General features: G+C 47.8%; 1 long non-coding RNA gene across 1 annotated transcript; it reads right to left on the bottom strand.

Moving 5' to 3' along the window:
* Positions 1–21,383: 21,383 nt before the first annotated feature.
* Positions 21,384–63,517, bottom strand: LOC135057578 (uncharacterized). Its single transcript, XR_010244216.1, has 3 exons — positions 63,243–63,517; positions 45,936–46,092; positions 21,384–22,392 (listed from the first exon to the last, which is right to left on the bottom strand). It is a non-coding gene; the product is annotated as an uncharacterized LOC135057578 (long non-coding RNA).
* Positions 63,518–72,089: the final 8,572 nt, after the last annotated feature.

The following is a 72,089-nucleotide window of genomic DNA, read 5'->3' as shown; positions in this document are numbered from 1 at the left end:
TATGACCCTCCTCCAAGCCTCAGTTAGGACACTGTGCCCGGACGAGCTGACATAATAAGGAAGGATTTTGAATCCCGGGTAAGACTCATACCAGCCACACCAATCACACCGTACAACTCGTGATACTATATCCAGTTTGACAGTACGAAAACAACTGAGCCTCTCAACAGATGGCTCAACAATAACCCATTAGTTAGCAATAACTATTTACAAGAATTGCAGACAATCTGCACTTGGGATGGGCGCCCAGCATCCACTACGGACTACGAGAAATAGAATTACCGGTGAGTAAATTCTTATTTTCTCTGACGTCCTAGTGGATGCTGGGAACTCCGTAAGGACCATGGGGATTATACCAAAGCTCCCAAACGGGCGGGAGAGTGCGGATGACTCTGCAGTACCGAATGAGAGAACTCCAGGTCCTCCTCAGCCAGGGTATCAAATTTGTAGAATTTTGCAAACGTGTTTGCCCCTGACCAAGTAGCTGCTCGGCAAAGTTGTAAAGCCGAGACCCCTCGGGCAGCCGCCCAAGATGAGCCCACCTTCCTTGTGGAATGGGCATTTACAGATTTTGGCTGTGGCAGGCCTGCCACAGAATGTGCAAGCTGAATTGTACTACAAATCCAGCGAGCAATAGTCTGCTTAGAAGCAGGAGCACCCAGCTTGTTGGGTGCATACAGGATAAACAGCGAGTCAGATTTTCTGACACCAGCCGTCCTGGAAACATATATTTTCAGGGCCCTGACAACGTCTAGCAACTTGGAGTCCTCCAAGTCCCTAGTAGCCGCAGGCACCACAATAGGCTGGTTCAGGTGAAACGCTGACACCACCTTAGGGAGAAACTGAGGACGAGTCCTCAATTCTGCCCTATTCATATGGAAAATCAGATAAGGGCTTTTACATGATAAAGCCGCCAATTCTGACACTCGCCTGGCTGAAGCCAAGGCCAATAACATGACCACTTTCCACGTGAGATATTTCAGATCCACGGTTTTTAGTGGCTCAAACCAATGTGATTTTAAGAAACTCAACACCACGTTGAGATCCCAAGGTGCCACAGGAGGCACAAACGGGGGCTGAATATGCAGCACTCCTTTCACAAATGTCTGAACTTCAGGTACTGAAGCTAGTTCTTTTTGAAAGAAAATCGACAGAGCCGAGATCTGTACTTTAATGGAGCCTAGTTTTAGGCCCATATTCACTCCTGCTTGCAGGAAATGCAGAAATCGACCTAGTTGAAATTCCTCTGTTGGGGCCTTTTCGGCCTCGCACCATGCAACATATTTCCGCCATATGCGGTGATAATGATTTGCCGTAACATCTTTCCTGGCTTTAATAAGCGTAGGAATGACTTCCTCCGGAATGCCCTTTTCCTTCAGGATCCGGCGTTCAACCGCCATGCCATCAAACGCAGCCGCGGTAAGTCTTGGAACAGACAGGGCCCCTGCTGTAGCAGGTCTTTTCTGAGCGGCAGAGGCTACGGGTCCTCTGAGATCATCTCTTGAAGTTCCGGGTACCACGCTCGTCTTGGCCAATCCGGAACCACGAGAATTGTGTTTACTCCTCGCTTTCTTATTATTCTCAATACCTTTGGTATGAGAGGCAGAGGAGGGAACACATAAAACGACTGGTACACCCACGGTGTCACTAGAGCGTCCACAGCTATCGCCTGAGGGTCCCTTGACCTGGCGCAATATCTTTTTAACTTTTTGTTGAGGCGGGACGCCATCATGTCCACCTGTGGTTTTTCCCAACGGTTTACCAGCATCTGGAAGACTTCTGGATGAAGTCCCCACTCTCCCGGGTGGAGGTCGTGTCTGCTGAGGAAGTCTGCTTCCCAGTTGTCCACTCCCGGAATGAACACTGCTGACAGTGCTAGTACATGATTCTCCGCCCATCGGAGAATTCTTGTGGCTTCTGCCATTGCCATCCTGCTTCTTGTGCCGCCCTGTCGATTTACATGGGCGACTGCCGTGATGTTGTCTGACTGGATCAGCACCGGCTGGTGTAGGAGCAGGGATTTTGCTTGACTTAGGGCATTGTAAATGGCCCTTAGTTCCAGAATATTTATGTGAAGGGAAGTCTCTTGACTCGACCATAGTCCTTGGAAGTTTCTTCCCCGTGTGACTGCCCCCCAGCCTTGAAGGCTGGCATCCGTGGTCACCAGGACCCAGTCCTGTATGCCGAACCTGCGGCCCTCTAGAAGATGGGCACTCTGCAGCCACCACAGTAGAGACACCCTGGTTCTTGGAGACAGGGTTATTAAGCGATGCATCTGAAGATGCGATCCGGACCATTTGTCCAACAGGTCCCACTGAAAGATTCTGGCATGGAACCTGCCGAAGGGAATTGCTTCGTAAGAAGATACCATCTTTCCCAGGACCCGCGTGCAGTGATGCACCGATACCTGTTTTGGTTTCAGGAGGTCTCTGACTAGAGATGACAACTCCCTGGCTTTCTCCTCCGGGAGAAACACTTTTTTCTGGACTGTATCCAGAATCATACCCAGGAACAGTAGACGTGTCGTCGGAACCAGCTGTGACTTTGGGATATTCAGAATCCAGCCGTGCTGGTGCAGCACTTCCTGAGATAGTGCTACTCCCACCAACAACTGTTCCTTGGACCTCGCCTTTATTAGGAGATCGTCCAAGTACGGGATAATTAAAACACCCTTTTTTCGAAGGAGTATCATCATTTCCGCCATAACCTTGGTAAATACCCTCGGTGCCGTGGACAGTCCAAACGGCAGCGTCTGGAATTGGTAATGGCAATCCTGTACCACAAATCTGAGGTACTCCTGGTGAGGATGGTAAATGGGGACATGCAAGTAAGCATCCTTGATGTCCAGGGATACCATGTAATCCCCCTCGTCCAGGCTTGCAATAACCGCCCTGAGCGATTCCATCTTGAACTTGAATTTTTTTATGTATGTGTTCAAGGATTTCAAATTTAAAATGGGTCTCACCGAACCGTCCGGTTTCGGCACCACAAATAGTGTGGAATAGTAACCCCGGCCTTGTTGAAGTAGGGGTACTTATCACCTGCTGGGAATACAGCTTGTGAATTGCCGCTAGCACCGCCTCCCTGTCTGAGGGAGCAATCGGCAAGGCAGATTTTAGGAACCGGTGGGGTGGAGACGCCTCGAATTCCAGTTTGTACCCCTGAGATACTATTTGAAGGATCCAGGGATCTACCTGTGAGCGAGCCCACTGATCGCTGAAATCCTTGAGGCGGCCCCCCACCGTACCTGGCTCCGCCTGTGGAGCCCCACCGTCATGCGGTGGACTTGGAAGAAGTAGCGGGGGAGGACTTTTGCTCCTGGGAACCTGCTGTTTGTTGCAGCCTTTTTCCCCTACCTCTGCCTCTGGACAGAAAAGACCCGCCTTTTCCACGCTTGTTTTTCTGGGTCCGAAAGGACTGAACCTGATAAAACGGCGCCTTCTTAGGCTGTGAGGGGACATGGGGTAAAAATGCTGACTTCCCAGACATTGCTGTGGAAACTAGGTCCGAGAGACCATCCCCAAATAATTCCTCACCCTTGTAAGGCAAAACTTCCATGTGCCTTTTAGAATCTGCATCTCCTGTCCACTGGCGAGTCCATAAGCCTCTCCTAGCAGAAATGGACAATGCACTTACTTTAGATGCCAGCCGGCAGATTTCCCTCTGTGCATCTCTCATATATAAGACTGAGTCTTTGATATGGTCTATGGTTAGCAGAATCGTGTCTCTGTCTAGTGTGTCAATATTTTCTGACAGTTTATCTGACCACGCAGCGGCAGCACTGCACATCCATGCTGACGCAATAGCTGGCCTAAGTATAATGCCTGAGTGTGTGTATACAGACTTCAGGATCGCCTCCTGCTTTCTATCAGCAGGTTCCTTGAGGGCGGCCGTATCCGGAGACGGTAGTGCCACCTTTTTAGACAAACGTGTGAGCGCTTTATCCACCCTAGGAGGTGTTTCCCAACGTGACCTATCCTCTGGCGGGAAAGGGAACGCCATTAGTACCTTCTTAGGAATTACCAATTTTTTATCAGGGAAAGCCCACGCTTCTTCACACACTTCATTTAATTCATCTGATGGGGGAAAAACTACGGGTAGTTTTTTCTCCCCAAACATAATACCCTTTTTAGTGGTACCTGTATTTATATCAGAAATGTGTAACACCTCTTTCATTGCCTCAATCATGCAGTGAATGGCCTTAGTGGGCATCAGGTTAGACTCATCGTCGTCGACACTGGTGTCAGTATCAGTGTCGACATCTGCGTCTGCGATCTGAGGTAGCGGGCGTTTCAGAGCCCCTGATGACCTTTGAGACGCCTGGACAGGCACAAGCTGAGAAGTGGGCTGTCCCACATTTGGCATGTCGTCAAATTTCTTATGCAAGGAGTCTATACGTGCACTCATTTCTTTCCATAAGCTCATCCACTCAGGTGTCTGCCCCGCAGGGGGTGACATCCCTTCTAAAGGCATCTGTTCCGTCTCCACATCATTATCCTCATCAAACATGTCGACACCGCCGTACCGACACACCGCACACACACAGGGAATGCTCTACAGAGGACAGGACCCACAAAAGCCCTTTGGGGGGACAGAGTGAGAGTATGTCAGCACACACCAGAGCGCTATATAATGCAGGGACTAACTGAGTTATGTCCCCTATAGCTGCTTTTTCTATATAAATGTATACTGCGCCTAAATTTAGTGCCCCCCCTCTCTTTTTTACCCTTTTCTGTAGTGTAGACTGCAGGGGAGAGCCAGGGAGCTTCCTTCCAGCGGAGCTGTGAGGGAAAATGGCGCCAGTGTGCTGAAGGAGATAGCTCCGCCCCTTTTCCGCGGACTATTCTCCCGCTTTTTCCTATATTCTGGCAGGGGTATTTTCCACATATATAGCCTCTGGGGCTATATATTGTGGTATTTTTGCCAGCCAAGGTGTTATTATTGCTTCTCAGGGCGCCCCCCCCCAGCGCCCTGCACCCTCAGTGACCGGAGTGTGAAGTGTGTGTGAGGAGCAATGGCGCACAGCTGCAGTGCTGTGCGCTACCGTGGTGAAGACTGATGTCTTCTGCCGCCGATTTTCCGGACCTCTTCTTGCTTCTGGCTCTGTAAGGGGGACGGCGGCGCGGCTCCGGGACCGAACACCAAGGACTGGGCCTGCGGTCGATCCCTCTGGAGCTAATGGTGTCCAGTAGCCTAAGAAGCCCAAGCTGGCTGCAAGCAGGCAGGTTCGCTTCTTCTCCCCTTAGTCCCTCGCTGCAGTGAGCCTGTTGCCAGCAGGTCTCACTGAAAATAAAAAACCTAATTTCTATACTTTCTTTCTAAAGGCTCAGGAGAGCCCCTAGTGTGCATCCAACCTCGGCCGGGCACAAAATCTAACTGAGGCTTGGAGGAGGGTCATAGTGGGAGGAGCCAGTGCACACCAGGTAGTCATAAATCTTTCTAGAGTGCCCAGCCTCCTTCGGAGCCCGCTATTCCCCATGGTCCTTACGGAGTTCCCAGCATCCACTAGGACGTCAGAGAAATAGGGAAAGATCAAGATCCACTTCCACCTCGTGCTGAAGCTGCTGCCACTAGTCATGGCCGAGACGATGAAATGCCATCAACGTCGTCTGCCAAGGCCGATGCCCAATGTCATAGTAGAGAGCATGTAAAATCCAAAACACAAAAGTTCAGTAAAATGACCCAAAAATCAAAAGCGTCTGAGGAGAAGCGTAAACTTGCCAATATGCCATTTACGACACGGAGTGGCAAGGAACGGCTGAGGCCCTGGCCTATGTTCATGGCTAGTGGTTCAGCTTCACATGAGGATGGAAGCACTCATCTTCTCGCTAGAAAAATGAAAAGACTTAAGCTGGCAAAAGCACAGCAAAGAACTGTGCGTTCTTCTAAATCACAAATCCCCAAAGATGAGTCCAATTGTGTCGGCTGCGATGACTGACCTTCCCAACACTGGACGGGAAGAGGTGGCGCCTTCCACCATTTGCACGCCCCCTGCAAGTGCTGGAAGGAGCACCCGCAGTCCAGTTCCTGATAGTCAAATTGAAGATGTCACTGTTGAAGTACACCAGGATGAGGATATGGGTGTTGCTGGCGCTGAGGAGGAAATTGACAAGGAGGATTCTGATGGTGAGGTGGTTTGTTTAAGTCAGGTATCCGGGGAGATACCTGTTGTCCGTGGGACGAATATGGTCATTGACATGCCTGGTCAAATTACAAAAAAAATCACCTCTTCGGTGTGGAATTATTTTAACACAAATGCGGACAACAGGTGTCAAGCTGTGTATTGCCTTTGTCAAGCTGTAATAAGTAAGGGTAAGGACGTTAACCACCTCGGAACATCCTCCCTTATACGTCACCTGCAGCGCATTCATCAGAAGTCAGTGACAAGTTCAAAAACTTTGGATGACAGCGGAAGCAGTCCACTGACCACTAAATCCCTTCCTCTTGTAACCAAGCTCCTGCAAACCACACCACCAACTCCCTCAGTGTCAATTTCCTCCTTAGACAGGAACGCCAATAGTCCTGCAGGCCATGTCACTGGAAGGGTGGTCTTCTGTATGCCGACTGACGGGATCCCGGCGCACAGTATACCGGTGCCGGGATCCCGACAGCCGGCATACCGACACTTATTCTCCCTCGTGGGGGTCCACGACCCCCCTGGAGGGAGAATAAAATAGAGTGGCGAGCGTGTTTGTGTCGGCCACTTGTGTCGCTTAGCTTAGCCATCCAACGACCTTGGTGCACCTCTTTTTTTCTTTGCATTATGTGCTGTTTGGGGACTATTTTTTTGAAGTGCCATCCTGTCTGACACTGCAGTGCCACTCCTAGATGGGCCAGGTGTTTGTGTCGGCCACTTGGGTCACTTAGCTTAGTCACACAGCTACCTCATTGCGCCTCTTTTTTTCTTTGCATCATGTGCTGTTTGGGGACTATTTTTTGGAAGTGCCATCCTGTCTTACACTGCAGTGCCACTCCTAGATGGGCCAGGTGTTTGTGTCGGCCACTTGGGTCGCTTAGCTTAGTCATCCAGCGACCTCGGTGCAAAGTTTAGGACTAAAAATTATATTTTGAGGTGTGAGGTGTTCAGAATAGACTGGAAATGAGTGTAAATTATGGTTATTGAGGTTAATAATACTATGGGATCAAAATGACCCCCAAATTCTATGATTGAAGCTGTTTGAGGGTTTTTTGTAAAAAAACACCCGAATCCGACAAAAAATTTTCAGGGAGGTTTTGCCAAAACGCGTCCGAATCCAAAACACGGGCGCGGAACCGAATCCAAAACCAAAACACAAAACCCGAAAAATGTCCAGTGCACATCACTACAAAAGACACACGTCATTGTTTCATGCACAATTTTTTCCAATGCACAACCGATGAGGCAGCTATCTTTGGTGCACTACGTGGTTCAGGATAGCAATGTAATGCACAGTGGTATAAATACAGAAAGTACGTCAGATATCTAGATCACACCAAATAAATACATAGTTATACATAAAAATATGACATGTAAAATACGACACACGACATGCAGCGAATAAACAATTCCATGGATTATTTATCGTACACATAAAAGTACCAGACAAGGCAGCTATTTTGGGCACACTACACAGATTACTCCGGACGGGATATAAAGTACCTGTAGACGTTGTAAAGAATGGGAAAAAATATGGAGGGTGACATACGATATAAAAGATACCCACAGAGCCATGAGATCCATGGTTTGTTCAAGCTGCACACAAGACTACCAGGCAAGGCACCCATATTGTGAGCACCATATAAGACACAGTGGGCCTCTGTTTTTATAGTTTCATACAGACACTCTATCTCCAAACATTTTTTTGCAGGATTTGATAAACAGATATTTGCAACAGACTAAGGCCCTCATTCAGTATGGATCACATTTGTAAAGTTAAAAAAACACACTACTTGTGCAGCGCCTAACTACTACTATGAATAAGATTAAAATAAAAACAAGAATGGAGAACTACTGAGACACTGCGCTTGCCGTGACCACTATGTGAAGAATGGATGGACAGACTAAAACAACGAAAATGGCTGCGCTGTGTGTCAGTAGTTATGCATAAAGGAGAGCAAACGTGTAGTATGTAAATCTTGTAATTTAATAATAGAAATGCAGAATAAAATTAACATTAAAATTAATATCAGCACACCTATATCTGTCTCAGGTGATTATTGACTAATAGGTAATGAATGAGGAAAGTTCATATTCCACAGTTCAAGAGAAAATTCAGTGTAGTGCAATTCCAAATGGTTATCTCGTATACATCACCTGGTGAATCGTTGGAAGCATATAATACCTCTCCGAATGGGCTGGTAAAGATTAGCCGAGCGTCCCCGGCTAAACAGTCCTGCTTTGCCCAATGTACTGCACAACGGAGGGAAAACTGAATGCTGTCTGATGATTAACACTCGCCACGGCGAGGAGATGAACGGCAGCCTCCTGCGGCAGAAAGGATAGCCCGGCAATTATCACCAGTCGCAGCGGTGAGATGGGCAGCAGCCTGTTAAGGTGATGAGCCCGTCAGTGGAAATGAAGGAGAGACCAGTATGGATTGCACAGAGGTGTATCACCTGGACCAGGTGTGCTAAGAGGCGGGGTCCTGACGTGTTTCGTCACGATCACGTGACTTTATAAAAGGTACACTGAATTTTCTCTCCTTTATGCATAACTACTGACACACAGCGCAGCCATTTTCGTTGTTTTACATTTGTAAAGTTGCTCGCAGACAGCTTTGCAAACGCGATCCATTGTAATGCAAATGCAGTAAGAGGTGTTAAACACCTCCTTGTTGCATTTGCAATCCCAGCGCTGCGACAGCGTCGTAGTCTGGGATCAACATCGCGACTGATGGTTGCAATGTTCTTCGCAGACTTCCAGGGGGCCTGACCTTTGCCTTGCCACTACTAGAAAGTGGGGGCAACATGCCCACTTTTCTGAAAATGCTGGCCGTCTCTGTTCCCGAACGCCTTTGCCTATCAAAAAGGTAGTTGCTGTTGTAAAAGTACGAGCCACATGCAGGGCCCGCTCAGCACATGCGCAGAATGGGTCCTGCGTCTGCGGTTTCCCAATAATTAGGAAACTGTGCAGGCAGCATCGGGCTGGCTGACCGTGGAGCTGCTTCCGGTCCATTTATGTTGGGACAATGTTTAGAAGAACCTGTCACCTTATACCTGCATCACAGGTAGGGTGGCCAATCCCAGGCCATTTATTCAATCCCGGGAATCGGGAGTGAAAAATTATCAATTGGCCAATTTTAAGCTAGGATCCCGCCAATCTCGATCCCGGGATTGGCCACCCTAATCGCAAGTGATTGCAGGTGCGAGTGCAGAGAGCCGGGTGCCTCTAAACATTGTCCTGGCATAAATCAACCGGAAGCGGCTCCACGGTCAGCCAATTCAGTGATGTGCACAGGGGATCACTTGTGCGATCTATCCTGAATGAGGTCCTAAATAACCAAACATGCGCCAGCCACTAGTCGCAATATTGCAAACAGCCCTGGTCTAAATTAGTCAGAATGGTTGTGGACAACTGGGGGAATGAGTGCGGTATAATTTATGTATTGTTCAGCATGTCTCTATATAAATTAGCTATTTAAAATTACTAATGCACCCACAGCCCAATAATGTAAATATTATTACAAATAATTTAAATTACAGTGGTTTAGCCTTTCAATTTCACACTGGATAATGGGGGTCATTCCGACCCATTCGCACCTTGCAGTTCTTCGCTGCGATGCGAACGGGTTGGGACTGCGCATGCACGGCTGTCGCTGGGCAATGACGCCGGGAACGAGGAAAGCGGTCGCAGTGGTGACCGCAAGAAGATTGACAAGAGTAAGGCTTGTTGGGGCATCAACTGACCATTTTCCGGGAGTGGTCCAGCGAACGCAGGCGTGTCCAAGCGTTTTGAGGGCGGATGTCTGACGTCAAATCCAGGACCTGCATCACTGGATCCGTCGCAAATGGTAAGTAGGTATAGGGCTGGTCTTGTTTTGCTATAAACTTTTTTAGCATAGCAGGGCTGCACAAGCGTTCGCAGCCCTACTATGCTAAAATACACTCCCCCATAGGCGGCGTCAGGTTGATCGTACGAGCAGCAAAAAGTTGCTACGTACAATCAACTGAGAATGACTCCCCAGGTCACTTTTGCTTATACAAACAGATGCAAGGTACTTGATCACAATCATCCTATCTATGCCATTCCATTGCAAATTGTATAGATCCATAGTTTGATGTGTAGATATGAATGAATAAACCACTGTATTGTTTCCTAAACGCATTACCTTTGCTCCTAATGCACAATATATATAGTCCGCCCTGTAGGTAAATGCAGGCTTCCGTATTGTTGTGGTAATAGAAGCTATGTTTGGAAAAATTACGTTTTGTCATCATTTGTATTGTATATGTTAATGCACAGGTCTATGAAAACATGGTAAATGAATTTTTATAGAACACATTTTAATCATTCCTTTTCAGTTTGTTTGGGCTATATATTCATATCAAAATAGCAAGGATCATTTGGTTTCTGCCAGAAGGAAGACAAATGACAGAACTCCAGCACATCTGTACATTTACATTGTATTCACAATATTAAGTGTATCAAAATATGGAAAGGCCTAGGGTTGGGTATATGCTATGTGATATATATTGACGTTCAGCCAACAGACAATATATCGCTAGCGTATTAGCGGGCGCGTGCAGCCGATATGTCTGTAATTTTGTTCACAAAATTATCAGGTCGGCCCTGCAGCACAGCAGATAACGATATATCATGCAGATGCACTGGTAAATATACCTGTGTCTACGGCTGATTCGCTGAACACGCAATCCGTTGAATATGTCTCAGGTGGATGGGCATATTTACATGGTCTGCTAGCCAGACACATCAGATGGACAAGTGGTAAGTGTGTATGCACAAGATCGTGCATAAATCTTACCAACTGATAAATCCGTTGGTAGGTTGGACAGGCGGCCAATCGTCAGCTACGTGTGTACCCAGGCTAAAATTAGCACCTGGGATAAACCAGTGCCTGCGTGTCACTTATCAGCACCAGGCAATCCGGACCGCATAGGAGCTTCTACTTGTGGGTGGTTATACACACCTGGACCTGAAAATAATTATCTATTGATTATTATGAATAATGGGCCTAATTCTGAGTTGATCGTAGCAGCAATTTTGTTAGCAGTTGAGCACAAACCATGTGCACTGCAGGAGGGGCAGATATAACATTTACAGAGAGAGTTAGATTCGGGTGGGGTGTATTCAAACTGAAATCTAAATTGCAGTGTAAAAATAAAGCAGCCAGTATTTACCCTGCACAGAAACAATGTAACCCACCCAAATCTAACTCTCTCTGCACGTTATATCTGCCCCCCCCCCCCCTGCAGTGCACATGGGCCCTCATTCCGAGTTGTTCGCTCGCTAGCTGCTTTTAGCAGCATTCCACACGCTAAGCCGCCGCCCTCTGGGAGTGTATCTTAGCTTAGCAGAATTGCGAACAAAAGATTCGCAGAATTGCGAATAGAAATTTCTTAGCAGTTTCTGAGTAGCTCCAGACTTACTCAGCCATTGTGATCAGTTCAGTCAGTTTCGTTCCTGGTTTGACGTCACAAACACACCCAGCGTTCGCCCAGACACTCCCCCGTTTCTTCAGACACTCCCGCGTTTTTCCCAGAAACGCCAGCTTTTTTCGCACACACCCAGAAAACGGAGTTTCCGCCCAGAAACACCCACTTCCTGTCAATCACACTACGATCACCAGAACAATGAAAAATCCTTGTTATGCCGTGAGTAAAATACCTAACTTTTGTGTAAAGTAACTAAGCGCATGCGCTCTGCGAACCTTGCGCATGCGCAGTAAGCAACTAATCGCAATATAGCGAAAATCGTCAACGAGCGAACAACTCGGAATGACCACCATGGTTTTGCCCAATTGCTAACAAACTTGCTGCTGCGATCAACTCAGAATTACCCCCAATGTACCCATGACTACTATATATATATATATATATATATATATATATATATACACACACTGCTCAAAAAAATAAAGGGAACACTTAAACAACACAATGTAACTCCAAGCCAATCACACTTCTGTGAAATCAAACTGTCCACTAAGGAAGCAACACTGATTGACAATCAATTTCACATGCTGTTGTGCAAATTGAATAGACAACAGGCGGAAATTATAGGCAATTAGCAAGACACCAATAAAGGAGTTGTTCTGCAGGTGGTGACCACAGACCACTTCTCAGCTCCTATGCTTTCTGGCTGATGTTTTGGTCACTTTTGAAAGCTGGCGGTGCTTTCACTCTAGTGGTAGCATGAGACGGAGTCTACAACCCACACAAGTGGCTCAGGTAGTGCAGCTCATCCAAGATGGCACATCAATGCGAGCTGTGGCAAGGTTTGCTGTGTCTGTCAGCGTAGTGTCCAGAGCATGGAGGTGCTACCAGGAGACAGGCCAGTACATCAGGAGACGTGGAGGAGGCCGTAGGAGGGCAACAACCCAGCAGCAGGACCGCTACCTCCGCCTTTGTGCAAGGAGGAACAGGAGGAGCACTGCCAGAGCCCTGCAAAATGACCTCCAGCAAGCCACAAATGTGCATGTGTCTACTCAAACGATCAGAAACAGACTCCATGAGGGTGGTATGAGGGCCCGACGTCCACAGGTGGGGGTTGTGCTTAAAGCCCAACACTGTGCAGGACGTTTGGCATTTGCCAGAGAACACCAAGATTGGCAAATTCGCCACTGGCGCCCTGTGCTCTTCACAGATGAAAGCAGGTTCTCACTGAGCACATGTGACAGACGTGACAGAGTCTGGAGACGCCAAGGAGAACGTTCTGCTGCCTGTAACATCCTCCGGCATGAGCGGTTTGGCAGTGGGTCAGTAATGGTGTGGGTTGGCATTTCTTTGGGGGGCCGCACAGCCCTCCATGTGCTCGCCAGAGGTAGCCTGACTGCCGTTAGGTACCGAGATGAGATCCTCAGACCCCTTGTGAGACCATATGCTGGTGCGGTTGGCCCTGGGTTCCTCCTAATGCAAGACAATGCTAGACCTCATGTGGCAGCAGTTCCTGCAAGACGAAGGCATTGACGCTATGGACTGGCCCGCCCGTTCCGCAGACCTGAATCCAATTGAGCACATCTGGGACATCATGTCTCGCTCCATCCACCAACGCCACATTGCACCACAGACTGTCCAGGAGTTGGCGGATGCTTTAGTCCAGGTCTGGGAGGAGATCCCTCAGGAGACCATCCGCCACCTTATCAGGAGCATGCTCAGGCGTTGTAGGGAGGTCATACAGGCACGTGGAGGCCACACATACTACTGAGCCTCATTTTGACTTGTTTTAAGGACATTACATCAAAGTTGGATCAGCCTGTAGTGTTTTTCCACTTTAATTTTGAGTGTGACTCCAAATCCAGACCTCCATGGGTTAATAAATTTGATTTCCATTGATAATTTTTGTGTGATTTTGTTGTCATCACATTCAACTATGTAAAGAACAAAGTATTTAATAAGAATATTTCATTCATTCAGATCTAGGATGTGTTATTTTAATGTTCCCTTTATTTTTTTGAGCAGTGTATATATGGGTGTAGTACTGCTGACCGGCGGTCAGGAGACCGCCGGTCAGCTTACCGATGCCGGGATCCCTGCAGCATACCGACGCCGGGATCCCTGCGGGGAGGGCTCGGTGGCGGCCTGCAGTCGCCATTGGTTCTATTCCCACTCTATGGGTGTCGTGGACACCCACGAGTGGAAATAGTCCCTGTTGGTCGGCATGCCGACCATCGGGATAGTGAGCCGTCGGGCTGGTGGAGGAGGTCATGTGACTGTCAGTCAGCTGACCGGCGGTCACATGAATACCACCCGTGTATATATATATATATATATATATATATATACAGTGTCTTGTCGGCGGCACTCCGATAAACAAACAGGTACAAACACAGGTACGTGGAATACTTTCTCTCTCTATATATATATATATATATATATATATATATATATATAGTAAGCAAAAAATCTGCGGCACTCGGGGTCTTGTAGAAAAATAAGTTGTATTTAAGACATCAATGTGGTATCCATCAACGTTTCGGGGAATTAAACCCCTTTGTCAAGATGTGTCACATCTTGACAAAGGGGTTTAATTCCCCGAAACGTTGATGGATACCACATTGATGTCTTAAATACAACTTATTTTTCTACAAGACCCCGAGTGCCGCAGATTTTTTGTTTACTATCTGATCCGATACTGAGGGCACCAGGGCATCTTTACCACACAGAGGAGTGCCGGGCTGTGTCTATTCGATATATATATATATATATATATATATATAAATAAAGTTTCCAGGATGTTGACCTATTGATTGATAAGAATAAGACCAGGAGTGCCACTTACCTCTGTTACCATGCATTCATACTTACGCATTTAAGAGGGCACCGGGCGATTAGCTGTTAGCTGTATCCAATGTGGAGTGCCGAGTACCTGCATGTGCTATATATTAGTGATGTGCATCGGAAATTTTTCGGGTTTTGTGTTTTGGATTCGGTTCCGCGGCCGTGTTTTGGATTCGGACGCATTTTGGCAAAACCTCCCTGAAAATTTTTAGTCGGATTCGGGTGTGTTTAGGATTCGGGTGTTTTTTTACAAAAAACCCTCAAAAACAGCTTAAATTATAGAATTTGGGGGTCATTTTGATCCCATAGTATTATTAACCTCAGCAACCATAATTTCCACTCATTTTCAGTCTATTCTGAACACCTCACACTATTATTTTTAGTCCTAAAATTTGCACAGAGGTCGCTGGATGACTAAGCTAAGCGACCCAAGTGGCCGACACAAACACCTGGCCCATCTAGGAGTGGCACTGCAGTGTCAGACAGGATGGCACTTAAAAAAATAGTCCCCAAACAGCACATGATGCAAAGAAAAAAAGAGGCGCAATGAGGTAGCTGTGTGACTAAGCTAAGCGACACAAGTGGCCGACACAAACACCTGGCCCATCTAGGAGTGGCACTGCAGTGTCAGACAGGATGGCTCTTCAAAAAAATAGTCCCCAAACAGCACATGATGCAAAGAAAAAAAGAGGTGCACCAAGGTCGCTGGATGGTTAAGCTAAGCGACACAAGTGGCTGACACAAACACCTGGCCCATCTAGGAGTGGCACTGCAGTGTCAGACAGGATGGCACTTCCAAAAATAGTCCCCAAACAGCACATGATGCAAAGAAAAATGAAAGAAAAAAGAGGTGCAAGATGGAATTGTCCTTGGGCCCTTCCACCCACCCTTATGTTGTATAAACAGGACATGCACACTTTAACAAACCCATCATTTCAGCGACAGGGTCTGCCACACGACTGTGACTGAAATGACTGGTTGGTTTGGGCCCCCACCAAAAAAAGAAGCAATCAATCTCTCCTTGCACAAACTGGCTCTACAGAGGCAAGATGTCCATCTCTTCCTCTTCCTCCGATTCCTCACCCCTTTCACTGTGTACATCCCCCTCCTCACAGATTATTAATTCGTCCCCACTGGAATCCACCATCTCAGGTCCCTGTGTACTTTCAGGAGGCAATTGCTGGTGAATGTCTCCACGGAGGAATTGAGGTAGAGCAGTGGCCTTCTGTACCGTACTGCTATATACTATATACTGGTGGTCAGCAAACTGTGCAAAACTGAAATGCACCACAGGTATGGATGGATAGTATACTTGACGACACAGAGGTAGGTAGAGCAGTGGCCTACTGTACCGTACTGCTATATATTATATCCTGGTGGTCAGCAAACTGTGCAAAACTGAAATGCACCACAGGTATGGATGGATAGTATACTTGACGACACAGAGGTAGGTAGAGCAGTGGCCTTCTGTACCGTACTGCTATATATTATATCCTGGTGGTCAGCAAACTGTGCAAAACTGAAATGCACCACAGGTATGGATGGATAGTATACTTGACGACACAGAGGTAGGTAGAGCAGTGGCCTTCTGTACCGTACTGCTATATATTATATACTGGTGGTCAGCAAACTGTGCAAAACTGAAATGCACCACAGGTATGGATGGATAGTATACTTGACGACACAGAGGTAGGTAGAGCAGTGGACTACTGTACCGTACTGCTATATATTATATACTGGTGGTCAGCAAACTGTGCAAAACTGAAATTCACCACAGGTATGGATGGATAGTATACTTGACGACACAGAGGTAGGTAGAGCAGTGGCCTACTGTACCGTACTGCTATATATTATATACTGGTGGTCAACAAACTGTGAAAAACTGAAATGCACCACAGGTATGGATGGATAGTATACTTGACGACACAGAGGTAGGTAGAGTAGTGGCCTTCTGAACCGTACTGCTATATATTATATACTGGTGGTCAGCAAACTGTGCAAAACTGAAATGCACCACAGGTATGGATGGATAGTATACTTGACGACACAGAGGTAGGTAGAGCAGTGGCCTACTGTACCGTACTGCTATATATTATATACTGGTGGTCAACAAACTGTGAAAAACTGAAATGCACCACAGGTATGGATGGATAGTATACTTGACGACACATCAGGTAGGTAGAGCAGTGGACTACTGTACCGTACTGCTATATATATAGTTATACTGGTGGTCAGCAAACTTCTGCACTGTCCTCCTACTATATACTACAAGACCTGAATCCAATTGAGCACATCTGGGACATCATGTCTCGCTCCATCCACCAACGCCACATTGCACCACAGACTGTCCAGGTCTGGGAGGAGATCCTTTAGGAGACCATCCGCCACCTCATCAGGAGCATGCTCAGGCGTTGTAGGGAGGTCATACAGGCACGTGGAGGCCACACATACTACTGAGCCTCATTTTGACTTGTTTTAAGGACATTACATCAAAGTTGGATCAGCCTGCAGTGTTTTTCCACTTTAATTTTGAGTGTGACCAGACCTCCATGGGTTAATAAATTTGATTTCCATTGATAATTTTTGTGTGATTTTGTTGTCATCACATTCAACTATGTAAAGAACAAAGTATTTAATAAGAATATTTCATTCATTCAGATCTAGGATGTGTTATTTTAGTGTTCCCTTTATTTTTTTGAGCAGTGTATATATGGGTGTAGTACTGCTGACCGGCGGTCAGGAGACCGCCGGTCAGCTTACCGATGCCGTGATCCCGGCAGCATACCGACGCCGGGATCCCGGCGGGGAGGGGCGAGTGCTGCAAGCCCCTTGCGGGCTCGCTGCGCTCGCCACGCTGCGGGCTCGGTGGCGACCTGCGGTCGCCATTGGTTTCTATTCCCACTCTATGGGTGTCGTGGACACCCACGAGTGGAAATAGTCCCTGTTGGTCGGCATTATACTGGTGGTCAGCAAACTTCTGCACTGTCCTCCTACTATATACTACAATGCAGCACAGATATGGAGCGTTTTTCAGGCAGAGAACGTATAATACTGGTGGTCACTGGTCAGCAAAACTCTGCACTGTACTCCTCCTATATAATACTGGTGGTCCCCAGTCCCCACAATAAAGCAATTAGCACACTGAGCACAGATATTTGCAGCACACTGAGCACAGATATGGAGCGTTTTTCAGGCAGAGAACGTATAATACTGGTGGTCACTGGTCAGCAAAACTCTGCACTGTCCTCCTACTATATAATACTGCTGGTCCCCAGTCCCCACAATAAAGCAATTAGCACACTGAGCACAGATATTTGCAGCACACTGAGCACAGATATGGAGCGTTTTTCAGGCAGAGAACGTAGATATTTGCACTTGCAGCACACTGAGCACAGATATTTGCAGCACACTGAGCACAGATATTTGTAGCACACTGAGCACAGATATTTGCAGCCCACTGAACATAGAAACTGAGAGGACGCCAGCCACGTCCTCTCACGATCATCTCCAATGCACGAGTGAAAAATGGCGGCGATGCGCGGCTCCTCATATAGAATACGAATCTCGCGAGAATCCGACCGCGGGATGATGACGTTCGGGCGCGCTCGGGTTAACCGAGCAAGGCGGGAGGATCCGAGTTGCTCGGACCCGTGCAAAAAAAGGTGAAGTTCGGGCGGGTTCGGATCCCGAGGATCCGAACCCGCTCATCACTACTATATATATATATATATATATATATATACATACACACAAACACACATACCGATGAGAACTGTTTCTGTGATTCAGCTTCTGATCTTCCAGCTTCTCTCCACATCATTACAGAGCGCCTGATTTTGTCCAAACTGTGAGTTCTCCAGGAAAAAGTTGCATGGAGTTACTCACTGGGCTCTGCTGTATGGCAGTAGGGTGGATTTCTCACCTTACCTGGGATTGCTATATTTAAGAATAATGGGGGATCATTCAGAGTTGATCGTAGCTGTGCTAAATTTAGCACAGCTACGATCATTCACATTGACATGCGGGGGGACGCCCAGTGCAGGGCTAGTCCACCCCACATGTCAGTGACGCCACCCCCCCCGCACAAGTGCAAAGTAATCGCACAGCGGCAATGCCTTTGCACTTCAAGAGTAGCTCCGACCAGCGCAGCTTTAGCGCTACTCGTCACGCAGCCGCCGCGGCCCGCCCCCCCCCAACGATCCAGCCACGTCTGTGTTAGCCGGACCGTGCCCCCTAAATGGCGGCTTAACGCCGCCATCCAGCCCCCTCCCGCCCAGCGACCACCTCTGCCTCAGAGGCGATCGCTAAGCAACGACGACTGGCATGCGCGAGAAACTGCAGCGAGCGATCGGGTCGGAATGACCCCCCAATATGCTGTATGGAATAAAGCAGTATAAGGCTGGTTAAGGTCATTGGTCGAATCTGAACTGGGTTCATTTGCAGAGAAAATACATCATTAATATCACTTGAAATTATTTAGTAATGTTCACACAGCTTTGGTATTACATGATAGAGGTACTGCAAAGTAATCCAAACATTACAAATACCATGTGTACTTCTCCATAGTGATTAATGATGGTAGATATATCAGGTTCTGAACACATCTGGACGGTCCACTGACGCATGTAATGTCCCGTACACATGAGGAAATTTCCACACAGATGTGTGCTGAGCGATCTAGCACAGACCGCTCAACACATATCTCTCCCCCGCTCAGCAAACAGCGCGATGTGTGCTGAGCGAGGGGGAACGCTCATTTTACCCAGCGGTGAAGTAAGCGATGTCCCCCCATGTGTACTGGGTCCATGCCACCACTCTAGGGGGAATATAATAGTGTGGCGAGTAAAGCTTGCCACCAAGCCTGAAGCGTAGTGAGCATAGTGAGCCCGCAAGGATCCGACAGTCGGGAATTCATACAGAATCCTGAGACCCCCACAAGCACACCCATTTGTGCTTGTTGATCATCTTACTCCAAAACCACTGACATTAATATGGCGTTGGTCTCCACTTTGAAAATGAGGTGAAGAGCTGCCCACTGAAGAGGTAGCAGTCAATAGAGGTAAAGCTAAAATGGGGGAATGGATGGGGTCTATGTGGGTTTAGAGATAACATGTTGATGCGGGAGGGGTGAATACTATAAATTGGGGTATTACTATGGGGCTTAAAATAAACTAGGCACTTATATGGGGCATACAATAAACTAGGGCACTACTGTGGGGCTTAAAATAAACTAGGCACTTATATGGGGCACACAGTTAGACAGAACACTACTGTAGGGTATACATTTTTGGTATTAAAGGGTGGAATATTATGACTTAGGGGTACTAATGTGTGACATATTTACTTGTACAGTGTACATTTGATCAATATATAATTGTATTTAACAGACGTCAACTATTATTTTATTTGCGGTGGTTACTGGGCTTATTTGCAACAAGGATGAAAACACAACCAGCCCAGGAGCCGGACAAAAGGTAGTTGTTAGGACTTTTACTACTAAAAGTGTTTTTTGGTTATTATAATATGCAGTAATGACTATGATGGAAGAAGATGATGCTGAAATGGGAGGATGTGAAAATTATGAAGATACTTGAGGATGTTAATGCACGCAAATGATAGGCGACAGTAAGCACTGTCTGTGGGCCACACTAGGCATGCTCATTCGGTTCAGCATTGCAAGGAGAGGGACTTTCTAACATTCATGGCCCACTAACTTCTAGTTACGCCCCTGAATTGAAGTCAAGACTCTGTGCAGACCACACCTCAGTAAATCATTTTTTATGGATGTCACTTTGTGCATGAGGGCATTGTCAGGGCCAGATTAAAGTTTGTGGAGGACCCAGGACAACTTACTTGTGGGAGGTCACTACCAATACAACTGTCAGTACATATGCTGCCAATGTTATTAAAAAGTATAATGTGCAAATACTCCCAGCACCACAAATGTGTGAAATACACTGTTATGTTCCCAGTTACACAGAAACATAGAAGTTAACGAGAATCACTTGGCAAATCTAGTCTGCCCATGTACACACACTTACACGCTAGGGTTAATATAATTGGGAGCCAGTTAACCTACCAGTATATTTTTGGACTGTGGGAGGAGACCAGAGTACCCGAAGGAAACCAACGCAAGTATGGGGAGATTATACAAACCCCACACAGTTAAGACCATGGTGGTAATCAAACCCATGACCTCAGTGCTGTGAGGCAGTAATGCTAACCATTAGGAACCCCAGTTCAAGTACAGTATGCCACAGTGTCCCACTCTGGTGATGTAGCTAACTATGGTGGCCATTTGGCGACCGCCCCAGCCACCCTGTGATTAATCCATCACTTAGCATTGTCATGCTGATACGGGAAAGACCCTTACCTAAACTGTTGTAAGTTCTATAAAATGTCACTGCACAACAGTATTGGTATTTCCCATAACTGCAGCTAAAGGGCCCAGGCCAATACAAGAACAACTTCTGCTGACCATTATTCGTCCTTCACCAAAGTTTGCAGTTGGAAATATAAATGTCGGGATGAAGCATTCTCCCGGTATCCTCCAAACAAAATAGTGACATGTGAATCATTACTTTGGAGTATGCATTTCAAATGCTCCAAAGTCCAATAGCATAACAGTCTTTGGAACTGTACATGGTGAGCTGAGGTTTATGTTTGCGGCTGCTTGGTCATGGAAAACTAATCCATGAAGCTACTGATGAACAGCGCAGATGTTGCTTCCGCAGGCAGTTTGGAACTCAGGGGCAGATGTATTAACCTGGAGAAGGTATAAGGAAGTGATAAACCAGTGATATGTGCAAGGTGATAAAGATACCAGCCAATCAGGTCCAATATGTAAATGAACCGTTAGGATCTGATTGGCTTCTGCCTTTATCACCTTGCACATATCACTGGTTTATCACTTCCTTATGCCTTCTCCAGGTTAATACATCTGCCCCTCAGTGGTGAGTGTTCCAGCTAAGGGTAGACAAATTGTACTTGCTTCAGCAGTAAGTGTTACCAGTCTTTGAGCTTGTGCGGCATAACTCACTCCACAAGAAAAGCACTTACTAGGACATAAATTTGACAAACTGACTTGTTGGAAAGGCGGCATCCTATGACAGTACCTTTGCTGAGGTCTTCAGTATGACCCATTCTATCACTTATGTTTGATTATGCATAACTGTATGCTTGATTTTATACAATTGTGTACAATGGCCATGGCTGAAATGTTGAAACAAACCAATTAGGGCACGCCCACATACCTTTGGCCATTTAGTATATGTATATATGCATGTATAATTAATGTTATTATTTTTTATCTATCTATCTGTCTGTCTATCAATCGATATAAACGGCTAAACATGTTCATCAGCTCTAACATTAAAACCACCTGCTGCCAAAACAGGCATGGACTTCACAAGATCTCTGAAGCTCTCCTGTGGTATCTCGCACCAAGACGTTTGCAGAAGATCCTTCAAGTCCTGTAAGTTGCGAGCTGGGGCCTCCATGACTCCGACATGTTTTTCCAGCAAATACTACAGATGCTTGATCGGATTGAGATCTGGGGCCCTGCTGAACGAGGCCACTACCATCAGGAAATACCAGTGCCATGAATGGAGTGTACTTGATCTGTAACAATGTTTAGGTAGGTGACACATGTTAAAGTAACATCCACATAAATGCCAGAACTCAAGATTTCCAAGCAGAATATTGGCCAGATCATCACACTGCCTCTACTGGCTTGTCTTCTTCCCATTGTGCATCCAGCTGCTATCTCTTCTCCAGGTAAACAACACACATGCTCCCAACTTAGACAAGAAAATGTAATTAATCAGATAGGTCACATTCTTCCATTGCTCCATGGTCCAGTTCTTCCGTTCACATTGTATGAGCTTTCGGTGGTGAACAGGATCAGTCTGGTATGCTGCTATGCAGCAAGTTGCAATGTACTCTGTGTTCTGACACCTTTCAATAATATGAAAAAAGGGGAAAGAACAAAGGGGGTAATTCCAAGTTGATCGCAGCAGGAATTTTGTTAGCGGTTGGGCAAAACCATATGCACTGCAGGGGAGGCAGATTTAACATGTGCAGAGAGAGTTAGATTTGGGTGTGGAGTGTTCAATCTGCAATCTAATTTGCAGTGTACAAATAAAGCAGCCAGTATTTACCCTGCACAGAAATAAAAAAAAACCACCCAAATCTAACTCTCTATAATAATAATATAATATAATATAATATAATATAATAGGATTTTGGTACTTACCGGTAAATCCTTTTCTCTTAGTCCGTAGAGGATGCTGGGGACTCCAAAAGGACCATGGAGACGGATCCGCAGGAGCTTGAGCACACTATAAAGACTTAAACTGGGTTTGAACTGGCTCCTCCCTCTATGCCCCTCCTCCAGACCTCAGTTAGAAACTGTGCCCAGGAGAGATGGACATTTCGAGGAAAGAATTTATAAACACGGTGAGTGTCATACCAGCTCACACCACGAACATACCGCAGAACGTGGCATTCAAGGGAAAACCAGCCTACGGCAGGAAAAAGACACAGCCACCTGCTGAAAGAATATGTAACACAACCTGTGTGCCAACACAACCAATAATAAGACACCGCATGCCATTGCCTGAACATCGTCAGCAACAGCCAGACATAGAAGAAACACCACCAAAGTGCAACCAAAACAATAACTGCAGACACAGTACGCACTGGGACGGGCTCCCAGCATCCTCTACGGACTAAGAGAAAAGGATTTACCGGTAAGTACCAAAATCCTATTTTCTCATACGTCCTAGAGGATGCTGGGGACTCCAAAAGGACCATGGGGTCAATACCAAAGCTCCAGAACGGGCGGGAGAGTGCGAACGACTCTGCAGCACCGATTGAGCAAACAAAAGGTCCCCCTCAACCAGGGTATCAAACCTGTAGAGCATAGCAAACACGTTCGACCCCGACCAAGTCTCCACTCAGCAGAGTTGAACCGCCGAGACTCCTCGGGCAGCCGCCCAGGAGGAGCCCATCCTCCCAGTAAAATGGGCCTCCACCGACTTCGGTGACTGCAATCCAGCCGTAGACCGAACATGCCAAATATCATTACAGAACCAACGTGTAACCGACTGCCTAACCCAGTCACCCAAATCATACTGGGAACATATCAGACAAACAGAGACCCTGTTTCTCCAGTCTGAACCAAAATGGCGACTTAAATATTCAAATCCCTGGCTACATCGAGAGAATTTGAATCAAATAATGCCTAAGTAACCACCAGCATCAAAATAGGCCAAATTTCTGCGAAACCCAGAAACCACTCTCGGCAGAACTACTAACCGAGTTCTCAATTCCTGTCTATCCACATGAAAGAACAAACAAGGCTCTTGTGAGACAAAACCACCGCTTCCGACACCCGCCCTGCGGATGTCAAAGCCAAGAGCATGACCACTTTCCAAGCGAGAAATTTTTGTAAAAAATTTATTAGGCCACACTCCCAACTTTAAACTTGCATCCACACTGGTTTGTAAAGTATGGATAAGAACGACCTAGCTGAAAGACTTCCATAGGAGCCTTCCTGGATACATCCAACACATAGTTCCGCCCATTACAGTGGTAAAGCTTAGCCGTTACTTCTTTCTTAGCTTGAAGAATTGAGGAAAGAACTACACTGGGAACACCCTTTCGGCTTAGGATATGGCATTCCACCGCCATGACGTCAGCCGCAGCCGCGGTAAGTCTCGAAACACGCCCTGATCTTGTTGTCACAGATCCTCACGTAGAGAAACAGGGCAGGAATCTTCTTATGAGGAAATCATGAAAACCTGGATAGCAAACCTTTCTTGGCTAGACCGGATCCAAGAGAATCGCCTGTACCTTTGTTCATACCACGTTTATCAACCACGGTGTCACGAGGTTGTCCACTGCTATAGCTTAAGCGTCCCCTGACCCGGAACAATATCCCTGAGGCCTCTTCTTGAGGCTAGACGCCAACATATCCAATTGCGACAATCCTCACAGACTTGTCACGTCTGTGAAAACTTCTCGATGACGACCAAATTTTTCCCGGATGGAGATCACGTCAACAGAGGAAATCCATTTCTCCATCGTTCACCTCCGGAAAGGAAGACTGTTAATATGGCGTTTACCAGACTTTCCACCCAACGGCAAAATTGTGCATCTACTGCCATTGCCGCTTTGCTCCTTGTTCGCCATAGCGGTTTACCTATACCACTGCTGACAAGACGTCCAGTAGAACTAACACGGCAGAACACGAAAAATACGGTTGTCGAACTAACTCTTAATTCAAGAAAGTTTATAGCAGACCAACTTTCCAACTCGACTCTATCCCCTGGAAACACGTCCCTTGCAAGTACTGCTCCTCCTCCTCGGAGACCTGTATGCACGGACACCAGGATCTACACCTAGAACTCAAACCTTCATCCCTCTAGAAGGAGAGAACCGAGCAGACACCACCAGAGCGATGTCCTGGCCGTTAGGATTATATTCACGTGCATGTGCCGGTGAGACCGGGACCACGTTTCCAACTGGTCTCTTGAAAACCACTCTGGCAATAAAGCCTCTCACCAAAAAAGGCCTCTCCGGCCGCAACCAACCGGCTAAGTAACGGAACACCTTGATAAAGTGTCACAGTAAAACCGATCCAACCCTGGATCTTCAGACCTCTTTTCACATGGAAAACACCGAACTTTTACCGGTCATTATCTACTCTGAAAACCACCTCCAACAGCAGTGTCGTTGGAAACAACAGCCAATCCCTGTGTCGAAGAACAGTCAGAGAGAACCAAGGATTTGCACCTTTATACAGGGACCACCGGACAATGTTCTTATCCTGACGCACCACTGTATGGCATCGCGTACTATCTTCCCTTCCAAAGTGGAACGGCAAGAACTATTAGAAAAACAGTACGGGGAAACAACCGTAACTCGAATGTTCCCCTTTGAACTCTATAAATAACCCACAGGTCCTAGTCTATTCCTGGACCAACTGAAACCTAATAAGACTAGAATAGACTAGTGCCCACCGGAGTGGGGACCAGCCCGATAGACTCAGCGACAAATGGTGGATGTGGAGGAAATAGAAAACGACATCCACTACTGCGACCCTAACAAGGCTGCAGAACTCTTACCTTTTCACCTCCCCTGTCTGCACTGAAAAGGAAACACGACGGTATTGAACCGGTAAAGCGACTGCATCCCACAAAAGAATGCGTCACCAACCGTTGCGAAAGAGGCTAACTCACAAAGCTAGACTTACCAGTGGAATCCGCCGAGATTGACTGAACAGAGGCCACACCAAATAGCTGCCTACCTCCCTCCAGCATCTCCCGGAGACATCCTCCGCATTTTTCCGGTCCCACCACCTGCTGTCACGTAGCAGCCTGCTGTAACGTTATAAGGTAGAATAAACATAGGCAAGCCTACCCACACTGGATAGGGTAAATCTATCGGATGCTTAACCGAATACAACACTCCCTCAAGTGCACACAGCGCAAACAAGGTCAAAGCATAGAAATAAAATTTCACTTAGCTGCCTGTGTATGATCCATTGCGACCGGGCTCTGCGTTGACCAGGAGTTGACTGTCATAATTTCCTCTCCGCGTTGTGAAGAGAATAATAATCGGACTCCTCAAGAGGATCGAAACCAACTCGTCCCGGCCAATCTAGAGCTTAATCAACAGAGCGACCAGCACATGATAAGAACACCATTATTTCAGCATTCATGGATATACATCATGTAATACACAATCAAACACATATATCCCAACCCTGCATATATAAACCTATATCTACGTATAAACACATATAGATATAACCTATACGCAAGTGGATTGTCCAGACCTGTCAGGTCCCTAGTGACAGTAATGTGTTGTGAATGTGTATGACCATGTACTGACATGCCCCCGATGTGGATCTACCAGGAACGTTATGGTCGACAGAAACTTAGTAAATGTCGACAGCAAGGAATAGTAAGCGGGCAAAAAATAATTCCAGAACCCGAGAGGTCTGAGGGAAGGAAATCAATACAAGTTTGATAACACTCCCCCCACATATACCAATAAATATATATATATATATATATACATACACAGGTATAAGGCAACAAGAGTCTGATAATTGTGTTAACCAGGAAATACCGTCGATGCCGACAGGGCATCCGCAAACAACTGTATCTCCCCTATCGTGTTTTCTGTTTTAAGCACACAAACATCAATTTCCTAGTACTTAATTTCCCGAATCAAGCACCACCATGCGCCGGCGAAGCCGACAGTTATCCCCTCAGCAGCTTGTGACAAAGCCCTCACACCTGCCGACATATGCCGACTAACTAATAGGGGGTACAAACAGGGAAACATTGAATTTCTGTAATATAAGAGTGATTATGCGTCCATTATCAACCATAAAGCTATATGATCCCCATATAGCTTTAAAACACTGTGCCCCCCCTCCATCTTACTGTCCAGCAAGTCCTGGCGGGGATCTGAAGAAAAATGGCGCTGACTCCTGTATGAAGGCTAAGCTCCGCCCCTTCCCGGCGCGCTTAAGCCCGCTCAAATAAATAAATATATATGTAAATGAGCTGGGGAACCTATATACATATAGGGAGTAAGCCCCTGTTAGTTTAATACGCAGCCCAGGGCGCCCCCCCCCTGCGCCCCGCACCCACAGAAGCCGTTGGTGTGTGGGAGCCACTGAGCGCAGCGCGCACGCTGCGGTACCCCGGCGGCCAAAGACACCCAGTGTCCGGGTACGTTCCCCCGCCCGGGAAAAGTCACTAGATGCTGCCCAGGGCGCTCCCCCCCCAGCGCCCTGCACCCTGCAGGCCGATGGCGTGCGGAAGCAGGGAGCGCAGCGCTACCGCTGCTGCTCCCGCCCGTTCTCGGCGTACTGGCGGGGCGGGCACCGAAGCATGTCCCCCCGCCAGTGAAGTACACAATATACAACTATATATATATATATATATATATGCTGCCCAGGGCGCCCCCCCAGCGCCCTGCACCCTGCAGGCAGATGGTGTGTGTGGGAGCAGGGAGCGCAGCGCTACCGCTGTTGCTCCCCCGTGGCACCCTGGCGGGGTGAACGTACCCGGTCCCCGGGCACCTATGTCCCCCCCGCCAGCTCCTAGACCCTCAGCAACATGCCCCCAGGGCGCTCCCCCCCAGCGCCCTGCACCCTCCAGAGACGTTGGTGTGTGGGAGCCTGGAGCGCAGCACTACCGCTGCTGTTACCTCCGTTACTGAAGTCTTCTGCCGTCACTGAAGTCTTCTTTTCTTCCAATACTTACCCGGCTTCTTTCTTCTGGCTTCTGTGAGGGGATTGACGGCGCGGCTCCGGGAACAAGCAGCTAGGCGCACCAAGCGATCGAACCCTCTGGAGCTAATGGTGTCCAGTAGCCGAGAAGCAGAGCCTTTAAACTAAGAAGAAGTAGGTCCTGCTTCTCTCCCCTCACTCCCACGCTGCAGAGAGCCTGTAGCCAGCAGGTCTGCCTGCAAATAAAAAACCTAACATAAAGTCTTTCAGAGAAACTCAGTAGAGCTCCACTAGTGTGTGACCCATCACTCCTGGGCACAAAGTCTAACAGAGGTCTGGAGGAGGGGCATAGAGGGAGGAGCCAGTTCACACCCAGTTTAAGTCTTTATAGTGTGCCCAAGCTCCTGCGGATCCGTCTATACCCCATGGTCCTTTTGGAGTCCCCAGCATCCTCTAGGACGTATGAGAAATTATTGAAAATTTATATCATATTAAAACTTAGCCTTCAATGCTCAAAATATAAAAATTGTCCCAATCTCGGGATATATACAGTGAAATATAGAGGTTAAAATATATTAATTGACATACAAATAGGTGAGAAAGTTAGAATAACGTGAAAAATAGGATTTTAATACCTACTGGTAAATCCTTTCTCTTAGTCCGTAGAGGATGCTGGGGACTCCGTAAGGACCATGGGGTATAGACGGGATCCGCAGGAGACATGGGCACACTATAAAGACTTTGAATGGGTGTGAACTGGCTCCTCCCTCTATGCCCCTCCTCCAGACCTCAGTTAGAAAACTGTGCCCAGGGAGACGGACATTTCGAGGAAGAATTTATTGTTTAACACGGTGAGTGTCATACCAGCTCACACCTCGAGCATACCGCAGAACGTGGCATTCAATAGAATACCAGCCAACGGCATGAAAAAATACACAGCCATATGCTGAGAGAATATGTAACACAACCTGTGTGTCAACACCACCAATAATAAGATACCGCATGCCATGGCATGAACGTCAGCAACAGCCTGACAGAAAAGAAACACCACAAGAGTGCACCCACAACCAATAACTGCAGACACAGTACGCACTGAGACGGGCGCCCAGCATCCTCTACGGACTAAGAGAAAAGGATTTACCGGTAGGTATTAAAATCCTATTTTCTCATACGTCCTAGAGGATGCTGGGGACTCCATAAGGACCATGGGGTTTATACCAAAGCTCCAGACCGGGCGGGAGAGTACGGACGACTCTGCAGCACCGATTGAGCAAACATGAGGTCCCCATCAGCCAGGGTATCAAACTTATAGAGCTTAGCAAAAGTGTTTGAAACCGACCAAGTATCCGCTCGGCAAAGTTGAACCGCCGAGACTCCTCGGGCATCGGCCCAAGAAGAGCCCATCTTCCTAGTATAATGGGCCGCCACCGACTTCGGTAACGGCAATCCAGCCGTAGAACGCGCACGCCGAATCGTATCACAGATCTAGCGTGTAACAGACTGCAGAGACGCAGGTGCCCCAATCACGCTGGGAGCATACCGGACAAACAGAGCCTCTGTTTCCCCAATCTGAGCCAGATTGGCGACATAAATATTCAAAACCCTGACTACATCAAGAGATCTTGAAACAGCCAATGCTTAAGAAACCACAGGCATTAAAAAGGCTGGTTTCTGCGAAACACCGAAACCACTTTTAGCAGAACTATTATCCGAGTTCTCAATTCCGCTCTATCCACCTGGAAGATCAAACAGGGGCTCTTGTGAGACCCAGCCACTACTTCCGACATCCGCCTTGCGGACGCCAAAGCCAAAAGTATGACCACTCTCCCAGAGAGAAATTTTAATACAACCTTTCATAAAGGTATCAATCCTTGTGACACAAGAAAACGCAACACCACGTCACGGTCCCACGGTGCCAATGGGGGCACAAATGGAGGTTGGATGTGCAGTACTCCTTCCACGAAGGTCCCAACTTCCAGAAAGGTTGCCAAGTCTTTCTTGAAAGAAAATTTAGAAGGCCAAAACCGCACTTAAATGGAGCCTAACTTTAGGCCAGCAGCCACACCTGCTTGCAAAGAAAGGAGAAGAACGACTCAACAGAAATCTTCCGAAGTAGCCTTCTTGGATTCACACCAAGACACATATTTTCACCAAACCTGGTGGTAAGGCTTTTCCGTTACCTCTCTTCTAGCCTGAAGAAGTGTTGAAACGACTTCACTGGGAATACCCTTTCTGGCTAGGATATGGCGTTCAACCGCCACGCCGCCAAACGCAGCCGCGGTAAGTCCTGATACACTCCCGGATCTTGCTGTAACAGTTCCTCATGTAGAGGAATAGGCCAGGGATCTTCCATGAGTAAATCTTGAAGAACTGGATACCAAGCCCTCCTTGTTTAGACCGGAACAATGGGGGTAATTCCAAGTTGATCGCAGCAGGAATTTTGTTAGCAGTTGGGCAAAACCATGTGCACTGCAGGGGAGGCAGATATAACATGTGCAGAAAGAGTTAGATTTGGGTGGGTTATTTTGTTTCTGTTCAGGGTAAATACTGGCTGCTTTTTTTTTACACTGCAAATTAGATTGCAGATTGAACACACCACACCCAAATCTAACTCTTTCTGCAAATGTTATATCTGCCCCCCCTGCAGTGCACATGGTTTTGCCCAATTGCTAAAACCCCAATGAGGATCGCCTGAACCTTTGTTCTTCTTACGTTTATCACCTTCAGAAGAGTGAAAATGGAGGGGACCCATAGACCGACTGAAAACACCCAAGGTGTCCCGAGGACGTTCACCGCCATAGCTTGAGTGTCCCCTGACCTGGAACAATATCCCTGAGATCTCTCGTTGAGGTGAGACGCCAACATGTCCCATTGAGGCACTCCTCCGAAACTTGTCGCTTCAGTGAAAACTTCTTGATGACGACTGTATTTCTCCCGGATGGAGATCGCGTCTGCAGAGGAATCTATTACTCCGTCGTTCACATCCGGAACGAAGACTGCTAATATAGCGTTTACTAGTCTTTCCACCCAGCGGAAAACTTTTTTCGGCATCTGCCATTGCCGCTTTTCTCCTTGTTCCGCCCTAGCGGCTTACTTACACCACTGCTGTCAAGTCGTCCGACAGACTTAACACGGGCAGATCACGAAGCATATGTTCATTGAAAATAGTTCTTAATTCAAGAAAGCTTATTTCAGACAAGCTTCCCAGCTTGACCTTTTCCTCTGGAAATATTTCCCTTGCAAGGACTGCTCCCCAGTCTCGGAGATCTGCATGCATGGACACCAGGATCTAATCCTGGATTCCGAACCTTCGTCCATCTAGGAGGTGAGAACTGAGCAGACACCACAGGAGCGATATCCTGGTTATTAGGATTATATTCCGGCTCATGTGCAGGTGAGACCCGGACCACATTTCCAACTGGCCCCGTGAAAACCACTCTGGCATTTTAACTGCTCACAGAAAAGGCCTCTTAGGCCGCACCCATCTTCTTTATCAACGGAACAATATTGCTGGATCGCCACAGCAAATCTGATCCGACTCCGGATCCTCAGACCTCTTTCCACAGGAATACACAGAACCTCAACCGTTCAGTATCTACTCTGATACCCACCTCCGACGTCTGCGCCTTCCCCTGTGTTGAAGAACAGTCAGAGAGAAGCAACGATTTGACCTTGTGTCTTGACCTTGCCTTAATCAGGAGAGTGTCCCCGAACAGAATAACAATGGCTCTCACTATTGAAATAATACCATCCTACTGCCATCACTCCGGTGAAATGGCAAAGACAATCCTTGTTTTTTTTGTAAACAGGGACAGCAGGACCACGCCTTGAACCTGACGCAACTCTGGGATGGCGTTGCGTACTACCGGCCCTTCCAGAGGGGAAACGGCAAAATGTATTTGAAAAATCAGTGAGGGAAACCATCTGTAACGCCAGTATGTCCCCCTTTGGATTCTATAATTGACTCACAGGTCCAAGTCCATTCCCGGACTGACTGAAGAGTAGTAAACGAGCTCCAGCCAGATAGACCCAGCGACATGCAGTGGATGTGACAGAACAGAAAACGACATCCGCTTCTGCGAACCTAACGACGCTGCAGAACTCTTACCTTTTCACCGTCCACAAACAGCACCGAAAGGGAAAAAAGAACTGTATCGAGACGGTTAAAATGACTGCATTCCACAACAGAATGCGTCACCAACCGTTGTGAGGGAAACTAACTCACGAAGTTAGACTTACCAGTGGTATTCGCCGAGAATGACTGAACTGAGGCCTTCCCAAAAAGCGGTACACCGTATCAGGGAAAAAATAAGAATTTACTTACCGATAATTCTATTTCTCGGAGTCCGTAGTGGATGCTGGGGTTCCTGAAAGGACCATGGGGAATAGCGGCTCCGCAGGAGACAGGGCACAAAAAGTAAAGCTTTAGGATCAGGTGGTGTGCACTGGCTCCTCCCCCTATGACCCTCCTCCAAGCCTCAGTTAGGATACTGTGCCCGGACGAGCGTACACAATAAGGAAGGATTTTGAATCCCGGGTAAGACTCATACCAGCCACACCAATCACACTGTACAACCTGTGATCTGAACCCAGTTAACAGTATGATAACAGCGGAGCCTCTGAAAAGATGGCTCACAACAATAATAACCCGATTTTTGTAACTATGTACAAGTATTGCAGATAATCCGCACTTGGGATGGGCGCCCAGCATCCACTACGGACTCCGAGAAATAGAATTATCGGTAAGTAAATTCTTATTTTCTCTATCGTCCTAGTGGATGCTGGGGTTCCTGAAAGGACCATGGGGATTATACCAAAGCTCCCAAACGGGCGGGAGAGTGCGGATGACTCTGCAGCACCGAATGAGAGAACTCCAGGTCCTCCTTAGCCAGGGTATCAAATTTGTAGGATTTTACAAACGTGTTTGCCCCTGACTAAGTAGCCGCTCGGCAAAGTTGTAAAGCCGAGACCCCTCGGGCAGCCGCCCAAGATGAGCCCACCTTCCTTGTGGAATGGGCATTTACATATTTTGACTGTGGCAGGCCTGCCACAGAATGTGCAAGCTGAATTGTATTACACATCCAACTAGCAATAGTCTGCTTAGAAGCAAGAGCACCCAGTTTGTTGGGTGCATACAGGATAACAGCAAGTCAGTTTTCCTGACTCCAGCCGTCCTGGAACCTATATTTTCAGGGCCCTGACAACATCTAGCAACTTGGAGTCCTCCAAGTCCCTAGTAGGCGCAAGGCACCACAATAAGCTGGTTCAGGTGAAACACTGACACCACCTTAGGGAGAGAACTGGGGACGAGTCCGCAGCTCTGCCCTGTCCGAATGGACAAACAGATATGGGCTTTTTTGAGAAAAAAACCACCAATTTGACACTCGCCTGGCCCAGGCCAGGGCCAAGAGCATGGTCACTTTTCATGTGAGATGCTTCAAATCCACAGATTTGACTGGTTTTAAACCAATGTGATTTGAGGAATCCCAGAACTACGTTGAGATCCCACAGTGCCACTGGAGGCACAAAAGGGGGTTGTATATGCAATACTCCCTTGACAAACTTCTGGACTTCAGGAACTGAAGCCAATTCTTTCTGGAAGAAAATCGACAGGGCCGAAATTTGAACCTTAATGGACCCCAATTTGAGGCCCATAGACACTCCTGTTTGCAGGAAATGCAGGAATCGACCGAGTTGAAATTTCTTCGTGGGGCCTTCCTGGCCTCACACCACGCAACATATTTTCGCCACATGTGGTGATAATGTTGTGCGGTCACCTCCTTCCTGGCTTTGACCAGGGTAGGAATGACCTCTTCCGGAATGCCTTTTTCCCTTAGGATCCGGCGTTCCACCGCCATGCCGTCAAACGCAGCTGCGGTAAGTCTTGGAACAGACATGGTACTTGCTGAAGCAAGTCCCTTCTTAGCGGCAGAGGCCATAAGTCCTCTGTGAGCATCTCTTGAAGTTCCGGGTACCAAGTCCTTCTTGGCCAATCCGGAGCCATGAGTACAGTTCTTACTCCTCTACGTCTTATAATTCTCAGTACCTTAGGTATGAGAAGCAGAGGAGGGAACACATACACCGACTGGTACACCCACGGTGTTACCAGAACGTCCACAGCTATTGCCTGAGGGTCTCTTGACCTGGCGCAATACCTGTCCCGTTTTTTGTTCAGACGGGACGCCATCATGTCCACCTTTGGTATTTCCCAACGGTTCACAATCATGTGGAAAAACTTCCCGATGAAGTTTCCACTCTCCCGGGTGGAGGTCGTGCCTGCTGAGGAAGTCTGCTTCCCAGTTTCCATTCCCGGAATGAAACACTGCTGACAGTGCTATCACATGATTTTCCGCCCAGCGAAAAGTCCTTGCAGTTTTTGCCATTGCCCTCCTGCTTCTTGAGCCGCCCTGTCTGTTTACGTGGGCGACTGCCGTGATGTTTTTCCCACTGGATCAATACCGGCTGACCTTGAAGCAGAGGTCTTGCTAAGCTTAGAGCATTATAAAATTACCCTTAGCTCCAGTATATTTATGTGGAGAAAAGTCTCCAGACTTGATCACACTCCCTGGAAATTTTTTCCTTGTGTGACTGCTCCCCAGCCTCTCGGGCTGGCCTCCGTGGTCACCAGCATCCAATCCTGAATGCCGAATCTGCGGCCCTCTAGAAGATGAGCACTCTGTAACCACCACAGGAGAGACACCCTTGTCCTTGGATATAGGGTTATCCGCTGATGCATCTGAAGATGCGATCCGGACCATTTGTCCAGCAGATCCCACTGAAAAGTTCTTGCGTGAAATCTGCCGAATGGAATTGCTTCGTAGGAAGCCACCATTTTTACCAGGACCCTTGTGCAATGATGCACTGACACTTTTCCTGGTTTTAGGAGGTTCCTGACTAGCTCGGATAACTCCCTGGCTTTCTCTTCCGGGAGAAACACCTTTTTCTGGACTGTGTCCAGAATCATCCCTAGGCACAGCAGACGTGTCGTCGGGATCAGCTGCGATTTTGGAATATTTAGAATCCACCCGTGCTGTTGTAGCAGTATCCGAGATAGTGCTACTCCGACCTCCAACTGTTCCCTGGACTTTGCCCTTATCAGGAGATCGTCCAAGTAAGGGATAATTAAGACGCCTTTTCTTCGAAGAAGAATCATCATTTCGGCCATTACCTTGGTAAAGACCCGGGGTGCCGTGGACAATCCAAACGGCAGCGTCTGAAACTGATAGTGACAGTTCTGTACCACGAACCTGAAGTACCCTTAGTGAGAAGGGCAAATTTGGGACATGGAGGTAAGCATCCCTGATGTCCCGGGACACTATATAGTCCCCTTCTTCCTGGTTCGTTATCACTGCTCTGAGTGACTCCATCTTGATTTGAACCTTTGTAAGTGTTCAAATTTTTTTGATTTAGAATAGGTCTCACCTAGCCTTCTGGCTTCAGTACCACAATATAGTGTGGAATAATACCCCTTTCCTTGTTGTAGGAGGGGTAATTTGATTATCACCTGCTGGGAATACAGCTTGTGAATTGTTTCCCATACTGCCTCCTTGTCGGAGGGAGACCTTGGTAAAGCAGACTTCTGGAGCCTGCGAGGGGGAAACGTCTCGACATTCCAATCTGTACCCCTGGGATACTACTTGTAGGATCCAGGGGTCCTGTACGGTCCCAGCGTCATGCTGAGAGCTTGGCAGAAGCGGTGGAAGGCTTCTGTTCCTGGGAATGGGCTGCCTGCTGCAGTCTTCTTCCCTTTCCTCTATCCCTGGGCAGATATGACTCTTATAGGGACGAAAGGACTGAGGCTGAAAAGACGGTGTCTTTTTCTGCAGAGATGTGACTTAGGGTAAAAACGGTGGATTTTCCAGCAGTTGTCGTGGCCACCAGGTCCGATGGACCGACCCCAAATAACTCCTCTTCCTTTATACGGCAATACACCTTTGTGCCGTTTGGAATCTGCATCACCTGACCACTGTCGTGTCCATAAACATCTTCTGGCAGATATGGACATCGCACTTACTCTTGATGCCAGAGTGCAAATATCCCTCTGTGCATCTCGTATATATAGAAATGCATCCTTTAAATGCTCTATAGTCAATAAAATACTGTCCCTGTCAAGGGTATCAATATTTTTAGTCAGGGAATCCGACCAAGCCACCCCAGCTCTGCACATCCAGGCTGAGGCGATCGCTGGTCGCAGTATAACACCAGTATGTGTGTATATACTTTTTATGATATTTTCCAGCCTCCTGTCAGCTGGCTCCTTGAGGACGGCCCTATCTATAGACGGTACCGCCACTTGTTTTGATAAGCGTGTGAGCGCCTTATCCACCCTAAGGGGTGTTTTCCACCGCATTTAATTTATCTGATTCAGGAAAAACTACAGGTAGTTTTTTCACATCCCACATAATACCCTCTTTTGTGGTACTTGTAGTATCAGAAATATGTAACACCTCCTTCATTGCCCTTAACAAGTAACGTGTGGCCCTAAAGGGAAATACGTTTGTTTCTTCACCGTCGACACTGAAATCAGTGTCCGTGTCTGTGTCTGTCGACCGACTGAGGTAAAAGGACGTTTTAACGCCCCTGACGGTGTTTGAGACGCCTGGACAGGTACTAATTTGTTTGCCAGCCGTCTCATGTCGCCAACCGACCTTGCAGCGTGTTGACATTATCACGTAATTCCATAAATAAGCCATCCATTCCGGTGTCGACTCCCTAGAGAGTGACATCACCATTACAGGCAATTTGCTCCGCCTCCTCACCAACATCGTCCTCATACATGTCGACACACACGTACCGACATATAGCACACACACACAGGGAATGCTCTGATAGAGGACAGGACCCCACTAGCCCCTTGGGGAGACAGAGGGAGAGTTTGCCAGCACACACCAAAACGCTATATTTTACAGGGATAGCCTTATAATAAGTGCTCCCTTATAGCTGCTTTTATAAAATCACAATTTCGCCAAATTTTGCCCCCCCTCTCTTGATTTAACCCTGTTTCTGTAGTGCAGTGCAGGGGAGAGCCTGGGAGACTTCCTGACCAGCGGAACTGTGTGAGGAAATGGCGCTGTGTGCTGAGGAGATAGGCCCCGCCCCCTTTTCGGCGGGCTCGTCTCCCGCTTAAAAATGGATTCTGGCAGGGGTTAAATATCTCCATATAGCCCCGGAGGCTATATGTGAGGTATTTTTTGCCAAAAAAAGGATTTTCATTGCTGCCCAGGGCGCCCCCCCCAGCGCCCTGCACCCTCAGTGACTGCCGTGTGAAGTGTGCTGAGAGCAATGGCGCACAGCTGCAGTGCTGTGCGCTACCTTAAGAAGACTGAGGAGTCTTCTGCCGCCGATTCTGGACCTTCTTCTCTTTTCAGCATCTGCAAGGGGGCCGGCGGCGAGGCTCCGGTGACCATCCAGGCTGTACCTGTGATCGTTCCTCTGGAGCTAATGTCCAGTAGCCAAAGAAGCCAATCCATCCTGCACGCAGGTGAGTTCACTTCTTCTCCCCTAAGTCCCTCGATGCAGTGATCCTGTTGCCAGCAGGACTCACTGTAAAATAAAAAACCTAAGCTAAACTTTTCTAAGCAGCTCTTTAGGAGAGCCACCTAGATTGCACCCTTCTCGGCCGGGCACAAAAACCTAACTGAGGCTTGGAGGAGGGTCATAGGGGGAGGAGCCAGTGCACACCACCTGATCCTAAAGCTTTACTTTTTGTGCCCTGTCTCCTGCGGAGCCGCTATTCCCCATGGTCCTTTCAGGAACCCCAGCATCCACTAGGACGATAGAGAAACTTCAGTATCTCTCGGAGTTAGCCTCAGCACTTCCCCGACCACATCTCCTGTAGTCGCAGGGCAGCCTGCCGCAATGTTATAGAGTAGAATCAATATAAGAAACATCCCCCATTCACTTTAGGGTAATTCCATCGGATGGCTTTCCAAATATAAACTCCCCCCCATGTGCATGTAATGCAAATAACATCAAAGCATAGAAATAAAATATCACTTAGCTTCCTGTGTACGATCCTTTGTGACAGGGCCCCGTATCGACCAGGAGTTGACTTCCACAGTATTATATCCGCGGCAGGAAAAGAATAATCATTCGGAGTCCTTAATAGGATCTGAGACCAACTCGTCATGGCCGACCTAGAGCTTTATCAACAGAGCGACCAGCACATGAGAAGGAATACTTTTACTTCAGCATCCATTAAGAATCGTAATATGAATATACATAATGTAATACACATATACCCACATATCCTATATATACATATAATCGGATTGTCCGGAACCGTCGGGTCCCTAGTGACATTAATGTGTTCTGAATGTGTATGACCATGTACCGAATGCCCCAGTTGTGGATCTAACAGGAGACCGTATGGTCGACAGAAAACCTAGTATTTGTCGACAGCAGAGAGTAGCAACCAGGCAAAATAACATTCTTGCGACCCCGAGGGGTCCGAGGGAAGTATACATACATAATTTTAATAACACTCCTCCACAAATATTACCATGTCTGTGCTCGAGCTACAGGCCCATGGAACCGTACCATACATATACCTAGAGAGATATATATATATATATATATATATACAGGTGTAAGGCAGTTACAGCATGTTAATTTACACCCAGTAACAACAGATGGTGCCGACAGGGTCACCCACATACTACTGTGTCTCCCATACAGTGTTTACTTATGAAAAACATACAGTACCGACCTGCTGACACTGTATCTGCTGACTTAAGTACCAACAGGCGTCGGCGATGCCGACAGTGATCCCCACAGCTACTTGTGACAGAGCACTCCCGTATGTCGACACATGTGGGCTAACAAACTATAGTGGGTACATCTGACAGGGAACCCACGGACTTATATGCACCACAATAATGATTATACGTCCATTATAGAAAACAGTGATATATTTTTCTCAATATAGCACTAACAACTCTGTGTCCCCCCTCGTTTGTACAGTATACACTTCTTTGGCAGGGATATGAAGAAAAATGGCGCTGAATCTATTGTGAGGACTAAGCTCAGCCCCCTCCCGGCGCGCTTCAGCCCCGTTAAATACATTGCTTTTAAACCGGTGGGGGTCCATAAACAGCACCTACATACTGTATATTTGCTCTTATGCACCCCTCAGAGAGGTACATATTGCTGCTCAGGGCGCCCCCCCCCCCTTCGCCCTGCACCCTCGGAAAGCCGTTGGTGTGTGGGCGCAATGGCGCGCAGCATGACCGCTGCTTTCACTGGCGGGGGTATCAGACACGGTGCCCGGGCACCGAATATTCCACTCTTGCCCGCGTGTTTGACCCTCAGTAACCTACTGCCCAGGGCGCACCCCCCCAGCGCCCTGCACCCTGTGAAGTGCCATTGGTGTGTGGGAGCATGGAGCGCAGCACGACCTCCGCACTGTACCTCCGTTACTGAAATCTTCTGCCGTCACTGAAGTCTTCTGTTCTTCTAATACTCACCCGGCTTCTTTCTTCTGGTTTCTGTGAGGGGGTTGACGGCGCGGCTCCGGGAACAAGCAGCTAGGCGAACCAAGTGATCGAACCCTCTGGAGCTAATGGTGTCTAGTAGCCTAAGAAGCAGAGCCGTTGAACTAAGAAGAAGTAGGTCTGACTTCTCTCCCCTCACTCCCACGATGCAGGGAGCCTGTAGCCAGCAGGTCTCCCTGAAAATAAAAAACCCAACAATAAAGTCTTTAGAGAAACTCAGTAGAGCTCCCATAGTGTGTGTCCAGTCACTCCTGGGCACAGAGTCTAACTGAGGTCTGGAGGAGGGGCATAGAGGGAGGAGCCAGTTCACACCCATTCAAAGTCTTATAGTGTGCCCATGTCTCCTGCGGATCCCGTCTATACCCCATGGTCCTTACGGAGTCCCCAGCATCCTCTAGGACGTATGAGAAATAATAAGAATTTACTTACCGATAATTCTATTTCTCGTAGTCCGTAGTGGATGCTGGGGACTCCGTCAGGACCATGGGGATTAGCGGCTCCGCAGGAGACAGGGCACAAAAGTAAAAGCTTTAGGATCAGGTGGTGTGCACTGGCTCCTCCCCCTATGACCCTCCTCCAAGCCTCAGTTAGGATACTGTGCCCGGACGAGCGTACACAATAAGGAAGGATTTTGAATCCCGGGTAAGACTCATACCAGCCACACCAATCACACTGTACAACCTGTGATCTGAACCCAGTTAACAGCATGATAACAGCGGAGCCTCTGAAAAGATGGCTCACAACAATAATAACCCGATTTTTGTAACAATAACTATGTACAAGTATTGCAGACAATCCGCACTTGGGATGGGCGCCCAGCATCCACTACGGACTACGAGAAATAGAATTATCGGTAAGTAAATTCTTATTTTCTCTGACGTCCTAAGTGGATGCTGGGGACTCCGTCAGGACCATGGGGATTATACCAAAGCTCCCAAACGGGCGGGAGAGTGCGGATGACTCTGCAGCACCGAATGAGAGAACTCCAGGTCCTCCTCAGTCAGGGTGTGCCCCTGACCAAGTATCAGCTCGGCAAAGTTGTAAAGCCGAGACCCCTCGGGCAGCCGCCCAAGATGAGCCCACCTTCCTTGTGGAATGGGCATTTACATATTTTGGCTGTGGCAGGCCTGCCACAGAATGTGCAAGCTGAATTGTACTACACATCCAACTAGCAATCGTCTGCTTAGAAGCAAGAGCACCCAGTTTGTTGGGTGCATACAGGATAACAGCAAGTCAGTTTTCCTGACTCCAGCCGTCCTGGAAACTATATTTTCAGGGCCCTGACAACATCTAGCAACTTGGAGTCCTCCAAGTCCCTAGTAGCCGCAGGTACCACAATAAGCTGGTTCGGGTGAAACACTGACACCACCTTAGGGAGAAACTGGGGATGAGTCCGCAGCTCTGCCCTGTCCGAATGGACAATCAGATATGGGCTTTTTTGAGACAAACGCCGCTAATTCTGACACTCGCCTGGCCGAGGCCAGGGCCAACAGCATGGTCACTTTCCCTGTGAGATATTTCAAATCCACAGATTTGAGCTGTTTAAACCAATGTGATTTTAGGAATCCCAGAACTACGTTGAGATCCCACAGTGCCACTGGAGGCACAAAAGGGGGTTGTATATGCAGTACTCCCTTGACAAACTTCTGGACTTCAGGAACTGAAGCCAATTCTTTCTGGAAGAAAATCGACAGGGCCGAAATTTGAACCTTAATGGACCCCAATTTGAGGCCCATAGACACTCCTGTTTGCAGGAAATGCAGGAAACGACCGAGTTGAAATTTCTTCATGGGGCCTTCCTGGCCTCACACCACGCAACATATTTTCGCCACATGTGGTGATAATCTTGTGCGGTCACCTCCTTCCTGGCTTTGACCAGGGTAGGAATGACCTCTTCCGGAATGCCTTTTTCCCTTAGGATCCGGCGTTCAACCGCCATGCCGTCAAACGCAGCCGCGGTAAGTCTTGGAACAGACATGGTACTTGCTGAAGCAAGTCCCTTCTTAGCGGCAGAGGCCATGAGTCCTCTGTGAGCATCTCTTGAAGTTCCGAGTACCAAGTCCTTCTTGGCCAATCTGGAGCCACGAGTATAGTTCTTACTCCTCTACGTCTTATAATTCTCAATACCTTGGGTATGAGAAGCAGAGGAGGGAAGACATACACCGACTGGTACACCCACGGTGTTACCAGAACGTCCACAGCTATTGCCTGAGGGTCTTTTGACCTGGCGCAATACTTGTCCAGTTTTTTGTTCAGGCGGGACGCCATCATGTCCACCTTTGGTCTTTTCCAACAGTTCACAATCATGTGGAAGACTTCCCGATGAAGTCCCCACTCTCCCGGGTGGAGGTCGTGCCTGCTGAGGAAGTCTGCTTCCCAGTTGTCCACTCCCGGAATGAACACTGCTGACAGTGCTATCACATGATTTTCCGCCCAGCGAAAAATCCTTGCAGTTTCTGCCATTGCCCTCCTGCTTCTTGTGCCGCCCTGTCTGTTTACGTGGGCGACTGCCGTGATGTTGTCCCACTGGATCAATACCGGCTGACCTTGAAGCAGAGGTCTTGCTAAGCTTAGAGCATTGTAAATTGCCCTTAGCTCCAGTATATTTATGTGGAGAAAAATCTCCAGACTTGATCACACTCCCTGGAAATTTTTTCCCTGTGTGACTGCTCCCCAGCCTCTCAGGCTGGCCTCCGTGGTCACCAGCATCCAATCCTGAATGCCGAATCTGCGGCCCTCTAGAAGATGAGCACTCTGTAACCACCACAGGAGAGACACCCTTGTCCTTGGAGATAGGGTTATCCGCTGATGCATCTGAAGATGCGATCCGGACCATTTGTCCAGCAGATCCCACTGAAAAGTTCTTGCGTGGAATCTGCCGAATGGAATCGCTTCGTAATAAGCCACCATTTTTCCCAGGACTCTTGTGCAATGATGCACTGACACTTTTCCTGGTTTTAGGAGGTTCCTGACTAGCTCGGATAACTCCCTGGCTTTCTCCTCCGGGAGAAACACCTTTTTCTGGACTGTGTCCAGAACCATCCCTAGGAACAGCAGACGTGTCGTCGGAAACGGCTGCGATTTTGGATATTTAGAATCCACCCGTGCTGTCGTAGAACTACTTGAGATAGTGCTACTCCGACTTCCAACTGTTCTCTGGACCTTGCCCTTATCAGGAGATCGTCCAAGTAAGGGATAATTAAGACGCCTTTTCTTTGAAGAAGAATCATCATTTCGGCCATTACTTTGGTAAAGACCCGGGGTGCCGTGGACAATCCAAACGGCAGCGTCTGAAACTGATAGTGACAGTTCCGTACCACGAACCTGAGGTACCCTTGGAGAGAAGGGCAATTTGGGACATGGAGGTAAGCATCCTTGATGTCCAGGGACACCATATAGTCCCCTTCTTCCTGGTTCGCTATCACTGCTCTGAGTGACTCCATCTTGATTTGAACCTTTGTATGTAAGTGTTCAAAGATTTCCCATTTAGAATAGGTCTCACCGAGCCGTCTGGCTTCAGTACCACAATATAGTGTGGAATAATACCCCTTTCCTTGTTGTAGGAGGGGTACTTTGATTATCACCTGCTGGGAATACAGCTTGTGAATTGTTTCCAATACTGCCTCCCTGTCGGAGGAAGACGTTGGTAAAGCAGACATCAGGAGCCTGCGAGGGGGAGACGTCTCGAATTTCCAGTCTGTACCCCTGGGATACTACTTGTAGGATCCAGGGGTCCACTTGCGAGTGAGCCCACTACGCGCTGAAACTCTTGAGACGACCCCCCACCGCACTTGAGTCCGCTTGTACGGCCCCAGCGTCATGCTGAGGACTTGGCAGAAGCTGTGGAGGGCTTCTGTTCCTGGGAATGGGCTGCCTGCTGCAGTCTTCTTCCCTTTCCTCTATCCCTGGGCAGATATGACTGGCCTTTTGCCCGCTTGCCCTTATGGGGACGAAAGGACTGAGGCTGAAAAGACGGTGTCTTTTTCTGCTGAGATGTGATTTCGGGTAAAAAAAGGTGGATTTTCCAGCTGTTGCCGAGGCCACCAGGTCCGATGGACCGACCCCAAATAACTCCTCCCCTTTATACGGCAATACTTCCATGTGCCGTTTGGAATCTGCATCACCTGACCACTGTCGTGTCCATAAACATCTTCTGGCAGATATGGACATCGCACTTACTCTTGATGCCAGAGTGCAAATATCCCTCTGTGCATCTCGCATATATAGAAATGCATCCTTTAAATGCTCTATAGTCAATAAAATACTGTCCCTGTCAAGGGTATCAATATTTTCAGTCAGGGAATCCGACCAAGCCACCCCAGCGCTGCACATCCAGGCTGAGGCGATCGCTGGTCGCAGTATAACACCAGTATGTGTGTATATACCTTTTTAGGATATTTTTCAGCCTCTGAGCTGGCTCCTTGAGGGCGGCCCTATCTGGAGACGGTACCGCCACTTGTTTTGATAAGCGTGTGAGCGCCTTATCCACCCTAAAGGGTGTTTCCCAACGCGCCCTAACTTCTGGCGGGAAAGGGTATACCGCCAATAATTTTCTATCGGGGGAAACCCACGCATCATCACACACTTCATTTAATTTATCTGATTCAGGAAAAACTACAGGTAGTTTTTTCACACCCCACATAATACCCTTCTTGTGGTACTTGTAGTATCAGAAATATGTAACACCTCCTTCATTGCCCTTAACATGTAACGTGTGGCCCTAAAGGAAAATACGTTTGTTTCTTCACCGTCGACACTGGAGTCAGTGTCCGTGTCTGTGTCGACCGACTGAGGTAAATGAGCGTTTTACAGCCCCTGACGGTGTTTGAGACGCCTGGACAGGTACTAATTTGTTTGCCGGCCGTCTCATGTCGTCAACCGACCTTGCAGCGTGTTGACATTATCACGTAATTCCTTAAATAAGCCATCCATTCCGGTGTCGACTCCCTAGAGAGTGACATCACCATTTCAGGCAATTGCTCCGCCTCCTCACCAACATCGTCCTCATACATGTCGACACACACGTACCGACACACAGCACACACACAGGGAATGCTCTGATAGAGGACAGGACCCCACTAGCCCTTTGGGGAGACAGAGGGAGAGTTTGCCAGCACACACCAAAAACGCTATAATTATACAGGGACAACCTTTATATAAGTGTTTTTCCCTTATAGCATTTTAATATATATATATATATATATATATATCGCCAAATAAGTGCCCCCCCTCTCTGTTTTAACCCTGTTTCTGTAGTGCAGTGCAGGGGAGAGCCTGGGAGCCTTCCCACCAGCATTTCTGTGAGGGAAAATGGCGCTGTGTGCTGAGGAGAATAGGCCCCGCCCCCTTTTCGGCGGGCTTCTTCTCCCGTTTTTCTGAGACCTGGCAGGGGTTAAATACATCCATATAGCCCCCAGGGGCTATATGTGATGTATTTTTAGCCAGAATAAGGTACTATCATTGCTGCCCAGGGCGCCCCCCCCCAGCGCCCTGCACCCTCAGTGACCGCTGCTATGAAGTGTGCTGACAACAATGGCGCACAGCTGCAGTGCTGTGCGCTACCTTATGAAGACTGAAGAGTCTTCTGCCGCCGTTTCTGGACCTTCACTTTTCGGCATCTGCAAGGGGGGTCGGCGGCGCGGCTCCGGGACGAACCCCAGGGTGAGACCTGTGTTCCGACTCCCTCTGGAGCTAATGGTGTCCAGTAGCCTAAGAAGCCAATCCATCCTGCACGCAGGTGAGTTCACTTCTCTCCCCTAAGTCCCTCGTAGCAGTGAGCCTGTTGCCAGCAGGACTCACTGAAAATAAAAAACCTAACAAACTTTTACTCTAAGCAGCTCTTTAGGAGAGCCACCTAGATTGCACCCTTCTCGGCCGGGCACAAAAATCTAACTGAGGCTTGGAGGAGGGTCATAGGGGGAGGAGCCAGTGCACACCACCTGATCCTAAAGCTTTTACTTTTGTGCCCTGTCTCCTGCGGAGCCGCTAATCCCCATGGTCCTGACGGAGTCCCCAGCATCCACTTAGGACGTCAGAGAAAAAGATATTAAAAAGCGAAGTACACCACTGTAACTCTTGCATTAATTATTAATGTGGTGTAACCTGTTCGAGCCACTCAGGGGCTGTCAGTCTAATACTGCATGGATACACACTCCATAGACAGTGTGAGCATCTGCCACAATAATACGGTATATGTCCAGTGCTGGATTATATTTGTTGACTATTTGACCTGAAATTACCACGTTATTGTCCTTCTTCACTATCTGTTTATCAATTAAGGCGTCAATTCATCTGTGGTTGTGGGTCCTTATTATCTAGTATATATTATAATTGCATGTATTCACAATTCAACAACTGCCTGTACCACCTTTTATTCTGTAGTTGTTGTGTTGCTCTTATAAACTCCCCTTCTTTCATAGTTACCTGGTTGAATTAGGGCTGCACCCCCAGAAACTAAAAACTAATTAAGGTACAATACAATTAGGGTTAATAAGGTGAACCAAATTCATCAATAGTGTGCAGTGTGATACAGTTTTTTTCTCTCTTTATGACCTCTCTATACTAGTCAGCATTAACTGTTTCAGCAATTTGTGTTAAGTAGCCTTTCTGTGGGATAGGACCGGACGGGCTACCCTTCAATCCCCATGAGCATCAATGAGCCTATGACTCTATTGCCAATTCAACGGTTGTCCTTCCTGGGACCACTTTTGGTTGGTACTAACCATGGACTACAGGGAAAACCGCAAACGACCTACCACTTAGAACATGCTCTGACCCAGTTGTCACAATTTGGTCCTTGTCAAAGTTCCTCGGATCCTTGCACTTGCCCATTTTTCTCGCTTCCAACACGTCAACGTCAAGAAGTGACTGTTCACTTGCTGCCTAATATATTCCACCCCTTGACAGGTGTCACTGTAATGAGATAATAAACGTTATTCACTTCACCTGTCAGTGGTTTTAATGTTATGGCTGATAGGTGAATGTGTGTGTTTATGTATGTACTGATCTGACTGATGTAAATGGGTAAATATTCTATGTCATATGCTGAGTAATAATAAGATTTTACTTACCGATAAATCTATTTCTCGGAGTCCGTAGTGGATGCTGGGGTTCCTGAAAGGACCATGGGGAATAGCGGCTCCGCAGGAGACAGGGCACAAAAAGTAAAGCTTTTTCCGATCAGGTGGTGTGCACTGGCTCCTCCCCCTATGACCCTCCTCCAGACTCCAGTTAGGTACTGTGCCCGGACGAGCGTACACAATAAGGGAGGATTTTGAATCCCGGGTAAGACTCATACCAGCCACACCAATCACACCGTACAACTTGTGATCTAAACCCAGTTAACAGTATGATAACAGCGGAGCCTCTGAAAGATGGCTTCCTACAACAATAACCCGAATAAGTTAACAATAACTATGTACAATTTATGCAGATAATCCGCACTTGGGATGGGCGCCCAGCATCCACTACGGACTCCGAGAAATAGATTTATCGGTAAGTAAAATCTTATTTTCTCTATCGTCCTAGTGGATGCTGGGGTTCCTGAAAGGACCATGGGGATTATACCAAAGCTCCCAAACGGGCGGGAGAGTGCGGATGACTCTGCAGCACCGAATGAGAGAACTCCAGGTCCTCCTTAGCCAGAGTATCAAATTTGTAAAATTTTACAAACGTGTTCTCCCCTGACCACGTAGCTGCTCGGCAAAGTTGTAATGCCGAGACCCCTCGGGCAGCCGCCCAAGATGAGCCCACCTTCCTTGTGGAGTGGGCCTTTACAGATTTAGGCTGTGGCAGGCCTGCCACAGAATGTGCCAGTTGGATTGTGCTACAGATCCAACGAGCAATCGTCTGCTTAGACGCAGGAGCACCCATCTTGTTGGGTGCATACAATATAAACAACGAGTCAGATTTTCTGACTCCAGCTGTTCTTGCAATATATATTTTTAATGCTCTGACAACGTCCAGTAACTTGGAGTCCTCCAAGTCACTTGTAGCCGCAGGCACTACAATAGGCTGGTTCAGATGAAATGCTGACACCACCTTAGGGAGAAAATGCGGACGAGTCCGCAGTTCTGCCCTGTCCGAATGGAAAATCAGATATGGGCTTTTGTAAGATAAAGCTGCCAATTCTGACACTCTCCTGGCAGAAGCCAGGGCTAGAAGCATGGTCACTTTCCAAGTGAGATATTTCAAATCCACCTTATTTAGTGGTTCAAACCAATGAGATTTTAGAAAATCCAAAACTACATTGAGATCCCACGGTGCCACTGGAGGCACCACAGGAGGCTGTATATGCAGCACTCCCTTCACAAAGGTCTGGACTTCAGGGACTGAAGCCAATTCTTTTTGAAAGAAAATCGACAGGGCCGAAATTTGAACCTTAATAGATCCCAATTTGAGACCCATAGACAATCCTGATTGCAGGAAATGTAGGAATCGACCCAGTTGAAATTCCTCCGTCGGAGCACTCCGATCTTCGCACCACGCAACATATTTTCGCCAAATTCGGTGATAATGTTGCACGGTTACTTCTTTCCTTGCTTTAATCAAAGTAGGAATGACTTCTTCCGGCATGCCTTTTTCCATTAGGATCCGGCGTTCAACCGCCATGCCGTCAAACGCAGCCGCGGTAAGTCTTGAAACAGACAGGGACCCTGCTGAAGCAAGTCCCTCCTTAGAGGTAGAGGCCACGGATCTTCCGTGATCATCTCTTGAAGTTCCGGGTACCAAGTCCTTCTTGGCCAATCCGGAACCACTAGTATCGTTCTTACGCCTCTTTGCCGTATAATTCTCAATACTTTTGGTATGAGAGGCAGAGGAGGAAACACATACACCGACTGGTACACCCAAGGCGTTACCAGCGCGTCCACAGCTATTGCCTGCGGATCTCTTGACCTGGCGCAATACCTGTCCAGTTTTTTGTTGAGGCGAGACGCCATCATGTCCACCATTGGTCTTTCCCAACGGGTTACCAGCATGTGGAAGACTTCTGGATGAAGTCCCCACTCTCCCGGGTGAAGATCGTGTCTGCTGAGGAAGTCTGCTTCCCAGTTGTCCACTCCCGGGATGAACACTGCTGATAGCGCTATCACATGATTCTCTGCCCAGCGAAGAATCCTTGCAGCTTCTGCCATTGCACTCCTGCTTCTTGTGCCGCCCTGTCTGTTCACATGGGCGACTGCCGTGATGTTGTCCGACTGGACCAACACCGGTTTTCCCTGAAGCAGAGGTTCTGCCTGGCTTAGAGCATTGTATATTGCTCTTAGTTCCAGAATGTTTATGTGAAGAGACGTTTCCAGGCTCGTCCATACTCCCTGGAAGTTTCTTCCTTGTGTGACTGCTCCCCAGCCTCTCAGGCTGGCGTCCGTGGTCACCAGGATCCAATCCTGTATGCCGAATCTGCGGCCCTCCAATAGATGAGGACTCTGCAACCACCACAGAAGAGACACCCTTGTCCTTGGAGACAGGGTTATCCGTAGGTGCATCTGAAGATGCGACCCTGACCATTTGTCCAACAGATCCCTTTGGAAAATTCTTGCGTGGAATCTGCCGAATGGAATTGCTTCGTAAGAAGCCACCATTTTTCCCAGGACTCTTGTGCATTGATGTACAGACACCTTTCCTGGTTTTAGGAGGTTCCTGACAAGCTCGGATAACTCCTTGGCTTTTTCCTCCGGGAGAAAAACCTTTTTCTGAACCGTGTCCAGAATCATCCCTAGGAACAGCAGACGAGTTGTCGGCATTAACTGGGATTTTGGAATATTCAGAATCCACCCGTGCTGTTTTAGCACTTCTTGAGACAGTGCTAATCCCATCTCTAGCTGTTCTCTGGACCTCGCCCTTATTAGGAGATCGTCCAAGTATGGGATAATTAATACGCCTTTTCTTCGAAGAAGAATCATCATCTCGGCCATTACCTTTGTAAAGATCCGAGGTGCCGTGGACAATCCGAACGGCAGCGTCTGAAACTGATAGTGACAGTTTTGTACAACGAACCTGAGGTACCCCTGGTGTGAGGGGTAAATTGGAACGTGGAGATACGCATCCTTGATGTCCAAGGATACCATAAAGTCCCCCTCTTCCAGGTTCGCTATCACTGCTCTGAGTGACTCCATTTTGAACTTGAACTTCTTTATGTACAGGTTCAAGGACTTCAGATTTAGAATAGGCCTTACCGAGCCATCCGGCTTCGGTACCACAAAAAGAGTGGAATAATACCCCTTCCCTTGTTGTAGAAGAGGTACCTTGACTATCACCTGCTGAGAGTACAGCTTGTGAATGGCTTCCAAAACCGTCTCCCTTTCGGAGGGGGACGTTGGTAAAGCAGACTTCAGGAAACGGCGAGGTGGATCCGTCTCTAATTCCAACCTGTACCCTTGAGATATTATCTGCAGGATCCAGGGATCTACCTGCGAGTGAGCCCACTGCGCGCTGTAATTTTTGAGACGACCGCCCACCATCCCCGAGTCCGCTTGAGGAGCCCCAGCGTCATGCTGAGGCTTTTGTAGAAGCCGGGGAGGGCTTCTGTTCCTGGGAAGGAGCTGCGTGTTGCTGTCTCTTCCCTCGACCTTTGCCTCGTGGCAGATATGAATAGCCCTTTGCTCTCTTATTTTTAAAGGAACGAAAGGGCTGCGGTTGAAAAGTCGGTGCCTTTTTCTGTGGGGGAGTGACTTGAGGTAGAAAGGTGGATTTCCCGGCTGTAGCCGTGGCCACCAAATCTGATAGACCGACTCCAAATAACTCCTCCCCTTTATACGGCAAAACTTCCATATGCCGTTTTGAATCCGCATCACCTGACCACTGTCGCGTCCATAAAGCTCTTCTGGCCGAAATGGACATAGCACTTACCCGTGATGCCAGTGTGCAGATATCCCTCTGTGCATCACGCATATAAAGAAATGCATCCTTTATTTGTTCTAACGACAGTAAAATATTGTCCCTGTCCAGGGTATCAATATTTTCAATCAGGGACTCTGACCAAACTACCCCAGCACTGCCCATCCAGGCAGTCGCTACAGCTGGTCGTAGTATAACACCTGCATGTGTGTATATACTTTTTTGGATATTTTCCATCCTCCTATCTGATGGATCTTTAAGTGCGGCCGTCTCAGGAGAGGGTAACGCCACTTGTTTAGATAAGCGTGTTAGCGCCTTGTCCACCCTAGGAGGTGTTTCCCAGCGCTCCCTAACCTCTGGCGGGAAAGGGTATAATGCCAATAATTTCTTTGAAATTATCAGTTTTTTATCAGGGGCAACCCACGCTTCATTACACACGTCATTTAATTCTTCTGATTCAGGAAAAACTATAGGTAGTTTTTTCATACCCCACATAATACCCTGTTTAGTGGTACCTGTAGTATCAGCTAAATGTAACGCCTCCTTCATTGCCAAAATCATATAACGTGTGGCCCTACTGGAAAATACGGTTGATTCGTCACCGTCACCACTGGAGTCATCGCCTGTGTCTGGGTCTGTGTCGACCGACTGAGGCAAAGGGCGTTTCACAGCCCCTGACGGTGTTTGAGTCGCCTGGACAGGCACTAATTGATTGTCCGGCCGCCTCATGTCGTCAAACGACTGCTTTAGCGTGTTGACACTATCCCGTAGTTCCATAAATAAAGGCATCCATTCCGGTGTCGACTCCCTAGGGGGTGACATCCTCATATTTGGCAATTGCTCCGCCTCCACACCAATATCGTCCTCATACATGTCGACACACACGTACCGACACACAGCAGACACACAGGGAATGCTCCTAACGAAGACAGGACCCACTAGCCCTTTGGGGAGACAGAGGGAGAGTTTGCCAGCACACACCAAAAGCGCTATATATATATCAGGGATAGCCTTATAATAAGTGCTCCCTTATAGCTGCTTTGTTATATCAAATTATCGCCATAAATGTGCCCCCCCCTCTCTGTTTTACCCTGTTTCTGTAGTGCAGTGCAGGGGAGAGACTTGGGAGCCGTCCTGACCAGCGGAACTGTGAGAGGAAATGGCGCCGTGTGCTGAGGAGATAGGCCCCGCCCCTTTTCTGGCGGGCTCGTCTCCCGCTATTTAGAGAAATCAGGCAGGGGTTAAATATCTCCATATAGCCTCTAGGGCTATATGTGAGGTATTTTTAGCCTTTATAGGTAATCATTTTGCCTCCCAGGGCGCCCCCCTCCCAGCGCCCTGCACCCTCAGTGACTGCCGTGTGAAGTGTGCTGAGAGGAAAATGGCGCACAGCTACAGTGCTGTGCGCTACCTTTTGAAGACTGCAGGAGTCTTCAGCCGCCGATTCTGGACCTCTTCTGTCTTCAGCATCTGCAAGGGGGCCGGCGGCGTGGCTCCGGTGACCATCCAGGCTGTACCCGTGATCGTCCCTCTGGAGCTTGATGTCCAGTAGCCAAGAAGCCAATCCATCCTGCACGCAGGTGAGTTGACTCCTTCTCCCCTCAGTCCCTCGCTGCAGTGATCCTGTTGCCAGCAGGAATCACTGTAAAATAAAAAACCTAGCTAAACTTTTTCTAAGCAGCTCTTTAGGAGAGCCACCTAGATTGCACCCTTCTCGGCCGGGCACAAAAATCTAACTGGAGTCTGGAGGAGGGTCATAGGGGGAGGAGCCAGTGCACACCACCTGATCGGAAAAAGCTTTACTTTTTGTGCCCTGTCTCCTGCGGAGCCGCTATTCCCCATGGTCCTTTCAGGAACCCCAGCATCCACTAGGACGATAGAGAAATCATTATATGAACATACATATCATTATATGAACATACAGTATTAGTACATACTGTATTTGCACAGGCATACATGCAGCATTATTATTATATTTATAGGGCACCACAAGGTGCCTGTAACTCTGTACATGGAGAATTACAATAGGGTAAGCAAACAATACAGTATAAAAGGGATCAAACCAACAGTAGAAGGACAAAAATCACACTGTGGAATAATTATACAGTAAAATGAGATACTTAATAACAGTAACACTCTGTGACCCCATGGCTGAAAGGTGGACAGAAAATCAGTCACTATGAGTGGGAGTGTACTGGAGACAAGGAGACTGCAAAGTGAGAACAAAGAGGGTAGGGGGCCCTGCTTGTGATAACCTACAGTCAACAAATAAATACCTGTTAACAAAATATACACACATACATGTGTGCACATACACAAGATAGCTAATGGTTCAGGGCTCTCTAGCTCTTCTAAAAAGAGCCTTTTGAGACACCTTTGGCTGCCCACATCATCAGTTGAAACACTACTATACTGCCCAGGGAATTATAGAATCTTAACCAGTACCACCACAGTTGGTTTGTATGCTGTGATTATTAGTTTATGTTGGTATTTTGAATGCTGTAAAAATAAAAGCTTTCTCTAAATGTAAAAAGAGCTACTGTATATACCTTCTTGATCTGTCCTTAGTAAAGACTGTACTCTGGCTATCATCGTCAACTGGTCAAAAATTAGTGCCTTGTCAGTTGAGCTGCCTGTTGACGTCCCTGCATCTTACAAAAGCTGGACAGTGAGGTGCACTTTATATTTTTTGTTATTCTACCAAGTAATCACTGGCGTATTTATAATGGGTGCAGTGGACACGTGCCCCCGGGACCCATTTTTTCAATACTAATGTGGTACCCCGGTCTGAAGGTGTCTTGAACTTTTAACTGCAGCTAACAATCTTTAGGTATTTTATTGCTACCAGCACACCGTGACACCGAGAGGCAAGCGTATTGTTCCCCTTTTTTAAGCAGACACAGACTGGCCGTAATTGATACAACACAATTTTATTGTATTACACTAATAGAAAATCACAGCAGTAACGGTGACAGTGAAAGTATACGAACAAATTACACCTTGAAATTTTTGTTCAGTTGTAAAACAGGTAACATGTAAGTAAGCTGGTTTTGGCTCTACGTAACACAGTTGGGCGGAGCTTGCATAAACACAGTCAATGACGTACCAGCATTAATAGAATAGCAGACAGGTGCATAAGCTTTACCTGGAACACTGCTGGGTGGAGCTTGCATAAACAGTCAATGATGTACTAGCTTTAATAGAATAGCGGACAGGTGCATAAGCTTTAACTGAAACACTGCTGGGCGGAGCTTGCATAAACAATCGATGATGTACCAGCATTAGTAGTATAGCAGACAGGTGCATAGGCTTTATCTGGAAACACTGCTGGGCGGAGCATGCATAAACAGTCAATGAAGTACCAGCATTAATAGAATAGCGACAGGTGCATAAGCTTTACCTGAAACACTGCTGGGCGGAGCTTGCATAAACAGTCAATGATGTACCATCATTAGTAGAACAGCAGACAGGTGCATAGGCTTTAACTGGAAACACTGCTGGGAAGAGCTTGCATAAACAGTTTATGATGTACCAGCATTAATAGAATAGCAGACAGGTGCCTAAGCTTTAAATGGAAACACTGCTGGGCAGAGCTTGCATAAACAAGTCAATGAAGTACCAGCATTAATAGAATAGTGGACAGGTACATAAGCTTTAACTGAAACACTGCTGGATGGAGCTTGCATAACAGTCAATGAAGTACCAGCATTAATAGAAGAGCAGAGAGGTGCATAAGCTTTATCTGAAACACTGCTAGGAGGAGCTTGCATAAACAGTCAATGATGCATTAGCATACCCTCCAACATGACCCGCCCCACTAGGTACAAAATGCTCTGTTTCTGGACTTCCCTCTTAATTTATTATTGCTATCACCTGTGAAGAAACAGCTTTCTTATCATTTAACTAGTTCAACACAGGTGATGGAAATCATAAATTAAGAGGGAAGTCCAGGAACAGAGCATTTTGTACCTAGTGGGGCGGGTCATGTTGGAGGGTCTGCATTAGTAGAATAGCAAACAGGTGCATAAGCTTTAACTGGAAACACTGCTGGGCGGAGTTTGCATAAACAGTCAATGATGTACCAGCATTAGTAGTATAGCAGACAGGTGCATAAGCTTTAACTGGAAACACTGCTGGGTGGAGCTTGCATAAACAGTCAATGAAGTACCAGCATTAATAGAATAGCAGACAGGTGCATAAGCTTTACCTGAAACACTGCTGGGTGGAGCTTGCATAAACAGTCAATGATGTACCAACATTAGTAGAATAGCAGACAGGTGCATAAGCTTTAACTGGAAACACTGCTGGGCGGAGCTTGCAGAAACAGTCAATGATGTACCAGCATTAATAGAACAGAGGACAGGTGCATAAGCTTTACCTGGAAACACTGCTGGGCAGAGCTTGCATAAACAGTCAATGAAGCAGACATAAAACAAACCCCTATTCTCTTAATTGCTCAGTACAAGTTATTCTCATTTACAAAACCACTATTTCCATGACTGGCCATAATGAGCATAAAACACCCAGCCTCTGAGAGCACATAACCAAACAAAAAGAAACAATCAATTTTCCAATACTTCAACATTAATTATCAAGGGGAATACACGCCTCTACCCCCTTTTTGTAGCCAATGGGGCACCAATAACTAAGAGAACCCCACCCCCTTATTAGCTTTATGTGCAGGGGCACAGCTCCAGTGGGGATCCTACCCCGCACCACGCTTAAAGGGAGCCTACCCCTATTTAATTAAAACATAACCCGGGGCAAGAGGGGGGGAGCCCAACCCCTATTAACTAAATTGGGCTGGATACAGTTGGTTTTAGGAGAGCCTACCCCCTTTCCTAAATGCTGGCTAACTGCAGAGTCTTGCAGCGGAAGGGCATTAAAAGGGGCAGAGTCCTGCAGCAGAAGGGCATAGAGGTGATCTCACCCTTGTTGCAGCTCTTCTGCCACCTCCGACCAGGTCCTGGGTCTTCGCCGCCACCCAGGATTCAAAGCACCGCACCGGGGATGCACCCTAGAACCGATGCTGGTGTAGGAGTCCTCTTTCTTCTCTGCTCGGCGGGCGCTCCTCTCCTGGGCTGGATTTTTCTCTCCCGGCTGCGTAGTCCTCTCCCGCAGGCTGCTAGGGGTCCTCCGCGAAGGTCCTTTGTCGCCAGGTCATCCTCAGAGGTGCCTGCGCGATCACCACCAGCTGGTCTTCTCCCGTTTCGCTGGATGTTGTTTAGGTAGGCTTGTCCGTGTCTTCCCCAGTCTCTGGCCACGTCGCCTTCCTCCGCGTCGATTCCCCACCACTCTTCATGCGAGTGGAAGCACAGGCACCGTTGCGGTCTGCTCCTCTCCCCAGGGGTCCTGGATGCTGGTTCAAGAGGCTTCTCTCCCTCTGTGATTCTCCCCAAGCGGCTCCATACACACCCCACTTTCCCCATTCCTGCACGGGCGGTCAGCTCTTCTGATCCTGTGGACTACACAGGCGATCCTCTCTCACAACCTTGGTGAGAGCAGTCTTTTTGGCAATCCTGCCTCCGGACTCCTCTTCCTGCACTGGGGAACTTGTTATATGGGTCCCTCTCTCTCAGGACCTTCCCTGACCTCGGACCTCACTGGTTACCTGGCCTCAGTAACAGACCGCCCTAGGTGACTTCTGCCCTACAACCTTGGGGGCCCAATAGTGTCCCAGAGATTTTCCCGGGCTACAGCTGTTGCCGGCCAGGGGTGAAAGCTTCCTAACTAAGTGGTGCCAAGGCTCTCTAACAGGGGTGCCTGGATAGTAAAAGTACAGCCCACAGTCCACTCTGGGCTCTGTAGTACCTCTGCCTTTGTGAGGGCAAATAAACAAAGGGGAGCCCCTGTATTTTCAATAAAAAAAAAAAAAAAGGTATGCGTGGGTACACTAACCCTCCGGAGTCTCGCGCCGGCTGCAGCAGCGCTGCAGAAATCACCTGGAAAATGGCATGGTGGCCATTTTCCTTGTGTTGTGCGCAGTAACAAAATCACTGTGAAAACGGCTGCCATGCCATTTTCCCAGAGACCTACGCATGCGCAGAACTCCGTGAAAATGGCCGCTGAGCCATTTTCACTGTGTTCTAATAGCGCTGCGGATGCCGGCGCTGGACTTGGGAGGGGTGAGTATTTTAAAAATGGGTGCAGTGTGTGCGGTGGGGGCCCCCTCTGGACCGCACATACTGCACCCATTATAGAAACGCCAGTGGGTCCCCTAGTGCCCAGAGTACAGGACTGCCGGCTAGAGAGGAAGCCCATATGGAGCCTGCACACAGGCATTCTCCTAGTAATCACAGCTTACAGAATAGTCCACGCCATGTATAGTGTTCGGATGAAAAAAAATGATGCCACATTATGTGCAATAAGATGGAGGGACCACTGGTGCCATCTAGCAGGGTATGATACTTTGAGGATCCAATGGTATCACACAAAAACAGGACCAATAATTAGGGATGTAGTTATGTGACCAGCGGTCAGGAGACTTCCGGTCACAACACCTCCCAGTACATCCCACCCCCTGAAAATCCTTGCCGACCAACAGGGACTATTTCCACTCGTGGGTGTCCACGGCACCCATAGAGTGGGACTAGAACTCGTGTCACCGAGCCGGCAAGGGGCTTCTTGCACTTTCCCCCTCCCCCTGCCATTCCGCTGCCGGGATACCGGCGGAGGTATACTACCGGCGGTCACGCATACCCAACCCAATAATTCTGTAACACACAAAAACCATGATATATACCAAAGGTATTTCAGCTATATAATAAAATAATAACATATCAGCTCATGTGGTCTTGTGGGTGACCTTCTCCATTATTTGTCCTTCTTTAGTCATCAGAAATATAGGAGAGCTGCCAAAACAATAAGATTGCAATTGTCTCCCAGGAAACATGTATTAAAGTACTAAAGGGGATTAACTATGATGTCAGGAAACCTCTTCATTACAGAGAGGGCACCCAAGATAACAGCAGTAACTGTAATGGATAGTTTGTATCATATTCTAAAAGAAAAAGTTTAATCTAGAATGATGATAAAGAGCTTTTGCCTTGAGAAAATAAGATTTTACTTACCGATAAATCTATTTCTCGTAGTCCGTAGTGGATGCTGGGGACTCCGTCAGGACCATGGGGAATAGCGGCTCCGCAGGAGACAGGGCACAAAAGTAAAAGCTTTAGGATCAGGTGGTGTGCACTGGCTCCTCCCCCTATGACCCTCCTCCAAGCCTCAGTTAGGATACTGTGCCCGGACGAGCGTACACAATAAGGAAGGATTTTGAATCCCGGGTAAGACTCCTACCAGCCACACCAATCACACTGTACAACCTGTGATCTGAACCCAGTTAACAGCATGATAACAGCGGAGCCTCTGAAAAGATGGCTCACAACAATAATAACCCGATTTTTGTAACAATAACTATGTACAAGTATTGCAGACAATCCGCACTTGGGATGGGCGCCCAGCATCCACTACGGACTACGAGAAATAGATTTATCGGTAAGTAAAATCTTATTTTCTCTGACGTCCTAGTGGATGCTGGGGACTCCGTCAGGACCATGGGGATTATACCAAAGCTCCCAAACGGGCGGGAGAGTGCGGATGACTCTGCAGCACCGAATGAGAGAACTCCAGGTCCTCTTTAGCCAGGGTATCAAATTTGTAGAATTTTACAAACGTGTTCTCCCCCGACCACGTAGCTGCTCGGCAGAGTTGTAATGCCGAGACCCCTCGGGCAGCCGCCCAGGATGAGCCCACCTTCCTTGTGGAATGGGCCTTGACAGATTTAGGCTGTGGCAGGCCTGCCACAGAATGTGCAAGTTGAAATGTGCTACAAATCCAACGAGCAATCGTCTGCTTAGAAGCAAGAGCACCCAGTTTGTTGGGTGCATACAGGATAACAGCGAGTCAGTTTTCCTGACTCCAGCCGTCCTGGAAACCTATATTTTCAGGGCCCTGACAACATCTAGCAACTCGGAGTCCTCCAAGTCCCTAGTAGCCGCAGGTACCACAATAAGCTGGTTCAGGTGAAACGCTGACACCACCTTAGGAAGAAACTGGGGACGAGTCCGCAGTTCTGCCCTGTCCGAATGGACAATCAGATATGGCTTTTGTGAGACAAAGCCGCCAATTCTGACACTCGCCTGGCCGAGGCCAGGGCCAACAGCATGGTCACTTTCCATGTGAGATATTTCAAATCCACAGATTTGAGCGGTTTAAAATGTGATTTGAGGAATCCCAGAACTACGTTGAGATCCCACAGTGCCACTGGAGGCACAAAAATGGGGTTGTATATGCAATACTCCCTTGACAAACTTCTGGACTTCAGGAACTGAAGCCAATTCTTTCTGGAAGAAAATTTACAGGGCCGAAATTTGAACCTTAATGGACCCCAATTTGAAGCCCATAGACACTCCTGTTTGCAGGAAATGCAGGAATCGACCGAGTTGAAATTTCTTCGTGGGGCCTTCCTGGCCTCACACCACGCAACATATTTTCGCCACATGTGGTGATAATGTTTTGCGGTCACCTCCTTCCTGGTTTTGACCAGGGTAGGAATGACCTCTTCCGGAATGCCTTTTTCCCTTAGGATCTGGCGTTCAACCGCCATGCCGTCAAACGCAGCTGCGGTAAGTCTTGGAACAGACATGGTACTTGCTGAAGCAAGTCCCTTCTTAGCGGCAGAGGCCATGAGTCCTCTGTGAGCATTTCTTGAAGTTCCGGGTGCCACGTCCTTCTTGGCCAATCCGGAGCCACGAGTATAGTTCTTACTCCTCTACGTCTTATAATTCTCAGTACCTTGGTTATGAGAAGCAGAGGAGGGAACACATACACCGACTGGTACACCCACGGTGTTACCAGAACGTCCACAGATATTGCTTGAGGGTCTCTTGACCTGGCGCAATACCTGTCCAGTTTTTTGTTCAGGCGGGACGCCATCATGTCCACCTTTGGTCTTTCCCAACGGTTCACAATCATGTGGAATACTTCCCGATGAAGTCCCCACTCTCCCGGGTGGAGGTCGTGCCTGCTGAGGAAGTCTGCTTCCCAGTTGTCCACTCCCGGAATGAACACTGCTGACAGTGCTATCACATGATTTTTCGCCCAGCGAAGAATCCTTGCAGTTTCTGCCATTGCCCTCCTGCTTCTTGTGCCGCCCTGTCTGTTTACGTGGGCGACTGCCGTGATGTTGTCCCACTGGATCAATACCGGCTGACCTTGAAGCAGAGGTCTTGCTAAGCTTAGAACATTGTAAATTGCCCTTAGCTCCAGTATATTTATGTGGAGAGAAGTCTCCAGACTTGATCACACTCCCTGGAAATTTTTTCCCTGTGTGACTGCTCCCCAGCCTCTCAGGCTGGCATCCGTGGTCACCAGGACCCAGTCCTGAATGCCGAGTCTGCGGCCCTTTAGTAGATGAGCACTCTGCAGCCACCGCAGAAGAAACACCCTTGTCCTTGGAGACAGGGTTATCCGCTGATGCATCTGAAGATGCGATCCGGACCATTTTTCCAGCAGATCCCACTGAAAAGTTCTTGCGTGAAATCTACCGAATGGAATCGCTTCGTAAGAAGCCACCATTTTTCCCAGGACCCTTGTGCAATGATGCACTGACACTTTTCCTGGTTTTAGGAGGTTCCTGACTAGCTCGGATAACTCCCTGGCTTTCTTCTCCGGGAGAAACACCTTTTTCTGGACTGTGTCCAGAATCATCCCTAGGAACAGCAGACGTGTCGTCGGAAACAGCTGCGGTTTTGGAATATTTAGAATCCACCCGTGCTGTCGTAGAACTACTTGAGATAGTGCTACTCCGACCTCCAACTGTTCTCTGGACCTTGCCCCTATCAGGAGATCGTCCATTTTCTTTGAAGAAGAATCATCATTTCGGCCATTACCTTGGTAAGGACCCGGGGTGCCGTGGACAATCCAACCGGCAGCGTCTGAAACTGATAGTGACAGTTCTGTACCACGAACCTGAGGTACCCTTGGTGAGAAGGGCAAATTGGGACATGGAGGTAAGCATCCCTGATGTCACGGGACACCATATAGTCCCCTTCTTCCTGGTTCGCTATCACTGCTCTGAGTGACTCCATCTTGATTTGAACCTTTGTATGTAAGTGTTCAACTATTTCAGATTTAGAATAGGTCTCACCGAGCCGTCTGGCTTCAGTACCACAATATAGTGTGGAATAATACCCCTTTCCTTGTTGTAGGAGGGGTACTTTGATTATCACCTGCTGGGAATACAGCTTGTGAATTGTTTCCACTACTGCCTCCCTGTCGGAGGGAGACGTTGGTAAAGCAGACTTCAGGAACCTGCGAGGGGGAGACGTCTCGAATTTCCAATATGTACCCCTGGGATACTACTTGTAGGATCCAGGGGTCCACTTGCGAGTGAGCCCACTGCGTGCTGAAACTCTTGAGACGACCCCCCCCACCGCACCTGAGTCCGCTTGTACGGCCCCAGCGTCATGCTGAGGACTTGGCAGAAGCGGCGGAGGGCTTCTGTTTCTGGGAATGGGCTGCCTGCTGCAGTCTTCTTCCCTTTCCTCTATCCCATGGCAGATATGACTGGCCTTTTGCCCGCTTGCCCTTATGGGGACGAAAGGACTGAGGCTGAAAAGACGTTGTCTTTTTCTCCTTTATACGGCAATACTTCCATGTGCCGTTTGGAATCTGCATCACCTGACCACTGTCGTGTCCATAAACAACTTCTGGCAGATATGGACATCGCACTTACTCTTGATGCCAGAGTGCAAATATCCCTCTGTGCATCTCGCATATATAGAAATGCATCCTTTAAATGCTCTATAGTCAATAAAATACTGTCCCTGTCAAGGGTATCAATATTTTCAGTCAGGGAATCCGACCAAGCCACCCCAGCGCTGCACATCCAGGCTGAGGCGATCGCTGGTCGCAGTATAACACCAGTATGTGTGTATATACTTTTTAGGATATTTTCCAGCCTCCTATCAGCTGGCTCCTTGAGGGCGGCCCTATCTGGAGACGGTACCGCCACTTGTTTTGATAAGCGTGTGAGCGCCTTATCCCCCCTAAGGGGTGTTTCCCAACGCGCCCTAACTTCTGGCGGGAAAGGGTATATCGCCAATAATTTTCTATCGGGGGAAACCCACGCATCATCACACACTTCATTTAATTTATCTGATTCAGGAAAAACTACAGGTACTTTTTTCACACTCCACATAATACCCTTTTTTGTGGTACTTGTAGTATCAGAAATATGTAACACCTCCTTCATTGCCCTTAACAAGTAACGTGTGGCCCTAAAGGAAAATACGTTTGTTTCTTCACCGTCGACACTGGAGTCAGTGTCCGTGTCTGTGTCGACCGACTGAGGTAAAAGGACGTTTTAACGCCCCTGACGGTGTTTGAGACGCCTGGACAGGTACTAATTGGTTTGCCGGCCGTCTCATGTCGTCAACCGACCTTGCAGTGTGTTGACATTATCACGTAATTCCTTAAATAAGCCATCCATTCCGGTGTCGACTCCCTAGAGAGTGACATCACCATTACAGGCAATTGCTCCGCCTCCTCACCAACATCGTCCTCATACATGTCGACACACACGTACCGACACACAGCACACACACAGGGAATGCTCTGATAGAGGACAGGACCCCACTAGCCCTTTGGGGAGACAGAGGGAGAGTTTGCCAGCACACACCAAAAACGCTATAATTATACAGGGACAACCTTTATATAAGTGTTTTTCCCTTATAGCATTTTAATATATATAGTCATATCGCCAAATAAGTGCCCCCCCTCTCTGTTTTAACCCTGTTTCTGTAGTGCAGTGCAGGGGAGAGCCTGGGAGCCTTCCCACCAGCATTTCTGTGAGGGAAAATGGCGCTGTGTGCTGAGGAGAATAGGCCCCGCCCCCTTTTCAGCGGGCTTCTTCTCCCGTTTTTCTGAGACCTGGCAGGGGTTAAATACATCCATATAGCCCCCAGGGGCTATATGTGATGTATTTTTAGCCAGAATAAGGTACTATCATTGCTGCCCAGGGCGCCCCCCCCAGCGCCCTGCACCCTCAGTGACCGCTGCTATGAAGTGTGCTGACAACAATGGCGCACAGCTGCAGTGCTGTGCGCTACCTTATGAAGACTGAAAAGTCTTCTGCCGCCGGTTTCTGGACCTCTTCACTTTTCGGCATCTGCAAGGGGGTCGGCGGCGCGGCTCCGGGACGAACCCCAGGGTGAGACCTGTGTTCCGACTCCCTCTGGAGCTAATGGTGTCCAGTAGCCTAAGAAGCCAATCCATCCTGCACGCAGGTGAGTTCACTTCTCTCCCCTAAGTCCCTCGATGCAGTGAGCCTGTTGCCAGCAGGACTCACTGAAAATAAAAAACCTAACAAAAACTTTTACTCTAAGCAGCTCTTTAGGAGAGCCACCTAGATTGCACCCTTCTCGGCCGGGCACAAAAATCTAACTGAGGCTTGGAGGAGGGTCATAGGGGGAGGAGCCAGTGCACACCACCTGATCCTAAAGCTTTTACTTTTGTGCCCTGTCTCCTGCGGAGCCGCTATTCCCCATGGTCCTGACGGAGTCCCCAGCATCCACTAGGACGTCAGAGAAATGATAATACCCCTTTGCTTTGCTATTAGTATGTTATAATGCCTGACACCTACATTCATATTCACACATCTCTTGTCATACCAGCCCAGGGACTTCCAAACTACTCCCCATTTCCTCTTAATGGGAGGAGAGCAGTAGTATAAAGCATCTAGCAAGAAATCAATATTTGATGAGAATTTGCCAGAGGAGCCTAGCTCAGTGCCTGCTGCCTCCGAAGGGGGGACTGTCAGATCAGGCAATTAGGAAAAGCAATTAAAAACAAACATGCAATAAATAATGAGGAGGCCCAAGCTCACAGCAAGGCTGCAGCAGATCCACCCAATAAGGGGGCCCTAGAAGCAGGTTTTATATGTTTTATTAAAAGGTTGGAGGTGGAGATGCTCAATAAACATACTATTAAGCAGGCTTTGGCACAGCTACAAAACAAATGGAAGCATGCAACAGCTGCACTGACAGTGCGTGAAGATAGCAGCTGCACACAGAATACATATATTGCAATAAGCTGCAGGAGGAGGCTCTTCCAGCTGTTCTGTCTACAAACATGCAACCTGCTGCACATGCATGCTAGAACCCACTGCTCAACATGCACCACGTCATATGCATCTAAATATGGAAACCAGCATCCTAAACACGCACTGTGACCCGCATACTCTCTCTGCTGTCACTATAGTGCTAGTCGAATACAGCAGGTGCTCTAGCAGCATTTTGTGCAGAAGTTCCCTACACCGAGGTAATACAGTGTATACTGTGAGACCGCCGGAACCAGCTGGGGACAGCATGGAAAGAGAACATCAGGGACTTCTCGGGCATCCAGGTTTTGTCAGGATTAATCCAGTCCGCCTATTGCAGCCTGCCCCGTGTCAGCCGGAGAGCTCGGAATAACAAAGGCGAGTTACAGAGCAGCGCCAGGCAGCAGGGGGCGGGGAAAAGTGACGTTAGGAGCAATGTCTGCCTACGGGCCACGCATGCGCATTGGGTTGCAGTTTGTGCTCAGTCAGAATACCTGTCCTGTGTATTCAGTTCTTTCTTGTATTCATCTGTCCTTAGTTTGCAGGCACATTCTAATCTGCATGTCCAAGTAAATAGCCCTTATTTTTCAGATTGCTCATTACCTGCAATTCTTATTATCTATTCTTAGCAGCTGTGGTCTATGCAGAGAGAATTAACATAAAAATGCATTTATTTTATGAAATATTAAATTTTTCAGTCTAAAGGGAGCAATTCATTTCTCTACGAATTACGATAGGCCAGCATCGCACATGTTCCAGGGGACCTCTATAGGATGCGAGTGATGTGCCGGCTTTCCGAATATTTCTTTGCAATCATCGCTTTGAGTACAGATGCCCCCTTAATGTACCACAATGCTGTGTAATAAGGTCCACCCATGCAGCATTGTTCTTTGATTGATATGTGTTGCATCATGGCTGCTCAGGAAGTCACATAAAAATGTCGGCAGTAATACGTTTAAAATAATCTTAATATATTTTGCTAAGAACATTATTACCCTTTATAAAAGTGCTGTTCAGCACAATTAAAAAATAATTTCTAGAGATGAGCGGGTTCGGTTTCTTTGAATCCGAACCCGCACGAACTTCACTTTTTTTTCCACGGGTCCGAGCGACTCGGATCTTCCCGCCTTGCTCGGTTAACCCGAGCGCGCCCGAACGTCATCATGACGCTGTCGGATTCTCGCGAGGCTCGGATTCTATCGCGAGACTCGGATTCTATATAAGGAGCCGCGCGTCGCCGCCATTTTCACTCGTGCATTGAGATTGATAGGGAGAGGACGTGTCTGGCGTCCTCTCCATTAGAATAGAGATAGATAGATTAGATAGAGAGAGATTGTGCAGAGTCGCAGACAGAGTTAGTTTACCACAGTCAGTGACCAGTGCAGTTGCTAGTTAACTTTTATTTAATATAATATATCCGTTCACTTCTCTCTGCTATATCCGTTCTCTGCCTGAAAAAAAAAACGATACACAGCACAGTCAGTCACACAGTGTGACTCAGTCTGTGTGCACTCAGCTCAGCCCAGTGTGCTGCACAGTCATCAATGTATAAATTAAAAGCTTATAATTAATTGTGGGGGAGACTGGGGAGCACTGCAGGTTGTTAGCAGGAGCCAGGAGTACAATTATATTAATTAACAGTGCACACTTTTGCTGCAGGAGTGGTGACCAGTGCCTGACCACCAGTATAGTATTGTTGTATACTACTAATATCTCTTTAAATATCAACCAGTCTATATTAGCAGCAGACACAGTACAGTGCGGTAGTTCACGGCTGTGGCTACCTCTGTGTCGGCACACGGCAGGCAGTCCGTCCGACCAGAATTGTATTATTTATTATTATATACCTACCACCTAACCGTGGTTTTTTTTCCATTCTTTATACCGTCATAGTGTCATCCTAATTGTTACGAGTATACTACTATCTCTTTATCAACCAGTGTACAGTGCGGTAGTTCACGGCTGTGGCTACCTCTGTGTCGGCACACGGCAGGCAGTCCGTCCGACCAGAATTGTATTATTTATTATTATATACCTACCACCTAACCGTGGTTTTTTTTTCATTCTTTATACCGTCATAGTGTCATCCTAATTGTTACGAGTATACTACTATCTCTTTATCAACCAGTGTACAGTGCGGTAGTTCACGGCTGTGGCTACCTCTGTGTCGGCACACGGCAGGCAGTCCGTCCGACCAGAATTGTATTATTTATTATTATATACCTACCACCTAACCGTGGTTTTTTTTTCATTCTTTATACCGTCATAGTGTCATCCTAATTGTTACGAGTATACTACTATCTCTTTATCAACCAGTGTACAGTGCGGTAGTTCACGGCTGTGGCTACCTCTGTGTCGGCACACGGCAGGCAGTCCGTCCGACCAGAATTGTATTATTTATTATTATATACCTACCACCTAACCGTGGTTTTTTTTTCATTCTTTATACCGTCATAGTGTCATCCTAATTGTTACGAGTATACTACTATCTCTTTATCAACCAGTGTACAGTGCGGTAGTTCACGGCTGTGGCTACCTCTGTGTCGGCAGTCGGCAGGCAGTCCGTCCATCCATAATTGTATTATTATTATAATATATACCACCTAACCGTGGTTTTTTTTTCATTCTTTATACCGTCATAGTGTCATACTAGTTGTTACGAGTATACTACTATCTCTTTATCAACCAGTGTACAGTGCGGTAGTTCACGGCTGTGGCTACCTCTGTGTCGGCAGTCGGCAGGCAGTCCGTCCATCCATAATTGTATTATTATTATAATATATACCACCTAACTGTGGTTTTTTTTGCATTCTTTATACCGTCGTCATAGTGTCATACTAGTTGTTACGAGTATACTACTATCTCTTTATCAACCAGTGTACAGTGCGGTAGTTCACGGCTGTGGCTACCTCTGTGTCGGCACACGGCAGGCAGTCCGTCCGACCAGAATTGTATTATTTATTATTATATACCTACCACCTAACCGTGGTTTTTTTTTCATTCTTTATACCGTCATAGTGTCATCCTAATTGTTACGAGTATACTACTATCTCTTTATCAACCAGTGTACAGTGCGGTAGTTCACGGCTGTGGCTACCTCTGTGTCGGCACACGGCAGGCAGTCCGTCCGACCAGAATTGTATTATTTATTATTATATACCTACCACCTAACCGTGGTTTTTTTTTCATTCTTTATACCGTCATAGTGTCATCCTAATTGTTACGAGTATACTACTATCTCTTTATCAACCAGTGTACAGTGCGGTAGTTCACGGCTGTGGCTACCTCTGTGTCGGCAGTCGGCAGGCAGTCCGTCCATCCATAATTGTATTATTATTATAATATATACCACCTAACCGTGGTTTTTTTATACCACCTAACCGTGGCAGTCCGTCCATAATTGTATACTAGTATCCAATCCATCCATCTCCATTGTTTACCTGAGGTGCCTTTTAGTTCTGCCTATAAAATATGGAGAACAAAAAAGTTGAGGTTCCAAAATTAGGGAAAGATCAAGATCCACTTCCACCTCGTGCTGAAGCTGCTGCCACTAGTCATGGCCGAGACGATGAAATGCCAGCAACGTCGTCTGCCAAGGCCGATGCCCAATGTCATAGTACAGAGCATGTCAAATCCAAAACACCAAATATCAGAAAAAAAAGGACTCCAAAACCTAAAATAAAATTGTCGGAGGAGAAGCGTAAACTTGCCAATATGCCATTTACCACACGGAGTGGCAAGGAACGGCTGAGGCCCTGGCCTATGTTCATGGCTAGTGGTTCAGCTTCACATGAGGATGGAAGCACTCAGCCTCTCGCTAGAAAACTGAAAAGACACAAGCTGGCAAAAGCACCGCAAAGAACTGTGCGTTCTTTGAAATCCCAAATCCACAAGGAGAGTCCAATTGTGTCGTTTGCGATGCCTGACCTTCCCAACACTGGACGTGAAGAGCATGCGCCTTCCACTATTTGCATGCCCCCTGCAAGTGCTGGAAGGAGCACCCGCAGTCCAGTTCCTGATAGTCAGATTGAAGATGTCAGTGTTGAAGTACACCAGGATGAGGAGGATATGGGTGTTGCTGGCGCTGGGGAGGAAATTGACCAGGAGGATTCTGATGGTGAGGTGGTTTGTTTAAGTCAGGCACCCGGGGAGACACCTGTTGTCCGTGGGAGGAATATGGCCGTTGACATGCCAGGTGAAAATACCAAAAAAATCAGCTCTTCGGTGTGGAGGTATTTCACCAGAAATGCGGACAACAGGTGTCAAGCCGTGTGTTCCCTTTGTCAAGCTGTAATAAGTAGGGGTAAGGACGTTAACCACCTCGGAACATCCTCCCTTATACGTCACCTGCAGCGCATTCATAATAAGTCAGTGACAAGTTCAAAAACTTTGGGTGACAGCGGAAGCAGTCCACTGACCAGTAAATCCCTTCCTCTTGTAACCAAGCTCACGCAAACCACCCCACCAACTCCCTCAGTGTCAATTTCCTCCTTCCCCAGGAATGCCAATAGTCCTGCAGGCCATGTCACTGGCAAGTCTGACGAGTCCTCTCCTGCCTGGGATTCCTCCGATGCATCCTTGCGTGTAACGCCTACTGCTGCTGGCGCTGCTGTTGTTGCCGCTGGGAGTCGATGGTCATCCCAGAGGGGAAGTCGTAAGCCCACTTGTACTACTTCCAGTAAGCAATTGACTGTTCAACAGTCCTTTGCGAGGAAGATGAAATATCACAGCAGTCATCCTACTGCAAAGCGGATAACTGAGTCCTTGACAACTATGTTGGTGTTAGACGTGCGTCCGGTATCCGCCGTTAGTTCACAGGGAACTAGACAATTTATTGAGGCAGTGTGCCCCCGTTACCAAATACCATCTAGGTTCCACTTCTCTAGGCAGGCGATACCGAGAATGTACACGGACGTCAGAAAAAGACTCACCAGTCTCCTAAAAAATGCAGTTGTACCCAATGTCCACTTAACCACGGACATGTGGACAAGTGGAGCAGGGCAGGGTCAGGACTATATGACTGTGACAGCCCACTGGGTAGATGTATGGACTCCCGCCGCAAGAACAGCAGCGGCGGCACCAGTAGCAGCATCTCGCAAACGCCAACTCTTTCCTAGGCAGGCTACGCTTTGTATCACCGCTTTCCAGAATACGCACACAGCTGAAAACCTCTTACGGCAACTGAGGAAGATCATCGCGGAATGGCTTACCCCAATTGGACTCTCCTGTGGATTTGTGGCATCGGACAACGCCAGCAATATTGTGTGTGCATTAAATATGGGCAAATTCCAGCACGTCCCATGTTTTGCACATACCTTGAATTTGGTGGTGCAGAATTTTTAAAAAAACGACAGGGGCGTGCAAGAGATGCTGTCGGTGGCCAGAAAAATTGCGGGACACTTTCGGCGTACAGGCACCACGTACAGAAGACTGGAGCACCACCAAAAACTACTGAACCTGCCCTGCCATCATCTGAAGCAAGAAGTGGTAACGAGGTGGAATTCAACCCTCTATATGCTTCAGAGGTTGGAGGAGCAGCAAAAGGCCATTCAAGCCTATACAATTGAGCACGATATAGGAGATGGAATGCACCTGTCTCAAGTGCAGTGGAGAATGATTTCAACGTTGTGCAAGGTTCTGATGCCCTTTGAACTTGCCACACGTGAAGTCAGTTCAGACACTGCCAGCCTGAGTCAGGTCATTCCCCTCATCAGGCTTTTGCAGAAGAAGCTGGAGGCATTGAAGAAGGAGCTAACACGGAGCGATTCCGCTAGGCATGTGGGACTTGTGGATGCAGCCCTTAATTCGCTTAACAAGGATTCACGGGTGGTCAATCTGTTGAAATCAGAGCACTACATTTTGGCCACCGTGCTCGATCCTAGATTTAAAGCCTACCTTGGATCTCTCTTTCCGGCAGACACAGGTCTGCTGGGGTTGAAAGACCTGCTGGTGACAAAATTGTCAAGTCAAGCGGAACGCGACCTGTCAACATCTCCTCCTTCACATTCTCCCGCAACTGGGGGTGCGAGGAAAAGGCTCAGAATTCCGAGCCCACCCGCTGGCGGTGATGCAGGGCAGTCTGGAGCGACTGCTGATGCTGACATCTGGTCCGGACTGAAGGACCTGACAACGATTACGGACATGTCGTCTACTGTCACTGCATATGATTCTCTCAACATTGATAGAATGGTGGAGGATTATATGAGTGACCGCATCCAAGTAGGCACGTCACACAGTCCGTACTTATACTGGCAGGAAAAAGAGGCAATTTGGAGGCCCTTGCACAAACTGGCTTTATTCTACCTAAGTTGCCCTCCCACAAGTGTGTACTCCGAAAGAGTGTTTAGTGCCGCCGCTCACCTTGTCAGCAATCGGCGTACGAGGTTACATCCAGAAAATGTGGAGAAGATGATGTTCATTAAAATGAATTATAATCAATTCCTCCGCGGAGACATTGACCAGCAGCAATTGCCTCCACAAAGTACACAGGGAGCTGAGATGGTGGATTCCAGTGGGGACGAATTGATAATCTGTGAGGAGGGGGATGTACACGGTGATATATCGGAGGGTGAAGATGAGGTGGACATCTTGCCTCTGTAGAGCCAGTTTGTGCAAGGAGAGATTAATTGCTTCTTTTTTGGGGGGGGTCCAAACCAACCCGTCATATCAGTCACAGTCGTGTGGCAGACCCTGTCACTGAAATGATGGGTTGGTTAAAGTGTGCATGTCCTGTTTTGTTTATACAACATAAGGGTGGGTGGGAGGGCCCAAGGATAATTCCATCTTGCACCTCTTTTTTCTTTTCTTTTTCTTTGCATCATGTGCTGATTGGGGAGGGTTATTTGGAAGGGACATCCTGCGTGACACTGCAGTGCCACTCCTAGATGGGCCCGGTGTTTGTGTCGGCCACTAGGGTCGCTAATCTTACTCACACAGCTACCTCATTGCGCCTCTTTTTTTCTTTGCGTCATGTGCTGTTTGGGGAGGGTTTTTTGGAAGGGACATCCTGCGTGACACTGCAGTGCCACTCCTAGATGTGCCCGGTGTTTGTGTCGGCCACTAGGGTCGCTAATCTTACTCACACAGTCAGCTACCTCATTGCGCCTCTTTTTTTCTTTGCGTCATGTGCTGTTTGGGGAGGGTTTTTTGGAAGGGCCATCCTGCGTGACACTGCAGTGCCACTCCTAGATGGGCCCGGTGTTTGTGTCGGCCACTAGGGTCGCTTATCTTACTCACACAGCGACCTCGGTGCAAATTTTAGGACTAAAAATAATATTGTGAGGTGTGATGTGTTCAGAATAGGCTGAAAATGAGTGTAAATTATGTTTTTTGAGGTTAATAATACTTTGGGATCAAAATTACCCCCAAATTCTATGATTTAAGCTGTTTTTTAGGGTTTTTTTAAAAAAACACCCGAATCCAAAACACACCCGAATCCGACAAAAAAAATTCGGTGAGGTTTTGCCAAAACGCGGTCGAACCCAAAACACGGCCGCGGAACCGAACCCAAAACCAAAACACAAAACCCGAAAAATTTCCGGCGCTCATCTCTAATAATTTCAGGATTGACAGCCAAGGTACAGAATAAATAATATCTAGAGCAATGATCTCCAACTCGTAGCTCGCGAGCTACTGGTAGCTCGCCGTAGTATTTTTGGTAGCTCACAGAGCGCACGGGCTTGGGCAGTCACTGGCACTCCTCCCTTCATTTTTAATATGGTGCCGGCCGTCAGCCAATTAGAGCTCGTGGACCGGCAGTGGCGACACCTGATTGGGTCCCGGACCGCGAGTTTTGATTGGCTCACTTACCGGCACCATATTTTAAATGCCCGCCGCAGCCGGAGACTCTGTCACCCTCGCTGCAGCCGCTCTCCGGACTTCACAGGAGAGGCGCGCGCTGCGCTCTCCTCCCCTTCTGTCGTTCATACAGGAGGAGCAGCATCGGCGGCAGTAGAAGAAGCCAGCAAGGGTTAGCACTGTGTGGGGCACTGTATCGGACACTGCAGGGGGGGGGGGGGGCATTTTATCTGGCGCTGCGGGGGGAATTGTATCTGGCACTGGTGGGCGCATTGTATCTGGCAGTGCTGGGGTCAATATTTGTGTATCTGGCACTGCTGCGGGCATTATTTGTGTATCTGGCACTGCTGAGAGGCATAATTTGTACACTGCTCAAAAAAATAAAGGGAACACTAAAATAACACACCCTAGATCTGAATGAATGAAATGTTCTTATTAAATACTTTGTTCTTTACATAGTTGAATGTACTGACAACAAAATCACAAAAAAATGATCAATGGAAATCAAATTTATTAACCCATGGAAGTCTGGATTTGGAGTCACCCTCAAAACTAAAGTGGAAATACACACTACAGGCTGATCCAACTTTGATGTAATGTCCTTAAAACAAGTCAAAATGAGGCTCATTAATTTGTGTGGCCTCCACGTGCCTGTATGACCTCCCTACAACGCCTGGGCATGCTCCTGATGAGGTGGCGGATGGTCTCCTGAGGGATCTCCTCCCAGACCTGGACTAAAGCATCCGTCAACTCCTGTACAGTCTGTAGAGCAACGTAGCGTTGGTGGATGGAGCGAGACATGATGTCCCAGATGTGCTCAATTGGATTCAGGTCTGGGGAACGGGCGGGCCAATCCATAGCATCAATGCCTTCGTCTTGCAGGAACTGCTGACACACTCCAGCCACATGAGGTCTAGCATTGTCTTTCATTAGGAGGAACCCAGGGCCAACCGCACCAGCATATGGTCTCACAAGGGGTCTGAGGATCTCATCTCGGTACCTAATGGCAGTCAGGCTACCTCTGGCGAGCACATGGAGGGCTGTGCGGCCCCCCAAAGAAATGCCACCCCACACCATTACTGACCCACTGCCAAACCAGTCATGCTGGAGGATGTTGCAGGCAGCAGAACGTTCTCCTTGGCGTCTCCAGACTCTGTCACGTCTGTCACATGTGCTC

The sequence above is a fragment of the Pseudophryne corroboree genome, chromosome 3 (genome assembly GCF_028390025.1).
Source record: "Pseudophryne corroboree isolate aPseCor3 chromosome 3, aPseCor3.hap2, whole genome shotgun sequence".
NCBI lineage: Eukaryota > Metazoa > Chordata > Amphibia > Anura > Myobatrachidae > Pseudophryne > Pseudophryne corroboree.
The sequence above is the reverse complement of the archived record's forward strand: the minus strand, read 5'-3'. Positions and strand labels throughout refer to the sequence as shown.